This window comes from Scleropages formosus, chromosome 8 (genome assembly GCF_900964775.1).
Source record: "Scleropages formosus chromosome 8, fSclFor1.1, whole genome shotgun sequence".
NCBI lineage: Eukaryota > Metazoa > Chordata > Actinopteri > Osteoglossiformes > Osteoglossidae > Scleropages > Scleropages formosus.
Window position 1 is genome coordinate 29611123 of NC_041813.1, and position 70278 is coordinate 29681400.

General features: G+C 45.2%; 4 protein-coding genes and 1 long non-coding RNA gene across 9 annotated transcripts in view; 3 read left to right on the top strand and 2 right to left on the bottom strand.

Annotated features, from left to right (window-relative positions):
* Positions 1-664: 664 nt before the first annotated feature.
* LOC108941770 (V-type proton ATPase 116 kDa subunit a-like) lies at positions 665-20494 on the bottom strand. 4 transcript variants are annotated; one of them, XM_018764596.2, is made up of 22 exons: positions 20389-20494; positions 18984-19135; positions 18563-18641; positions 18331-18428; positions 18082-18210; positions 16628-16734; positions 15409-15535; positions 14957-15039; positions 14654-14747; positions 12227-12439; positions 11065-11215; positions 10291-10430; positions 9984-10147; positions 9807-9897; positions 9535-9653; positions 9207-9423; positions 8993-9100; positions 8804-8911; positions 7363-7377; positions 6092-6209; positions 5564-5735; positions 665-2518 (listed from the first exon to the last, which is right to left on the bottom strand). In XM_018764596.2, exons 2-22 carry the CDS (start codon positions 19098-19100, stop codon positions 2425-2427), a joined length of 2544 nt encoding a protein of 847 aa, XP_018620112.2. In that variant the 5' UTR covers positions 19101-19135; positions 20389-20494; the 3' UTR covers positions 665-2424. The 4 variants fall into 4 exon arrangements, with proteins under 4 accessions (XP_018620112.2, XP_018620115.2, XP_018620113.2 ...); XM_018764599.2 differs by having other exon boundaries at positions 16628-16710; positions 20389-20493; XM_018764597.2 differs by lacking the exon at positions 7363-7377 and having other exon boundaries at positions 20389-20491.
* A 2748-nt stretch (positions 20495-23242) lies between these two features.
* On the top strand, positions 23243-38084 carry LOC108941771 (caveolae-associated protein 1-like). The gene is made up of 2 exons (XM_018764601.1): positions 23243-23979; positions 36889-38084. Exons 1-2 carry the CDS (start codon positions 23509-23511, stop codon positions 37570-37572), a joined length of 1155 nt encoding a protein of 384 aa, XP_018620117.1. The 5' UTR covers positions 23243-23508; the 3' UTR covers positions 37573-38084.
* A 4606-nt stretch (positions 38085-42690) lies between these two features.
* On the top strand, positions 42691-60381 carry LOC108941723 (signal transducer and activator of transcription 3-like). Its single transcript, XM_018764513.2, has 23 exons — positions 42691-42784; positions 46959-47107; positions 48680-48923; positions 49361-49453; positions 49663-49744; positions 49974-50074; positions 51618-51769; positions 52186-52344; positions 52723-52815; positions 52998-53057; positions 53160-53189; positions 53359-53452; positions 53609-53656; positions 54044-54127; positions 54945-55043; positions 55134-55269; positions 55557-55609; positions 55710-55804; positions 56153-56292; positions 56500-56712; positions 57378-57420; positions 59404-59504; positions 60231-60381. The coding sequence occupies exons 2-23, from the start codon at positions 46980-46982 to the stop codon at positions 60281-60283; spliced, it is 2301 nt and encodes a 766-aa protein (XP_018620029.1). The 5' UTR covers positions 42691-42784; positions 46959-46979; the 3' UTR covers positions 60284-60381.
* LOC108941725 (uncharacterized) lies at positions 42805-51633 on the bottom strand. The gene is made up of 3 exons (XR_001966648.1): positions 51252-51633; positions 43273-43364; positions 42805-42878 (listed from the first exon to the last, which is right to left on the bottom strand). It is a non-coding gene; the product is annotated as an uncharacterized LOC108941725 (long non-coding RNA).
* Positions 60382-65206: 4825 nt separating the features above from the next.
* LOC108941722 (signal transducer and activator of transcription 5B-like) overlaps positions 65207-70278 on the top strand; it is a 51452-nt gene continuing 46380 nt past the window's right edge. The window contains exon 1 of one of the 2 annotated variants that reach the window (XM_018764508.2): positions 65207-65408. The gene's annotated coding sequence lies outside the window, so the exon portion shown is untranslated. Of the gene's footprint in view, positions 65409-66225; positions 66394-70278 lie in introns of those variants that run through there. The other variant, XM_018764512.2, reaches the window with a different exon arrangement.

The window sequence follows — 70278 nt, forward strand, 5'->3', positions numbered from 1 at the left end:
CAAGTTGTCTCATCACACTATACAACTCATTTATATTTATTCATTTAACTGACACTTTTCTCCAAAGGCACTTACAATGTTAGGTTATTTAGCCATTTATACAGCAGGGTAACTTTACTGGAGCAATTTTAGGGTAAGAGCATTGCTCAAAGGCACTACAACCAAAGCTCAAACATGCAGCCTTTGGATCCAAAGGCAGTAGCTCTAACCACTACACTACCAGCTGGCCTTGTAAACGCAAAACAAGTCAGTGGTTTTACAGACGAGGATTTAGGATTTGAATTTTTTTTTTTAAAAACTTAAAGCATAAACAAGGCTTAGTATCATTAGCTATAGCTGACTTCAAAAACTCTGCATATATTCACTTTTCTTATGCACATAGTGTTCTGATTAAGTTCTGAAAGTGTTTTTCCCCAGTGAGAAACTTTGTACCAGCCACACAACCAATAAATTCTGTTATGTCCTGACAGAGGCTGCATATTTTGTGCCCTAATAAAAAAGTGTTATTAACTGCAGTGAAATGAATTTCAGATGGCTTTGTGTAAATGTAAAGCTGCCCTCATTGATCGTTATAGTCCCAGTTGTACAAAATACCAAACATTCTCCATTAATTTAAAAAGTAAGTTTTCAAACATGCTTTTTCATACATGATAGAGCAACACAATTTATCACTGGTACATTCTTTATTAACTTTAACACACAAGCTCCAGCGTAAACTGGACATCTCACTTAGTGAATCTCACACAGCACATTCCACCTTACTGATCACAGTAACTTCTTTTGGGAGAGAAAAAAGTTAATTTTCCAAGTAGATCTGTTGTGATCCTTAATAAAATATATACAGTGAAAATGTAATTCAGTAATCAGACACTCAGACCAGAACAATATTGAGTGCGTAAATTATTCAGCATTACTTCTGATGACTTTAGAAATGCCATTGTTTTTCCATGAGATGTATCACTAAGTAGCACTACATAATTCAAAGGGCTTTGCACTGACATTGGATTACTTAACAGCTGTTTATGAAGCTGAGGGAAAAGTGAATTATTTTAACCACTGAAACAAGCTTTGTCCAAGCGTTAAGGCAAAATAGATTTTTGAGGAAACACCCTAGTGAATGTAATTTTAAAATAAAAATAAAAAAAAAGTCAAAAACACAATACAAAGACCACCAGCAGCCTGCACTACAAAGTGTACAATAGGGCATAAGAAAAAAAGTCCCAAGTTAAATGCTGCCTGTGAAATGCAGTTGTTTGGTAGTTTAATTTAAAACAGCCTATGAAAGAATGAGTGAAAGGAACACATCCCAGTAAGAAGACGACGATGTTTTTTCAATGGACTACGCAATCAGATTTTAACAGCAGCAGGATCATTATTCTTAATGCATTCATAAATGTTCACACTGTACCTGATGCTCACTCAGCATAGGGTGGCATGCAGCAGCCATGCTAAGCACTTTCATACAGTGACTTGTCAGTGAAAGATTTTACCATGTTTTTGGATCTCTATCAAGGCACTTTAGCGTGCAAGTACTTGTTCCCTTTGAACCATAAACATACAAGGGTGTGTGTATGGTGACCAACAGTTATGACTTCAGAAAGTAAATCGTGTGAAAGGGCTTACAAGTGAGCGAACCAAAAAAGGAAATGTCTCAGATTTTTACCAAACCCTTGTTAGCACAAGAAAAATAATCAATGTCATGAATGGCATCAGCTGAACAATTTATGCTGCGATCAAAATGTAGAACCTCACACTTTATGCTATAATAGATGAACAGAGTACAGGTAAACAGAGTACCAAATTAAAGATTTAACTTTGTGATGTGAAATCATTCTTCTGATGAGTCAGTTCAAGCTGTGATCGGACCAATAAGTAGAAAAGTGTCAATAAAGCCAGGACTTTTTGCACATTTGGAAAAAGAGGAAAAGCTCACACCACAGCTCCTCATCACTGTATGAAAGCTCAAGCGTGTATGTATAATAGTGTGTTCTCCAAAATATAGAAATGTTTATCGATTATTAAAATCAGCTGATTTTATTAAAGCTGCAGAAGAAACAAGAAGTGACACACAAGGGTTTCTTTAAGTGGCTTGTGTTATTTGATCTTTTGTGTTTTCCAACACCACATTTTAAGACAAATATTTATTTCACAACTGTGACAAAACTGTGGTGTGTTTTTTTGGTTAGACTAGCTCGGGGTATTTAAAATTGCTTTGGTGCTTCATTTTGAAAATCTTAGATCTTCCTGTGACACTACAGTTTGTGAAAAGAGATTTCGATGCAGAAATTCAGTCATCTTGGAAAATACACTCAAACCAAATACCCAGAAAAGTGCACACAGACATAGGTGAAAAATACTACATAATGCCAACAGTGACTTTTGGAAGACAGGTGTAGAACTCCAGTAGGCACAAAAATGATTTATCTATTCATCTAATTTTCCATCCAAGATACTGTCAAAGGAGAATGGGATGAACTTGAATCCCTGTCCTGCATAGAACTTGTTCTGAAACTCCACCCTGGAGAAAGAAAAGAGACAAGATTACCAGAAAAACTGAGCAAAATAATACTTTAAGTTCCAACTGCCGAGGGTGTCATGTTGACAGAATTGTCAGCATCTTGTGCTGAACTGAACAACAATCACATGCGTGACAAAAGCAGCAGCGAGAGATTCTTTTTGAACCTACACATCCACTTAGAACACCAAAATTGCACTAAATTTCTATCAAATAAGGCAAGATTAAATGGAATTTGATCCGTGTTGACTTTAGTCACGTGATGAAGAATCTGTCATCTTATAATCATATAACGAGACCTAGTCACAATATCATGTGTCCAGATACAGCTTAGAAAATTGCTGTCATATTCCCAGCCTTGTCGTTCCTTGGATGAAAGCAATTCTACTCCCCCCCCCACCCCACCCCATTCCTGAAATCCTCCCAGATCTGGTGTCGCATTCTTCAGACACTCAACTAAAGCATCCACCGCCACCCCCTCCCAGGAAGATGATCGGTCCCTATTTTTATAACCTTGCCCCAAACTAACTAATACATGAGCTGTCATTAAAAGAAATCAAAAAAGTAATTTCTGGCCCTGAAAGTGGGAATTTAATTTTAATTTTGCAAGCTTTAAGTTACAGATTCATTGTGAGACTCCCAGTCAAACACTCCTTGCCAAAATTCAACAAGTTTTGCTTTCCCTGTTTGCCGGATTAGATCCGCTTTTTAACAGACCCCATCATGTTTAATACCTCATTGTTAAACGTTTTCAGTCAGTCTTTAACTCTGTGCGTGTAGTGACCGAGTATGGGCTGGTAAAAATAACGGTCGTACTGCAGACCAGAGCGCTGCTAAGATGCCACCAGGCTCAACATCCTTTTCGCAGCCCATGACCCCAAGTAGAGGCAGTCTCCTGAGAACGGGTTAGCATCTTGTGAGCTGAGGGAGTGGCTTCACAACTCCAGTAAAGAGAGGAACGCTCCATGATAGAGCAATGGGAACGATACACCATTAATAACACTGCTATCCACATGTTAGAAGGACCAGGACTTGACTTGCCAAGTATGAGCTGTATTTTATTTCATTGTCACTATTTTTGACATCATGGCATTAATGCTGAAGCTGACATTGGAACTTTATGGGAAAGGGACATGTGTTTTGCTCATAAACCAAACAGAAGGGGCAATCAGAAAGATACTGAATGTTCCTAGCACCCAAATCCATCCTTTACTGGAGAGTGTTAAATAAAATTTTAAAAAATTGGGTTATGGTACTGTTGCACCATGTCAATAATTGAAACATCACTATCTTGGGAGACTGAAAACAGATGGAAGTGAAGTTTGACAATACTGGGAAAAAATATTTCATGCCACAAAATTTACCATGCATTTAGTACCGGGTATTAAGTATATTCGATTTTTCATCGGTTGGAAAATCCAGCCTAACCGTTTGTTAAATGTGCTTATTTTCCCAAGGGAGAAGTGGACGTCAGGGGTACTTGGAACACCTTGGTGCCTCATCAAGAAAAACAGGTTATGTCTGCCTCATTTTCCATTTCCACCAGTGTGCTGAACACCTTGTCACAAAAACACAGCTGAATGTAAAGCTGCTGTTCATGCAACACATGCTGGCAAAAACAGTGTTATCAGACAAAGTATCTGTGCTTTGATGAGCACCTGTCTACATTTCATAACAGATGAGCTTTAGATACTTTTGTTGACTCCCACTGGTGTGCTGCTTAAATGAGAAGTGTCTGCTATAGGAAAAGATATAGGTATAAATGTAAGTACAAGGCAAAGCCAGACTTCTGGTGCCCGTACTGTACAATACTGTACTAGCATAGTGCTGCACTTCCATCGTGCACCCATAGGGGACAGGGAAGAGCTGCAGATGTCATTCTGGACTTTTTAAAAGCGTTTATAACTGTGAAACCAAGTGTTTAACTTGATTTTACTCATTCATGCTCAATGTGGTGCCAAGTCAGTTTTCTAAAGCCATCTCTCATTTCTCAAGGGATGAAGTTAAATCAGAATTCAGTGACAACTTAATTTCTTATGCCGTAAAAGGGTAACCGTACGAAACCAAAATAAAAGCTTCCTTAGTACACAGAGCATTATAGTAAAAGTGTGATTGTTTTTACCAAACTATTGGGAATCTTAAGAAATTTCATACATTTTCTGCTTGAATTTTTCATGTTTTTGTACTCTGTGGAACTGAAACATTACAGGATTTCAAATGTGTGGCTTACATACCATAACTAGAAATTTTTAAACTGTAGCTCTTTTGTGGGATATGAGACATTCCCTAAACAGAGTGAGTGACAGCTAGTTTGATATGTGGTGGTCAACTTAAAAAGAAACTCAACTTTGTTTTGGAAGAAACCGTTTGTACCACAAAAATATACCTCCAGACAGAACCCTGCACATACAAACACAACAAAATGGTGCAGGAGAAAATCTGCCAAATGGATTAGAGTGCAACAAACTTAAACAAGGAACCACAATGGTTCAGCTTTTTATTGGCAGTGCCTGTGGATGGAGCTTGTAATGACTGCATCCACGAAATGAAGACCTGCCGAAGCAAGACACTCAAGAAACCACTGCTGAAACTGGAAGAGCAGGAGAAGCTACAAATGAATTGTTCCCCATCATGTCTGAGTTTCTGCTCCATTCTGGGGCATAGGAAGTCACAAATTCAGTTTTTTCCAAATTTCATGCTCATCTATACAGTCTCAATGGCATATGAAGTTTTAAATGGATTACAGTAATTACAATAATTCATATTCTTTAACAAAATTTTTAAATCATACATTGTACGGCAGCGCTCTCCCCTCTCCCTCCAAATCAAAGTCTTCCTTTAATCAATCATAGCTACGAAAGTGACTGAACTGGTTCTGACAGAAAAGATCATTTCTTGTAAAATAATCCTAATAACCAATTACAAAGAAACATAACCAACATGATATATGAGTATTTGACCTGCTATCAGCAAGCAGTGGAATGAGCAAAATGGCTTGAACACAGTGTTAACTGCCCCCCTTTCTCCATACCCCTCACATGAGCTTACCAGTGAAGACGTAATGCATGTAGGAAGGCAGACAGACCCTCCATGATGATCAGGATGCAAACTGTAAGTGTGGCAAAGAAGAAGAAGATGATGGACAGGCCAATGAAGCCTGCAAGGCTCCGAGAGGAAAGGCCGAGGTGCATCACCATGGACCACAATACTTCTGAAAGCTCTGAAAAGGAGAAAGGGAGCCCTGCAAGTGAGAACAGCCCAGTCTTACCCTGCACCCCCTTAACACCAATTAATCCTCACTACATGTATTGTAATCTTCATGCAACAGAGGACCACATTCAGTCTTTTGCTGATAATGTGACTGCATATTGGAAAGAAATTAAGTTATTTTGAAACAACAGGTTGCCACATGAGACAAATGTCTGGCATTAAAATGTTGAGGAGCCACAATTAAGGGAATTCTCTGCAGACTGTGGATGTCCACCAATATTACAATAGATACAACAGAGGACAGTATTCCTTAGAAGCGGAGTTCTGGAGATCCAAGGTTGCTGGGAAACACAAGGTCACACTTACGTGCATGGGCCAGACTCAGGGCCCAGAGACGCAGGTAGGAGGCCGTGTTGGAGATGCAGCCCAAGCAATACTCAATGGTATGAATGGCCTGGTTGATCGCCACATCGCCCAAGTTGAACTGCACAGACAAGGGATTGTGGCAAGTCAGTACGGGACAAGTGGTACAGGGAGTACTGTGCCCTGAGTCTGATTCAGCTTCCAGTGTGTAGGTATCAGGGTAATAAGTGCAAGCTTCCCACTGCTGAGTCTCTAGACAGGAGAGAACACTACTGCTTGTTTTCAGCTGGGAGCTTATTTTAATACATTTCCAATAGTATGGCCCAGTTCCAAGTACTTTATATTTCTCAGACCTTACAACCTCAAGTATGCTTATGCAACTGCATATGCACCGCTTAAGGAAATTGGTATGAAAACAGTGACTCTGAAAGCCACATTACAGCTACAATACTGGGTCCAGTATAGTTATGGAATTCCTGTTCTTCTAAGACTAAGGTTTTAAATTTCCATCTCCTTTTCTTTTGTTCCTTAAGTTGTGAATGGTCCCACAGAGTTCCCAAGAATGGATCTATGCACACTATCCTAAAAAAAAATGATTATGTAGAATCTTTCACTGTCAACTGTGACAAACACTCAGGTGACAGGATTTACACATATTGTGAAAACTCCAGTTAGAGTACTACACAGTACCAGCACAGCCATGTGAATGTTGGAGAACCTCTACAGACTGTACTGGAGACAACAAGACTGCCTGAAAGCCTGAAAGTGACTGAGGGAGGGAGGGAGTACTTCGCCAGGACGGCTGAGGTTTGGTGAATGGAAAAGATGTCTCCTCGTTTCTCGCTGGCTGGACACTGAAACTTAAGAGTCTCTGGTCATCACAGAATATACTGATCACTATATCCCCCGATTTCTATAATGGATTCATCTAAATAAGAAGACTTGAGTACACACTACAATGTAAACTCATACAATCCAAACCCCAATTCAGGATCACAGATTAGGGAATTTATTCTCTCTCAATCACTGACCCCGATCATGTGATAGGGTTATTATGTAACACCAATCATTTTTGTTCCCGTACCAATACAAGTTTGAGTCACCACTGCTGAAAGATGAGTTCACCCACACAACACCTGAGAGAGTTCAACGACATCAGTGTTCCCAGGCCACTTAAACACCCAGCTCGACGAGGAAAAGGGAGCCAGGTGACAGGACGCAGCAGACAAGGACAGAAAGAAAACATGCATTGAGAACACGAGGCGGTCTCTTACCACTTCCTCCTCAGCCTGCTTGAAAACAATTACAGGTTAGGTATCAATTAGTTGCAGAACTAAATGTGGGAAAATACACATCAACAACATGCTGTGTACAAAGTGGTGTGCTTCTCTGAACTGCCAAGGACTATTCCAGCACTGGACCTCACCTCGCTTTAAATATTGGACTGAGCACTAGAGCTTCTTTCACCCAATGCGGTTCAAGTGCCACAAAAAGTATTGCAACAACTTTTTGTACTAGTCTATTTGTACGTAGCAGTCCAAACTACTATTATATGTACTCTCTGTTGCTATAAGCTGTAGTAATCATCAGTTAATCCCTATTTAACCTCAAATAGTCCTTAGCTGTCTACTCTTGACCTTCCCAGTCTCACACAGGAATGAAAAGCAGCAGCAACCCTCACAGATGTCTCCCCATGGCCCCAGAACAAATAAGGATCTGTACAACACCACCAGCCACTCCTGAGACCAACCCTGGCTCTGTCAAACATGGTGAAAAACACTGCCTGTCCTTCATTACAGTTCTGTAAGGCTTTTGCAGGTATCTAGACTCAACCTGGCAAAAGCACATGCAAATCTTTGTGAAGGAATATACTGAGCTAAAGTATGGTGTCTTTTTTAGCCTTTTTAAAATAAATATGCATTAACATCAGTGCTACTGTCCCTGGCCATGAGAAGTAAGTCTGTAACAGCAAGGATATGCAATATTAACATTAAAACCATGATGGCATCAAAGAAAAAAAATGCAAAGGTCACTTATAAATAATCATTGTGCCAATTATTTGGAGCACTTTAAAAGCAGCTATATAAAACTGAACAGTGGTCCTCTGCTGTGCACTCTAAAACCAATGAGTCCAAACTGGCACCAAGCTGATCTGCAGTACTACTCCTTGTTAATGACAACATGAGTGTTCTGCTTCAGAGTAGTGTCTGTCAAGAGCACCAGTTGTAATGTCTCATGTTTTTAATGAGAAACCCAGGAGTGAGGGGTGAGAAGCACAGCACAATCAGGTTGGCAGTGTAAAACTTGGGCCTTGTTTCAGTTTTTTCTGCAAAAAATGCCTTCAGAAGCTGACAGTACCTATCAAACCTGAAGCTCAGGGGACGCTCCTCTAACAGGAAACACTGGTTTGCTTTCCAAAGGAACAGAAAATAAATTGTTTGGCTCATTCCTTCTCACCACTACACACAACTCTATTCTATACCAGCATGCACTAAGCTGAGGAAATATTTGCATGCGCCATAAACCAGTGGCTTGGACAGATAATCAGTTTCACAAGGTGAAGAAAGTGACACGAAAAATTCTATTTTCACTGGCATGGCTTTTCAAATTAGCAAAGAGTTGTGAATCTGTTTGTGGCCAAGGCAAACAAGCCAAGGCACTGATACAGAGAAGGGGAAGTAGCATGGAACCATCTGGATTCCCCTAGCCCCTCACCTCATTCTCATCCTCTGTGTGCTGTGAGAGCTGATCGTGACGGATGATCTCCGCTTCATCGTCTGTGGGCCCATTCCTAACATGGATACCACCGAAGTTCTGTGTGCCCTGTTGAGGGAGTACAGCGCACAGTGTAGGAACACTCATCCTCCACAAATTTTATACTCCCTCAAAGCCACATGAACATACCAAGCGCTTTCTCAACAGGTACTGGTGCCGAAGGACCACTGTTTTCACAATCAGCATACAGGGAACACACGCAATGGCAACAACCACCAGCAAACACTGGACAGCCATCTAGAGAGCAGAAGAAAGGAAGTGAGGTAAGGCATCCCGATTTCCAGTATTGCGCTAATAGTACGTGAGCAAAAAGACGGCCGGTGGTCCTTTAAGGATGGAGTACCTGTCCTGTATAGAGCGGCTGGTTTGTGGGGTCATTATAGTTGAAGAGGAACATGTTGATGAAAGCTATGAGCAAGCTGGGAGCATCCCTAGAGATGGCTGCTGTATAGGTAGTCCACTTGTAGAAGATGAGGACAACCAGGTACCCAAAAAGGCTACCCATGAAGACAATCTCTGGGATGAAGCCCAAAAATATATTAATGGGCTTTTTAAAGTATCTGTTTTAAAAAGAAAAAAAGGGTACAATTTTGTAGACTTCCCCACTAAGATGAGGCACAGAGAATGCAAAAAATGTTGATGCAAAAAACAGCATTTTGTCTGACACATACATGTGGTTGAATAAGCCGACAGTGACACCAAACATCATGTGAATAACACCCAGGATGACAGACATCTTCATCTTGAAGGAGTTGAGGAAAGTCAGCTTATTGGTGGCAATGTTCCAAATCTGCAAAGCAAAATTATCAAGAGCCACACGAATGGTGAAGTTTCACAAAGGAGGCATTAAGCAAAACAGAACAATAATCATTCAATGACTGTTAGACAACAGTCAAGTGGCTCCCATGGGTCTTCAGAGATACAGATTAAATGTGAACATTACCGGATCAATTCCGACTGGATACGGTCCACTGAAGACTCCTTTTATGTTTGGATCCAACTGCAGCACCGCGTTTCCTTGAAGTGTCTCAGCTCTGCACACAAATCACTTTAAGACAGTGATACAAGTGAAAGAAAACCTAAAACAGCCATTTGGAAATGAGTGAAACGGATGACGCACGTCCAGTTTGCTCCATTTTCTCCAAACATTGCCTTCACACTCCAGCCGGAGCCAAAGATGTTTAGGGACTTGGAGAAACAGTCATTGTAGATGATCCCCGTATAAATAGAGAAGATTCCCATCAAAAGGATGATGTAACGTCCAGCAAAGACCATGCTGAACATCTGCCCAAGAAAGGGATGGAAATTATGTGAGGAAAAAGCCATATTACCAAATGTAACATAACTGGATAGCCCGGGAAATCCTTGATTAATTATCCTGCAGTCACAGTAATAGATCTTTAGTATCCAACGTTATCTTTGTGTACCTCATTGTCAATCTTCTTGGCAAAGAGCTGCCTTTCCCTGAGGACAAGGTAAAGTGCGGCACAGGTCAGGACCACTCCATGACCCAGGTCCCCAAACATGACCGCAAACAGGAAAGGGAAGGTGATGATGGTATAGGGAGCTGCCAGTACAGCAAAACAACCGTAAGAGATGCAGAAACGGTTCAAAAGACAGCTATAGCATGACTGTTCATAATTGCATGCACATTACATTTATTCATTTAGCTGACGCTTTTGTCCAATGCGACTTACAATTATTTACCCATTTATACACCTGGGTAATTTCACTGGAGCAATTTAGGGTAAGTACCTTGCTCGAGGGTATTACAGCTGGAGGTGGAAATCGAACCTGTGACCTTTGGGTCCCAAGGCAACAGCGCTGACTACTCTAGTACCAGCTGTCCTCATATTTCTACGTATTTAAAGTATAAAAACTGAATTACATTTGCTTGTGCTTCGCACAACTGCGCTTGCTCATTGGATAGTTACTTTCTTTTACTGTTCATATCAAACTTGAGCTAGACAAGAGTCAGTCAGGATAGTGACCCCAGTGTTTCAAAGGGCAACTAGGAAATACACTGGAGAGGCTTCTTCTTCGTCACTGACGTTCCATAATAAAATTATTTAAAAAAACAAACTAAAATTCTGTAGTCTCAATGTTACCGAGTGTAGTGTCAAAACACAAACAGTTTATTTGATAGAGAATAAATTTTGACTGTTCTGCTAACTGTAGACTGAGGGTACTGTAAATGTTACCTGGATTCATCTCCCGGTATGTCCCAATCCCATAGGCGTCCACAATGTTCTGGAAACCAGAAGTGAATTTGTTGGTTTTGTTATAGGTAGGTGGGGTCTGCTTGGTCTGCATCCTGTTGAGGATGGAAGGCACAGTGGAGCCGCTCCTCTCCTAAGAGCCCAAAGAAAGGCACACAGCTGATTCAACTTTGTACAAGTGCTTCAAACAGACTTGTTTTTTTGTGACCGAAAAGGAGTCTGGTTACATTTCATGTGGTACAAAAGGTTTCGCTTCTGGTTTTGTTGACAACTGTGTATGGTCTGAAAGAAGGAAATGCGCCATATAAAGTCTCTGTTTTTTGGGGATGTAGAATAATAATACAATGAGAAGTGGACATACTCTCACACACACACACACACACACACACACACACACACACATTTTCAGAACCGCTTGTCCCATACGGGGTCACGGGGAACCGGAGCCTACCCGGTAACACAGGGCGTAAGGCCGGAGGGGGACATACTCTATATGTACAAATACATATTAATGTAAATGTGTGTCTTCATTGTAGCAAAATGGGGAAAAAGCATTTCAGCAATAAATATTCAATAACACCTAAATGCTGTATGACAAAGACAAGGCTAATGCTGTTTAGCAGTGGGAGGTGGGACACCTGGTGTTGCTGCTGTAAGCACAGACAAACAGCTCAACACCTTGCATTTGAGAGAAGGCCAAGCGGTTTCATTAGACGTCCCATTTGCAGGGATCATATTCTGGTCCTCTGGCAGGGTCCTCAGGAAGCAGCACGTGAAAGCTGAACCATACCGCAATTCAAGCCCCCTTGACTCCCCACGCAAACCCTGGAGTGTTCCCAGGAATGAGAGACGTAGAGGGCTAGTTGCTCTGGACAAACAGCAGAGTGTGCCAGGCTACTAAACAAATCCCCCTTCATACCGCTATTGTAGTTGTCTTTGAATCATCAATGAGTGTTTTCCCATATTTTTCAGATTAAGTTTTTATTAATGGGACTATACCACCTGTTATCAGGATGTAATCTATTAGTCAGAAGTGCAATTTCCTCATCGACACAAGCAATGCAACTGTAAGAAGTTGAGAAGGATGTTTTCTGGATGGGCCTTCACAAGTATGAAAAGCAAGAGGTCATGAGGGTTGACTCACCGTCCCTCTGCGCAGGGCAAACTGTATGGAGTCCAGATCGCACACAGGGCACCACACCTCGGCAATCAGACACTTCTGGGTGACGTCAATGTTGCAGAGGTTGAGGGTGTGATAGATGGCCTTCATCTTCCTAACCTTGACGAACCACACTCTCAGTGTCTTAGCAGCAGCCTGTAAGACCCTCTGACGGTGGTCTTCTGTCTGGTTCAACACCTGAAGATGTAAAACAATCACATTACTGGAGGAACAACAAATTAAAATAAAAGCATCCAGTGAGATGTCTTCAAAGTATCCCCATTTTATCTTTTTGCAGCAGTACTGTGATCCCATCATTAAATACTGGATAAGATCTATTTGTGCAACACATACCTTAACCAGAGCACACTTACCATTTATGCTAAGAATAGTGATTAGATTAAGAATAAGAGAAGGATTTACTGTGCTTTGCCTTGGACACATGGTTCTATAGCCTGTTGTATCATGTGACAGACATGATTCACCAGAAGCTTTGCCCTGAGATCAGCAAAATGCTACTGAGGGACCCCACCCTTGCAGCCACCCCAAAAATTCTCCCACGCAAGATGCCGAGAAGTGGCGGCTCACTCTCGCATGACTGTACACTGCATGCGCATTGATGGGTCAGGCATTCTCCAGGAGGAGCAGGAGTCGAACGTACTACTGACAGTCGTGCAATTTCCCGGAGATCTCTGAAGTAACGTGGTCTAACATTTAATCCCCCCCACTCCCTCATTTGAGGGGAGGCTGTAACTGAACACCAGCCATGGGATCCTCAGACACCCAGTTGGCCAGAGAGACGGGCCTAGCGCGCCGGTGACTCACTGGGGAGCATTAGAGAGTCCGGTGGCTTGGGGGAGGCGTGGGTCGGAACGGTCACTATGCAGGCGTGCGCGGGTGTGGGTGGACAAAGCGTGGGAGGCAGGATCTTCCCCAGGCAAAAGGGGAGACAGCGGTGACACGGCAGGGTAATTTTTCCTACCCTAATAAGGCCAATATTGTCACACCTCACTTCTTATAACCAGAGTATGGCAGTCATTCGGTATGCTGTCTGTGCTATGCCAATAGCCTGTTCCAGTTGTGTTTTTTTGTCAAGGATGACTTTTGGAACAATTAAACACAGGGTTAACTCGGTGCAAGGGAAACAACCTTGATCTCCACCTAACTTCAGAAAAAGCTCAGTGAATCACAGAACTACAGTAACCGTGACAACCAAAGATGGGCGTGGATAAGCGTCATTATGCCCTCGCAGCATGCATCCAACAATACGGGCCAGGGATAGGTGCCAACCAGGGGGCTTTCACTTCCTTCCACATTTGCACGATACACACATTCAACCAGATACTTGTGCTTGAATGGTTCCTTCCCAACAGCAGCACATGCAACGCAAATTGAATCAAGTCCATTTACAAACTGCTGCTGTGGCCTAAGTGGATATAAAAACACTACTCTTCTGTGAAATGTTTTCCTCTAATTCAATTTAATCTAATCTGTGCTCATACTGTTTGGGATCTCCATCACTTTGGATAAAGCAAACATTAAGGTTATTTGGGATTTGGAAGAGGAACTTCATGTTGTCTTGTACAATTCTTGTTTTACATACACAAGGCAGTAGGCAGCACTTGATTAGAGCCCATGCCTTTGGTCTAAAAAGACACAGCTTCAAATATACTTAGCCTGAATTTTCGGCAGAAAAAATAATTCGGCTGTATGAATGGGTAAATAACTACAAGTAGCTTGACACTAAGTTACTTTGAGGAAAACAGTCAGCTGGATGAATAAATACATGTGTATTTATAATAAGCTTCTCTAAATATTTAATAATCAATGCAAGTGGACTATGTGTACATGATTGATACCTTATACATGTGTACTCATAACTACTGGAAATAAAGCATTAACATACATCACCTGTGAACCATGGCAAGCAGCAGTGTGTCAGATTAGGTTAATTACATTAATCGGAAGCATCGGTGTGTTAAGATTTGGTTACATTTCTCATTCTTAAGAAGCATTGTGTTAGATTACATTAATGAGTTCAAATGAGATAATTGGGTGGGCCTAAAAAAAAGTGTAGCGTGTAAACCCTCCAAAGCAACGTTACAAATCTTCCATTTACAAGAAGATGCATGACTGCACTTTTACTAAGCACACTATTCACTTCTTGCATCCGCAATTGAAGCATTTTCACTTTAACCCACCCACAACTTCCTCCCGCACCTCCTGTGAAACAAAAGTATCAACACAAAAGAAGCTAAGATGCTACAGTGTTGCTTACAAGGCTCCCTCTGGCATAGATCTGACTGGCTAGCTCCAGATGTAACCTTTGGATAAGCAAAGCCTACCTCGTCAGTGTTAACCCTTGTATTCATAACGCCAGAAGCAGGATACTGCAGGCACAAAGCCACATACCATCTGCAGGTCATCGATGCGTGTGTTGACCCCGGAGGCCATGTCCTTCCTTTCCTGGGGCGTCTCAGGACAGGGGTACAGCGATGCCCGGAATCTGAGCAACACAACGTGCGGGGGTGGGGAGTACATAGTATTGGTACACTGCCAAAGCCCAGTGGTTCAGCAGAGCAACAGAGATACGCATTCACTCAAACTCCTTGGTCACACGTACAGAACTGGACAGCTTCATATTTAAACCTGACATTTACTTCATAAGCCGACAGCTAGAGAAAACGATTTTGCCAACAAACAAAGTTGCGTTACCCCTCGCATATCTTCTTCACCCTGTTTTTCAGCTGGTCACCTTGGAAGAAGATAATGAACACCGATTTGTAAACGCGGTCTCCCTGTAGAGGAAAAGACAGCATCAATAGGTATTTAACATTTGTTTTGCAAGGAACACATAAATGTGTTCACAGTTGTCAAGGATCAAGCAGGGTACTGTTCTTCATGTACTTCACCATCTGACAAATGATCAGGGACCCACCATTACAGCTTGCTCAAATGAAAAAAGCTGGAAACCAGAAAGAGCCAAATGCTCCACTGTTAATTATGCAGCAATCTGTGGTCTGAAAGCATTTCTCTGATGTCTACGCAGACAACTGGAATCAAAGGTGTTCCTGCAGAAACGCATGAACTGCTGTGACCACCACCAGAGCCGCCAGAACCTTTGACCAGCCCATGCGTGGCACAAGTGCTGAAGCAGCCTCACTGACCGTCCCGGGGTCCTCCAGAGGATCCTCAATGTCCGCTTGCCGCAGAAAAACATTCCCACGGCACACCCTCCACAGCATCCGCTCAAACATGGGGATCCGTTCCCTGCCAATCACTCCGGCGACAAACCTGTAGGTGGAGATGGCACCAGCTCAAGGTGAGTACCTGTGGTGAACAGGACATGATCCTGCAACATTACTGCCCTTAGACGTGGCAGATCTGCATTCTCAACAGCTGCCTGGGTGATTCAGGACAGATGAATGAAGTGTTAAGGCTTCTTGCCCCGTGGTGCAGACAACATGACTGAAATAAGGATCCCTCTCAACCGGATTCATGTTTCGTTGCCAACATCTCAAAACTAGGACATTTTTCTTTCACTGGTCTCTGAATGCAAAGTACTTTGTCAAAGTACCTTGCACATTACTCAGTACTTGAAGCCTTGTAGTTTAATAAGTGACTGCGATGTGGAAGCCGTCATCCTTTTCCCCCAAATTTTGTGGAATTCACGCAAGTTTTAATGCGTGCCTACAGCCAATACACACTTCCATTGATCACCCCTTGCATGAAAGCATGAGGCTGCTCCATATCCCCGGCCTCACAAAAAATTGATTCTGAGCTGTCCTTGTCTGCAAACTAGGACAGTCCAGCACTGATCTCCAACATTTGCTAAACATATTGCTAAACAAAAGGCTCACTTGTTCCTGTATTTTGGATTTCTGAATGACTGCTCAAACATGCATTATGCATTTGCTGTAACTGATATCACCCTGAGGTTGTAGCAGGTTCATCTGTATAAAAATAATCTAGAATGTTTCTGTGCAACAAACTTGTTTTTCAGTTTGAGATTCTGTAGTCTGAGATTCCCTAGCCGTAGCAACTAGGCCCTCAAACCTCAACGTTTAAGTTGGGCAAGGTATTGCATAGTCATCGCTCATTACATGAGCAATACTTTGATGAGTATATGGCGTCAAGGTGTGACCTTAACTTGCTATTAAGCGTTTGCAGTTAGAGGTACTGATTTCTGTTCAGAGGAAGGACCTGTTTTTCAATTGTAATCACTGCTCAATACTGAAGCAGCTGCATGTACACATTAAAAAATAGACTAGCAGAAACAAAATACATGCAGTCACTTAAAAACAAAGGGGTTTATCATCAGAGTTCAGTGGGCCATCTCATCCTGAACATGTGTATTCCAAGAGAACGCGTGCCAAGAGAACTTACCCGAGCCTCAGTGGTGCCCCTCGGCCAATCTCATTGGGATCCATCAAAATTGAGGATTCCTCCAGCAAGCTGGGGTCCTCCATCTGCTGGTGATGACGCAATTCAGCCTGAATTCACAAACCAACCACACAACTAATTCCTCCCCTGTTAGTGACATGCGGCAGGACACAGAAGAACAAAGCAGATGCACGAAACAGACAAATAATGCACAATGCAAGGAAGGGGACTAAAGAAAATCATTTTGAAGAACAAATGCACAGACAACCAAGAAAACTATTTTGACACAAACTGAGCACCGGGAAAAGAGAGTGTGGTGGTGAACTGCCTTGAGGTAACAAATGCTGACTGATGGCTCACAACAAAGAGGCAGTGCATGCAGCGGCAGAGATGACCACGAAGCTCAATCTACAGTGGCACCCTTGAAATGACACATTAAGCACTGACCCACTACACAAAGTGTCCACACGAGAGGGCAAAACACCAGAGGAGCCCAAAGGATGGAAGAAGGTAAAGAAGTGTTACTCAAAATAAAACAATGAGAGCAGGACAAGGAAGTAAGGGCAGATTTGCAATGAGGTTGAGGAAAGCCGCATGCCATTAACAGCTACTGTTCCAATCTTCTGCCAAAGGATATGTTTTGAACCAAGCCCAGCAGATAGCTCCCTGTGACCTTCATGACTAGGGAAAGGACAGGCATCATCGTATAACTGAGGGCAGTGAACAGCCAAACTTCAATAAAACCCAAACCCATGTTTAAAAAAAAAAAAAAAAAAAGAAAAAAAAAGATGACAGCATTTTAACAGAAGCCCTACATGCACCCCATCTGAAGTACAATTGATGTTCTGTAGAGTAGACCCAACATAAAGCGACAACAGAGAGAAAGTAGTTTCTGTAGGTACATGTTTCTTTATGAACATGTTCCTTCATGAAAAGTTGTCTTGGTTTTGGTTTAAAAAGCCACCCCCCCAAAAGCAAGTTTTTAATTAGAAATGATGATTCTGTAATAAATTATCTGTAGATAAATGCATTAAGACAAGATGCATATAGTAACAAAAATGCTGCAATTTTATCAATTAGGAATTACCACATAGAATAACATTATTACTTTGCCCTCGCGTCAACCAAATGTAAATGGAGGCCTAATTCATGCTGAAGGAGACGACATAAATGACAATTACAAAAAATTCTAGCGGCTTCAAAGCATGAATAAAAGATAAGTAAATGATAAAGCAAAGGTTTATTTTTCTTTAGGCCTAATTTACAGGTTTCTTTGTAGATCTAGAGCTGAATGCTTAAAGTACATAATTTTATTGAAGTAAGCACATGGCAATCAAGTCACTATATAACTATAAATCCATCTGACCAAAATCTGTGATGGGTCAGCTTAAGGAGTACCACAAAGCCAACTGGAAATTCTTCCAGCCAACAAACTGATCGGCAAACAGGGACCTGACCTCGTTAAAAAACTGCTGGGTGCGGCGCAGGATGTGCTTGAGTTCTGTCAGCTCAAGGAAGTTCTTCTTCAGGGCCTCTTGGTTAGTGTTGATCTCCTTCAGTTCATTCTCCAGCTTCTCAAAGGTGGCCTGCAGAGGAAGGATAATCAGATGCAGTGTGGAGTGATCGATCCTGGAAGTCATCCAAACTCAGTAAATGTAATGGATGAGAGAGGGGAAAAAAAAAAAAAAAAAAGATCAGAACATCACCTCAAGATCAATCATGTCCCGTGGAAAGGGCACCTCTGGATTCTCTCCTGTGTCCACAATCGGGATGCTGGCCTTTCTGATCTCCTTCTCCACAAACCCTACAAAGCAGTGTGAGAGCAGAACCCAGTGAAAAGAAAACAGCTTCTCCCCATTGCAAGGGCTCTGCCCTGTCATACGAAACCAGTGTCCTTCTACTGTTCAAATCAGGCTGTGATGAGAACGAAAGACTCACTCAGCTTGCGGTCCATCTCCTCACAACGACGAACCTCGTTGACAAACTTCCGCTGGAACACGTTCGCATCTGGATTCAGCTAGGGGTAAAAGGGAATTGAATTCATTTTTTAAAAATTAGTCTGACATCAGCAACAAGACAACGCAGGCCCTACTGTCAGGTTTTCATCCCCAAAGAAAAGAACCTAATTGTTTGTACTCATTAGGGTCGACAGACAATCTGTGAAATGTTCATTGTAACGTAAACTACTATACATGTGACCAGGAATATTTTGCTGCTTAGTTGGCTGAGCCAAGCTGATGAACAAAGCTTGGGGGGAAATTCCTCTGTGACTTAGCAGGGCTTTACGATGTCACAAAAGTATGGAATGGGAGATCACTCAAGACTCTGCATGACCACATTTTGGATCTTAAGGACTTACGTCTCGAAACTGGACCATCCCCAACTCTCCCAGCTCAGAGACACAGCAGTATGCGGCCTCCGACTGCATGAAGAGCTGGGCCAACGTCATCTCCTCGCTTCGAAAGAGGTCCCCCATGTTGGTGGTGAACAGCACGCCTCAGCCCACCGGGACTATAGGAACAAACAAGCACGACCGTTGTGCTCCAGTAAGCAGCGTTGTTTATGCCTTACGAACGTTGAATTAACTTAACGTGAATGTCTTTGCCACAAGATTTTTACAGGAAATCAGCTTTAAAAATAAACACAGCAGTTTATATGCGAACTAAGGCAAATCCCCGAAGTCACACAAACAGGCCCCGGCAAGTTGCGTGTGAAACTTGGCAAACGCTTTAGAAAGGCTAACATGATTTAACTGGAGCAGAATTGCTCAGGGTGTTAACACAAAGTGCAACAGTTTTAATATAAAACCCACTTTATTATGATTCCGATCGTTAACCCTGGTCAGTGATATAAAAATGTTCGTGTCACTTAAACATTAAGCAACTGAACTGTTTATTGCATCGCCTTACTTTTGAAGCTAAACAACACATTAGTATTACTTACATTTATTCATTTAACTTAATATACTATGAATAGTATTACTATTTGCTCAGCTTATTCAAAGTTACACGTAGACAGCTGGGTACTCTGTGACACTACCTCGACCTCACCTGCAGGAGGAACAGGGGGTGGGGATTCGAAGCAACAACCCTCAGGTTACAGAGAAAGAGCATAAGTGTGAGTTTTGTCCACTCTGTCACCTGAAGGTGGACCATCACAGAGTAACTTTACCACACTGTTACTGCCTGTACCGCTGCTGTGTACGTGTACCTCAAGGTTGGAGGGATTAAACCGCAGCGAAAATCAGGGCGGGACCCAACATCATTGATTGACTGGAAGTCCCAACCTTTTACTATGGTCCGCTGACAGCAACGCTCCTCCTTACCCTACAGTACAGGCACAAGGTTGGTAAAACACAGGTAAACGGCGTCCCGCACAAGTAAACAGGAAACGAGTGAGCGTCCGCCGTGTCTTGTCACGGTACGAATGGAGAAATAAAACCCAAGGAAACACTCGCGTCGGCACCCTGCCGACTGCATACTGCACTGACTCTGAGGGTTAGAAACCCTCCCACCCGCCAGCGCCGCTCCTTCGACCGCGTTTTGGCTCCGACCTTCCACAAGAACAGAGGACTAACTTCGTAGACTAGTCTACAGTTCACTTTCTTTGCGGAGGAGGACGGAAAAAAAGTTGTCTAACTGCAGCCGTCGGCAGCACACATGCAGAAACTCATACAAATGGAAGTCGCTCGCCGTGGAAAAAAAACACATCTATCTCTATCCCTATGTCGAGCTTTTGGGAAAGAATATAAGACAGAATCCTACTGTAATGCGATCCTCCCGTCCTCCTGCGCGTTCGGCCGATCGGACTTCGGGTCCACCGATGACGTCAAGGGTCACATGTCATCCTCCACCTCCCGAAGCGCCACCTCGTGTCTTCGCGCTACTATTACGTCACGCCGGCCACTCTGATCACGTGAGGGATGGTTTGTATTGTCAGTTTGAAACATTGCAACTTATGTTATGCCCAACGAGGGACGTGTCCCTGCTAGTACCCTAACATTTAACTCCTAAGTACTGTTGCTTTTGTTTTTGGTCCTTCAACATCTGAGTTGGTACAGTGCGGGTGTTATCTGTAAGTGTGACACTCACGCACTATGGGGGATCCTGAACAGCATCCCCATAGTATGTGAGTGTCACGAAGTGATTGTGTTTCACTGATGCATGGATGAGTAACCCCTTGTAAGTTGTGTATCTAGCAGTGTAGTCACCTTGGTGAATAAGGTGTGTAGGCTAGTCACACTACATAGTATCTGTTGTAAGTTGCTTTGGACAAACAAAAACGTGTCCGCTAAGTGAATAAATGTAAATGTTGTAAGTGTTGTATTTTCTGGCAGTTTTGCTTTTCTTGAAAAACATGACCAGTGTAGATTTTCAGTGATATTTCTTGTGTGCGGTGAATGACAAAGTCGCTTGCTTTCTTTAATGAACAATGAGCCTAATGGAAACATTGCTGAAAAGTCACATTAAGAACAATCTACAGGTCACAAGTGAGCACAGTTGCAAATGAAGTTTAGTTGTTTTAATCTGTTTTCTGTCTGGAAGAAGACCTTTTGAGAAGTTATCAATTGATGATCCTTTAGGGTTTAAAATCCAGAGCTTGCAGAGCCCATTTGTATCTTTTGTTCTCCTTTAAGCCTCACTGCCTGCTGTAGGTAACCACTTCCTCAGCAGTTGTAGGGTGATGTCATTGTGCATCTTTGGTTCTTTTTAGGCTTTTGGGGAAACACATTTTGAGGAATCTGCTCCAGTGAAATCAGGGCAAGTGAATCTAGCGTGGTAAATAGTTTTTTGATTCATTGTCTGTGAATCTGACATGTTTCCCTGAGTATGACAACTCGGCAGGATTTCTTTTTACACGTTACGCTGTAAACCAATGATGTGTTGTCCTTTGGCCATGTTTTCAATTCTGAGACTCCATTGCACATGCTTCAGTTGAAAAGAGGAAATAAAAATAGAATAATTAACAAGGAAGTGAAGAATAAACTTCCATGTTATGGTGTCAGGGGTGCGCGGTGGCGCAGTGGCGCAGTGGGTTGGACCGGGTCCTGCTCTCCAGTGAGTCTGGGGTTCGAGTCCCGCTTGGAGTGCCTTGCGGCGGACTGGCGTCCCGTCCTGGGTGTGTCCCCTCCCCCTCCGGCCTCACACCCTGTGTTTCCGGGTAGGCTCCGGTTCCCCGCGACCCCGTATGGGACTAGCGGTTCCGAAAATGTGTGTGTGTGTGTGTGTGTGTGTGTGTGTGTGTGTGTGTGTGTTATGGTGTCAGTGTGTTCTTTTCTGTGAAGAGTTTAAATTTGGCCTGAACCTTCCTTTATCTTAAGGTCTGTCTGGAACCAGTAGAAATTCATTTGGAGCTGTTACATTCTCAGTCCCACAGATGCTTTAGAGATGTCCCAGCATTCCGTCAAAAGGACGTGATCCCTTGACACTTCTACAGCTTTGTTTTTGCATCAGTTTGACGTGACATTGTTGCCAGGATAAATAACCAAGTGAAGAATCTGACACTCATGCTGTAATTAGGCACATGTATATATAGCATAAGGAATGAGAAACAAAATCTGCCAGATAAACAAGACTGCTTGTCAAAATGTGTTTATCTGCTGGATTGAGGTTTTTGAGAGTTTTAAAAAATACTCTGGAGTTTGGGGATAAAGCCAGAGAGGAGGCCATCTGGTGGAAACCTGTGGAACAATTTTTTTGTAAAACCCAACTTATTTCTGTTAACTGTTTAAAAATGGAGATGGTTCAGTATATACAGTACTGATTTATCTTGTACTTTGCACCATAGGTTAGCTGTATTGGAATATTTTGTTTTAAACACTTTTTGGTCTAAATGTAGTATTCACAGTAAACACATTGTGTACATTCATTTAAAACCACTTTGGCCTGTGAAGTTTATAAAATCTCTTTGCTATGTTACATGTTGTTTTCCTGCACCTTTCAGATGTTATTATTCCAGTTACATGGACCGGCTTTCAACCCTCTTCCCATCATTGTGTGCTCACATTGTGCAAGTTAAGCACACGTTAATCTTGTGTTACCCGTGGTCCTCTACAAAATGCGGCTTTCTTTTGTAGTTGCACAACAATAGCAATGGTGTTTAGCACCTGATACTGCTAAAATCAGGGCACACCGATTTAGCTGGAACTTTCCCCTTTCCCTCTATGTCAGTGTAGGTTGAGGCAGCAATAATCATTTTAACTCCTTTTGGCCAGTCATATCCTGAAAATGCTCCTGTTTTTATACCATGTCCGTTTTTACTGACTGGTTTGTGTTTCTTAATGTTTTATTCCATTTTTGGTTTTATCTCCACAAGTTATTAATTTAATTTAAATAGACCTTTAGCAGAAGTACTTTTCTCAAATTTGATTGCAGTCAGTGCCTGTGCGTGGCCTTCTTTGTGAAGGACTCTTCATAGCTCTGCAACAGCTATTCTGGAGGGGTGTCTGCCCCCAATCCCCACCCCCCTGACAGGGGCTGGCACTTGAAGCCAGGGCTTTTTATACCCCTAGGTGGAGTCTCCTGCTGACTGGGGAGGGGTTCAGTGCCAAGGGGGTGGATAGGAGAAGGTCCAGGCCAATTTGACAGGGTGTGCTCACCGGCCACTGTGGCATTTGAGTCTTAGCACACATGCTGTAACTCTGAGGGGTTGTCTGTTTCCGTGAGCCAACCAGTGTCCTGGGGCAGAGAGAGGGGAAATAAGGCAGAGAACACGCGAAGTAGACTAGAGAGTGAGAGAGTGAAAGAAAGAAGAAAGAGCGTTAGAGTCGGGTAGCCAGAAGAGAGCATTAATTTTAACAGAAAAGGATCTGCGTGTAGACTTTGGTTGTTCTTGGTTTTAGCGTAGTCCTTCTTGCTAGAGTGTGACTTTTGCATTTGACAGCCATGGTGGACTCAAGCGTGAAGGTGCAGCAGGTTGCCCTCAGTGAGGTATCCGACGATGATGAAGAAGTGGCGCTGGTGACCACGGTGGAGGAAGAAGAAGGGGCTGAGGCATCTACAGGGGTCAGGACAAAGAGTGATGAGCAGGCAAGCGGTGTCGTGGTCTTAGCCCTACTGGACAAGATCATTGGGGTTGTAGATCAAATCCAGCAAACTCAAGGTGGGCTGGAGGCTCGGCAGCAAGACATGGAGCGCTCGGTATCAGGCATTCAGAGCGAGCTGGCTAAGCTCTCCAAGAGCCACGCCGCTACAGCCCACACTGTGGGTAAGATGCTGGATAAGGTGCGCAAGGTCAATGTGAACGTCAAGACGGTGCGTGCCGACCTGGAGAAGCAGGCAGGCCAGATCAAGAAACTGGAGAACAATGAAAATGAACTGCTCAAGAGGCGCAACTTCAAAGTCTTGATCTATCAGGTACGGCAGGACTGTGTGATTTGGAAAGAGGCAGTGGCTAACTGGTTATGGTTGACACCCCAAAACTCTGTTGAACAAGAGGTCTAAGAGTACTATGCCTCCACTGCTGAATACCAGGTAATTGAGGAATGTTACATGGTTGAAGGTATATTATTGTGAAGGATGCATGTTTAGTATTGCAAGACAATGGACTGCAGGCAGAATTCACATACTGATCTCCTCAGGCATTCAAGGATGCTTCCTGCTCAACTGTGTTTACTGTATAGCAACGTTTCTGGTTGTAGAAGCTCCAGTATTGGCTTTATTCTTCAAGATGGCTGGACTGAAAAGCCTTGTGTGGTGTCTTGAGAACACGTGATCCATTGAAGTACTGTGCTTCTAAGAGGCTGAAGGGCTTCAGGCATTTCTCATTGGTTCCTCCGTCAACGGTTTGCAGATCCTCACACTTGTTTGCTTGCTGTCCCTGCCTGAGGGTTATTCAGTTACTGGGGAATGACCCTTTGCATTACTAGTGCAAGAAGAAAAGGCCAGGAGGGGAATGCACCCAGTCCAGGATTTTTGAAATAGGCTGAGGGTTTGGTGGCATTTGTCAAAGTTTTAGTCAAGCAAGGATCGATCTTGAGAAGTGAGGGTTTCAGTGGGCAAGTGACAGATGTGGCTCTATGCTCTGTTTGATTCTAAATCTGCTTTGTCTGATTTATGCAACCACCGCATTGCATAATTTCAATTGTCTTTGAACAAAGCTGTTAAAAAAGAAAATTTACAATGACCTTGCCTTTAGGATATGTGTTACACTTGGTGTGGAAGGGGCATGGCTGATGTTGGTCGTTATCGCTATATTGTGTTGTATAAAACTGAATTTATACCGCCAGTGGAATTTCAAGCCATTTAGGTGAATTTTATATGCGTTACTAACCCTTGTTTCCTGTACTCAATTTAGTTTCTTCTTATATCATCACTTCTTAATTTCTTGCAGCTGTTGTTCATTTGTTCTGTTCTACTTTTGGGCAACGATTTGTTTGTCAACAAGGGGCCTCATGTCCTTTCGCATCACTGGTTATAACCTGGAATGTTCTGCAATCACCAGTACCAGATCTCTATTGCAATGCCTCCTCGGGGGGAGAGGCAATTTTGTCGCTCGACATCTGTTTGGACAATGAATGTGTTGTGTAGGACTCTGATTAATTACTTTGGTGCTGTTACTCAAGTACTAAACCCTATCTTATAAGTTCAGTTTATATACAGAATACAGTACATCCAAGTTATCTCTGACAGAAATATGTCAAATGCTGTAGTCACTCTCTTGAATCTGGACGAAACTCAAAATTAAGAAGCAGGTGATTTATTTGAAAAAGAAGCCCAATAGTTAATGGTCCTCTAGTCCGGTCTTTTTTTTTAAGCCCTTTCCCCCTGCACTCTGACAATCTGCTTCAACAGAGCATGGAGTGGGGTAAATTAATGATGACCTGGTTCTTATACACATGCTGGGAAAATGGTGATCTTTCATGGACGTGCTGAAATACAGGGTGTGTCGCCGTAAAGTCTGGGTTCTGTAGCAGCAGTTTCCCGTCAGTTTTGCAGAAGATACGGTACTTTTGCGGCAGAGTAGACAATTTGATTACATGCAGACTAGGTGTGTTTCGACAGGGCAGCACCATCCAACACTAAGACTCCCACGATGCTGTGGGTCTTCTCGGCTGCTCTATTTATTGCCCAGGCCAGCGTGGTGTCGGGTTAAATGACACCAGTGGAGCACCCAGCCAATGATACGCTCAGAAATGCACTCTAGATGGGAATCGGGTTTCGCGGTCCGGTCCGTTGTGGCTACCGGCCTGATACTCACAGCTCGAGCTCATTGCGGAGAAGTCCATTGGCCAACGCAGACTGACAGAAAAGCAAACAGTTGGACGGGGTGTAGAGTGTCTGGGTGGCGTAATCGCTGGAGCTATTGTGAGCATCTGAAAGCCCGATTACAACAAACTGGAGCTGGGGATCAGAGAAGGCTACCATATCAACCACATTTTAAATATGGGTTAACAATAACCGTAGAAAATTTTCACACATATTAAAAATATACTTCATTCAGCGTCGGCTTCGTAAATGTAGATAATGTGGAGCGGATAGAATACAACGAGTCACTGAGTCGTCTCACTAATAAAGAGGGAGAGAGGGATGACTTACTGAGAGAAACGGCATCTGTTTTTGCTGTTGCACAGGATGTTCTTGGTGACACCTGGTGGGTGTTGTAGTTGCGAGACACGAGCTGTTGGCCTTCAACTCCAAACAGCTGTCACCACAACGGCCATTCCTTTGATCATTTTATCCCGTATTTATCGCCAGTTCTTTTGTATACTATGCTATTCTCTATTACCTTTCTTGTCCAAAGTGACTTATACTTTTACCTGTCTGTAGTGTTGCAAAGTTTACAGTAGCAATCCAAGTAGAGTACCTTTGCTCAAGCGTGCAACAGTAGGACATCTCCTCTGGAGACTCGAACTGCCAAATTTCAGGTTACGTGTGTCTTTAACAGGAACTGTATCATGTGCTGTTCATAAATGCCTCCCAAACGACTGCCTTGGCATCTTTTCAGGGGCACTGACAGCCCGTGACTCTATCATCTTGGGTTGGGATGCCATCAGACACAGATACAGCTCACCGCAGTCAGAGTGTGACTCGTCCTGAGCACGATGAATTGCGACGCCGCACTGATGTGGCACGCTAGGTTCAAGATCGCTCCAGGAGTCTGCACTGGTCAGGGGTGGACAAGCAGAACCTGTGACGCCAAAGAGATACCATGAGCGAACCAAGCCCCCCTCCCCTGACGTCGCAGTGCTGAGGACAGCAGGGCGTGGGCTGTTTAGAGGAGCAGAGTTAGCCCTCTGATTCATGCCCTTGGTATCCCCCCATCACCCACTCTGTCACCCCCTCCCATCACCACACCCTCACTCCCCCTCATCCCGCCCACACTTGGAGTTTGCTGCTACTCTGGCTGATGGTTTAATCATTTCAGCACTGTGCTCCAGCTCCTTTGAAGAATGCTACCCAAGGGATTCGAGGACATGTCCATTTCATTCTTCCGGGAGTGTGGAGCTCTCGAGCACGTCGACGAATTGCGGCGTTTGTAAATAACCTCTTCACATGACCTTTTCTGGTTTTAGTGCTATGCATCGGGCGCCCTACCATCTCTCACTGCAGTGCATGATTGCGTGTTAACGATCTGGTCGAGACTTTATCAACTGCTGCCAGAAGGCGAGATTTACAGTCAGAGTGTCAGATTTCAAAGGCGTGTGTGTTTGTGGTGGGACACGGACATACTCTTTATAAATAGGTTTAAGATCAGCTGCAGAATTTCATGCTATGTGAAAAATGCGTTGTTATATTCCAATTCTGATCAATGCCTTTCTTAAACATTCATTACATATGAGTAAAACATAAGTCGTTGTTTAATTTTATTCAAAGAAGTTACTAGTAGTAACCATAAGAAATTTTATTTGGCCAAGAAATTTCTTAATTGGCATGTTGACATGGAAACCTGCAATGTACAAGAAATTAATTTTAACCCGCATTTGATTTATGGCTGATGCAGTGCATTGGGCTTGACTTTACACTAATCTCTGGTATAAAACTGGTATTTTGCGTTGCAGTCTACCCATAACTAATGAATAAACTCCAATACTAAGCAGGGCCTGTTTGTCCTGCCATAGTACTGTGATCCAGATGTGAGACATTTTCCATAAAACATGCGCTCACTGTCTTTGCTTAGCGACCCAGTGTACCACAGTCAGAGAAGAGTGCTGTGACATGTGCTAGATCAGTGTCATGTCATTTTGTCACCTCAACCTCACAGACCTCAAACTGTTCCTGTATTTACCGTCTGAACGATAACAAATGACAGAATTACGCAATTATTTTTTTGAGCCATTCACCTGAAAGATCGGAAACAACATAATTCTAGAATTCTGATGCTGAGAAATTTGACTGAAAAGGATGCAAACCACCAAGTGCTCCGCACCAGTGGAGCGTATCGGAGTCCTAGGCTGTTGGGCTCACATCAGTGAAGCAGAAAAATGTTAGAAAAGAGGAGTCGTACTGACTATAATGTAGGGGGGAAAACATTAAATCTACGTACATTTACTCACTCCTTGCCCTTTGAAACACTAGCTTCACTAGCTTTTACTACATCCTTGTGTAGAATTGCCACACAGTACCATTTACCATGCATATGTCTGTCTGGTGTCACTTCTTACTTTTTTAGCCAGTAACAGTCCCAGTGTGCAGAGTACAATTCATTTTGTTTTGATTTCCTTTAATCTATTAAACAAATCAAGAAGTCACTGAAGAATGGAATTAACAAGCTGCAGGCCATTTGACACTGTCGCTGTGCGCTTACGTGTGTGTATGTGTGTGCGTGCGTGCGTGCGTGCAGGACTTGGTTAATTTGATTTATGTCGGCACAGTGCATGTCTGAGCCCATATGGAGAAGGAGGCAATGCTAATGCTTATAGCGTGCTCCTGTTGCCATGCTCCTGGAGTCTGAAGCATGTCCCTGTGTCTATTTCAGTTTCCCATATAGCTTATTTAGTGCTCTGGCGAAAGGTGTTAAAATAGTGACTCGTTTGTATTTCTAAACACACGATCATCATGTCTCAGGATATACGTTTCCATCCGTTGTCGAGTAGATTTTGTAGGCTGTTAGGTGCACCTGTCAAAAGGAATCCTTGAAGTAAGTATCAGTCAGGGCTGTGTTCTGTTGTCGACACCCTCTCCGTTGCTTTTATTGTTACGTCCTCTCTGTCTTCCTGTCTGACTGTAAGTCTATCTGTCCTGCTGTCTGTCCATCAATGATTTTTCAGTTACTTGTGATACTGGTGGCAGGACTCTCAGTGACATTTATGTTACCCCTCGGTGAGGACTCCGAAGCAGCCCTCCGAGGAAGGGCGCCGTATAAAAATAACTCAATTGGATTTAATTGAACAGTGGGATTAACTCCAGTTGGTGCCTCTGTGTGAGGGACTCCACAGCTCATCTCTGGCTACTGCACTGTTCTGAGGGCCTCTGAGAAAGGAGAAGGGGAGAACAAGCTGCTGGACTCTGTCTCTAGCCCATTGGGTCTGTTTGCCAGGGCTCTGGGCAAAAGGGATGCTCTATGGGCAAAAGCCCTGGGTGCTGCCAAGGAATGCCCTTCCTCACTGCCAGCTGGTGTCCTGTCTGAAAGGGAGAGGAACTATCACGCACTGGATGGGAACGTGTTGGGATGGAGAGTCCCCACACATTGCCATACCCAAGTTCCTTTGGGGGTTGCACCGAAACCTGCATAAAACCTGAAATTGCTCTTTGATTATAAATACGCTTCTAGGCGCGAGGGTCTGGAATGGCTCCTATATCCCGTTTCATCGAGAGGGACTGAAATTAGCTGCCCAGCGCTCAGGATTGATTGAGTGCAGCCCGAGGGGCTGTGCGTTGCACATTTCATTGTATTTATAACACTCCCACCTTGCAGTCCCAGGTGTGGCCAGCCAGCCCACACCGCATTCTCCCCTGCAGTATTGCAGGGACTCAGTGTACTTGGCACCAGGGCACAGACTCATAAATTATGGCCTGTCAGTGTGGTGTGGGTGCAGGAAGCGGCCTTTGTCTGCAGAATCGGTTCAAACGACACTGCAGTCGCCTTGCGTGGGCTACACTGACAGAGTGCCCTCGAAATCCTGGTAATTGATCTAATAAAATTGTGCAACTTAATGCATTTTAGACATATCAGGGTGAGCCACTAGGAGAGCTACGGTGGGCAGACTCATGAACACGGAGGAATTGTCCTAAATTTGAGATGAGTTGTCAAATGTCACCAAAATTACCATGATATTCCTCTCCTCTTTGTCCGAACTCACCGGAACAGTGACCGCAGTCTTAGACGACCAGTTACAACAGCGTATGATATGGTATGAGAAGGTAAAATATGCTGGTTGTACAGTTTTTGATAACTGAATCCTAATGTGCAATAAAATACAGATTTAAAATTAACTGGGTCATTTTTTCTTTCCTTTGCCCGTTTCCAAGAACAAATCGCCCTGCAGGGGACTCTCTCTGTTAGTTACAGTAGTAAAACATCCACCCAGGTGGTCTCTCCGCTACTTTTCGCACAGTGAATGGTGAATTGGGTCACGGAAAGTGCAGCACTTTGTCTTGAGGATTATCCAGATTTGGAACAGCATCACTGCTGCAGGATCATTTGAACAAGTTCCAGGGCAATTTCTTTTCTTGCTGCAGAGCAGCGTGGCGGCCAAAGCGAGCTGGCCGGTTGACCGCTCTGCTCTGCGGACACAGCTGTCCACGCAGCTTACTTTCTAATGCAAGGCTTCTAATCCAGTGTCTCATGGAAACATCCTCCCCAGAACAGTTACAGCAAGCAGTACCTCTGTGTACCACATCTTCGGTCAGACACGGTGAGAGAAGGACAGAGCAAAATTTCCCAGCTCAGACCCCACATCTGAACTGACTGTCTACAAATGTACGTTTTCTAGAAACACCATGATCCTACATTACAAGCAGTTATTAATAATGAATACATTTTCCAGTAAGAGATTTTTACAGGTCTTTCCAATATTCAAGAATTTATTCTGCTGCAGGAGACTGAACTGGACACTAAACTGGATTTTTCCATCACCTTTTTAACAGGTCAGTAGATAAAAATAGAAAAATCTCTGTGAACAAATGATCTCAGGCCACATGCAACAGAAAGAATTATATAACCGAAAGGGCGATGGGACGCGGTGGTACTGTAGTGCGAGACAAGCTGGGAAATGGACCTTTAGGCTAATTGAAGCCTAGTCACACTGGAGTCACACTGAATCGCTGATCCCCCTCCTTCCTCAACCTCTCCCCTGTTTCAGGGCACTGAAACCCAGGGGACAAGGGGGAAGGAGGCCAGTCCAGATGTCATTGTGACAACATGTGCTGGGGATGCCTGCTTGCTTCATCACAATTTAAAGGTCACGGGTTACAGCTTAGCAGTGACATACAGTGCTGTCCAACTGAGAAGCGAAACAGCAGAGGGGAGACATGTATAACCTGTAAATAATATGATTCTTTCTTCAGGGCAAAAATCAAACCTTGTTACACATTCATCTTGTATACAGTGTGTATGAGCCATATGTTTTATGGATTATACTCAAATTATACAATTACTGACAATCGCTGTCCTTAACTGCTTGTCCTAATGCAGGGTCCTGGTTGTCTGAAGCCTTTCCTGGAAGCATAGAGCGTGACGTAGGGTACAACCTGGATGGGATGCCAGTCCATCACAGAACAGTCTCTCTCTCTCTCTCTCTCTCTCTCTCTCTCTCTCTCTCTCTCACACGCACACACACACACACACATACATACATACATACATACATACATACAGAGAGTGGGCATTTTAGAGTCACCAGTTACCCTGAAACACATGACTTTGGATTGAGGGTGGAAACTGGAACACTGGAGGAAATTCATTGGCTCATGCAGAGAACATGCAAACTGAACAGCATTCCAACACACGTCCAAATCACAGCCCAGAAACTGTGAGGCACCAGTGCTACCCATGGCATGACCATGCTGCGCAACTGCATAATTAAATGTTAGAAATTAAGGACACAGGGAAATATTAGTGCATTATACAATATTGTTTACCTTTTAGGGAAAATAAAAGGGTGGAGATCACATAGTTGGTACAGATAATTGCTACATCAAGTGCTTTACAGTGGTAATGTAGGCGATGGGACCTTGCCATCTCCTATTATAAGTGTCTGTGAAATCTCTATGGAAAATTGCTAAATTGTTGCTCAAGCAGCTTAGCAAAAGCCTGGGGCTGTGAGGGGGGATCACAGTGAATCATGTACTCACGTCAATGAAAACATTTTTTGCAATTAATGAACCACTTTCATCTCCATAAAACGCGAGCCTGAGACTTCATGCAAAGCAGTGTTTTTTTTTCTACAACCCATTAGTGTTAAATGGCAAATAATTTAATGGGTTTAGCATGGATTTCATGAAATCCCTGTGGTGTGCTATTAAACATGGTAATTTGTGCCTGGCCTTTTATATATAAACAACCTAAATTAAACTGCTCAAGTGTTGCATTAACTACTTACCTGGGCTTGACCACTTCACGGGAAAAATATTTAAATTTAGCTTTTCCATAAACTCTCCTTTGGTAGCAAGCATTGTCTTGTCTAGTCTGGACTCCACATAAGCACAGGAGTCTGGATTCAAGCAGAGTAACCAGTCTGGTAGAACCCAGGCACTTGTCAGGCCTCTGTGTGTCTGGTAGAGGACTGGCTGTGAAAAAATGCTCAGACCAACAGCCAACCACTTTCACGGCCAGCTGGTAGTGAAGAGGGACAGTTGGTTCCATTGTGTTGGACAGGCCTGATGGTGTTTCACTCTCCAGTTGTCACTCGTTGTCAGTGAGGTGCATTGAACCAAGGGTGCAGTAAAGTGCTCATCCTCAAACGTGGCCCAACCAGGGTTTGCGTCGGAGAACTTGGACAGCGTCACCCTTCCTGTGTTACGCCTGCCCTCTCGGACAGCATGAGCTCTATAAACCAGCGTTGCCACTGACAGCTCAGTCAGAGTGTTTTCAGCACAGTGTAGGTTAGTGTGAGTGCTTGGTTGGGGAGACAAGAGGTGTTTGAAATGTGGTTGGCAGCTGGTTGCTTTGAAAGACCTGCCTGTTGGGGAGGCAGCGGAGGCACTGTCTGTGAAATCAAAGAAAACATACTTGTACAATGAACATGTTACTTTCACCTCCTTAAAACACAAGCTCAGAAGTACATGAAAACATATTCTTTGATTGGTGTTGAGCGGCATTATGGGTTTTTTGGCTGTGAATATCTTAAAATTGCTGACGTTATGTTAGTTGGCCTGCCGCCTATCTTTTCCTCACAGCTTTTCTTTCAGATTAAATTTAAATTAAGTGTGTCCCTCCATCCGTATCTCAGCATTCTCGTTGTTCAATTCATGCCTCCGCGTTGCTTTGTTTAGAGCACATGCTTGGTTGGGATGGGCTTCGCAACCTTCTCGCACAGTTCATTGGGTCCACCACCATGTCCTCCTGTTGTTTTGCAATGATTGTTGCCACGGAGACAGGGCTCGGTGTAGAGCTGGGTGTGGGGGACAACAGCAAAATGTGAAGGTGGCTGGGAGCCAGGGTGGGGCTGGCATCCAGCGAGGAGCGGAGAAGGCGGTCCAGAAATAAACGGCAGCGAACCCTGCCGACACGCAGTGCCACATTAGGAAAAGTGTCGGTTTTTACGGCGGGTTCCATTTGTCGGAAGGCCGATAAGGCTGGCAGCCGCATGCAAACTGCGTGAAAGTGTCCAGAATAAACCGGGGAGGGTAAAACAGACCTCCAGAGAGTGCCTGGTACAGTTGTAGAAGTAACAGCTGTGCAGACCTCACACCTCATGTGTTTGCGCTTTGTGGGCCACGTTCTGGTCCGCCACTCCTCGGCCCAACACCGAACAGAAACAGAAAGACGCCCTTTACGATTACGAGTTATCTGTTACCTTGCTGAAACTTTTTGTTTTTTCTGTGTGCTTTGTGGGGGTCAGATTAAACTGATGATCCAGGGTCAACGATAAATTAGCTTCACGTATCCTGAATTCTGCTGAAGTGTCATAACATATCCCTTCACTGCAGGATTTCAAGGTACTGTGGACATATTTACTCTGTCGGCTATCTGGAGATTTACTGTGTGATCAGTGACAGACAGTTATTCCACATTTAACTGGAAAAGGTCTGCTTTTCCTCGTGAAGCATCTTACATTACAAGAACTATCGAAGAAATGAAGACATTTAAAACTGTAAGCTGTAAGTAAATCTCTGGCTGATGTCATCCGCAATCCATACTGTGCAAAGCTGCTTACCAGATATTGAAAGAGCAGCGGAGATGAAGCAGGAGATGATGTCCAGACAGACGAGACACTCTTAAGTGCCTCGTAATGTCGCCCAGAGCACCACGGGGAATTGTTTATCCCTGAAAAAGGCTGTGTGTGTTTTTTTTCTTTTTCCTCAAAGTGAAAAGTAAGAATAGCATCTAAACAGAAAGCTTTTGCCCTTTTCACCCCACATCCTTCGGCCACCCACACGTGCTGATGGACCTCTCAGCTCTGGTCTTGAGCTCAGCTCCTCTGCAGTCATGAGCAACATTTGCAGTTTAGGTTTATGCTGCCATGATGAAAAGTAAGAGCACATCCCTCCCATTAATATTTATTTATCTGAGGCTTTTCTCCAATCTTACAGCTTTCATACAAAGCTACTCACAGTTATTTACCCATTTATGCAGCTGGGTCACTTTCTTAACATAAGCTGTTGAGGTAAGGACTGTACTTGATCGAGGGTACTACAGCTGGGACTTGTACCGTGACACCTTTAATAGCGAGGCAGTATCTCCGATCACTGCGCTGCCTGCTGCACCCCAAATGTGTACAGAGTTACATGTACACGGTCATGTTTACTTTTCCAATGCATGTGTTTTTCAGTGCCTGGGAAGTTGTTGTATCAGTCGCCACATTTCCAACTGGAAATCCCGGAACTCCTCTCCGTTTACTGGCCAGGCTTTGTTCCTGAAGTGGAGCTCAGTCTCTATTAATGGAGGCACGTGGACTTGCCAGTAAGCTCCTGCGGGAAATGGGCTTTTCCGTAAAAAGCATCCCGCTGAAATCAAACAAGTGTCACAGCGTGTCAGGCAGTAGCAAACACTGCACAGAAGCACATCTGATAGAAGCAAGATATTTCCAGAAACAGGAGTGTAATCAGCTGGCGCAAACAGCGGGCAAAAAATGTGCTTATCATACACAAACATGGTAATCTGTCAGTATCTGTCCAGCAGCAGCCTCGCGGAGATCTAACACATCTGTGTCACACTCGCGAGCGCTGACTCCACATCCTCCGTCGCCGTGGAGCCCTCGCGTTGCCGGGAGCTTAGTGGGTTAGCGGGAATTCCAGAAGCAGAGTGGTCCAGGGAGGAGTGCAGTTCCTCTGCCTGCCACCCACAACGCTTGGAGATCCTTCCACGTGGGGGTGGCACCGACAGAAACAGGAATGAATAGTTTTTAAATGTGACCCACCGTGTCTGTGAAAAGCTTGACTGCAATTAAAACATGTTTACAGTCACACCACTTTTGTGAGTAGTAGGAAGATGTGCCAGTGCAATGTGGTATATGTGGGGAAAATGAAGATTCACACTGATACAGTCACCCTAATTGTATCAGGAGTGCAAATCTCATCATCGTGTCGCTTCCCTTGGTCTATGGCTTCTGTCAGCGGCACGAGTTAACGTCAGGCGCTTCTTCTTCTCCTCGCTGCCAGAACATATTGTATGAAAGTATATGTATTTACAAGTTGCGTCAAGGTGGTGCCATGTTTTTTCGTGGTTCTTTAGAGGTAGAACAAAGCTGCATGCATGCATGTAACGTAAATATAAATATTTTTCGTTATCCATTGAATTACAGTCAGGCTTATTACGGCACATAAGCAAGAAAGACCATGCATTTTTTATTACAATATTTTTCATCTGCACACTTATGTACACCCCTGTACACTTTGCACTGAGCTGTATGTTCATATCTTGTCCACTAGAGGGAGTATCAATTTTTTTCTTTATACGTTATGTAGCGTGTGGTGGTGTGGCGGGCTCAGCTGGTGCCTGCTGTGTGGTTGGTCTGGGGTTTGAGCCCTGGTTGGGGTGCCTTGTGATGGACTGGCGTCCCATCCTGGGTGTGTCCCCTCCCCCTTCGGCCTTGCTCCCTGTGTTACCGGGTTAGGCTCTGGCTCGGCGTGACCCCACTTGGGATGGATGGATGGATGGATGGGAGGCCTTATATTTTATTCAGATGGGCTACATGAATTCAGTTTTGCAACCTGGATTTGACAGCAGTGACTTTTTCAGGAAACAAGCACTTACAGTCAGAGATTCCAGGAATAACAACCCGAGTTCTTTTGGGTTATACTGGTCTTTTCAAAAGTCTAAGGGGGTGCGGTGGCGCAGTGGTGCAGTGGGTTGGACTGGGTCCTCCTCCCTGGTGGGTCTGGGGTCTGAGTCCCGCTTGGGGTGCCTTGCGGCGGGCTGGTGTCCTATCCTGGGTGTGTCCCCTCCCCCTCCGGCCTTACGCCCTGTGTTGCCGGGTAGGCTCCGGTTCCCCGCGACCCCGTATGGGACAAGCGGTTCTGAAAATGTGTGTGTGTGTAAGAATTAGACTGAAACTCTGAAGTCCTTTCATGTAGCTTTTCTAATGCTAATGTGGCCTCAGCTCATAGGGGAATGTATAGCCTGCTGCACCAACTGTTGTTCACATAAACACACAGTCCTCCTCCTCCTCTGCTCTTCCCAGAGTTCCTCATTCGATCTGCTTCTGACCTCGTCCATCTTCTTGATAATAGGCCTGCGCTACCTCGCTGGTGGGATAGCAATTCCGATGGGCTCTGAGGGGCGTAGGATCTCCGAGGGGATGAAGGTGGTGTCAAATCTGAAGCTGGAGCTGGTGAGGAACAGGCTCGGAAGCGCTGGTCTGTACGAGCTGGCCTGTAGCCGAGCACGTGGCCTGGCTTGCGCCCCCCCTTCTGTTTCCTCTCCCTCCCCCACCCGCGCTGCCTTGCTGGTGGGATTTAAGTTCCGAAGGGCTCTGGGGGGCGTAGGGTCTCCGAGGGGATGAAAGTGGTGTCTCTGGTGAAAAGTAACTCAGATCGGTAATATGGGGCGTCAGGAGTATTGGTAAATCGGTAATATCCACTGAAAGCTATTGCTGTTCTGAGGGCCCAATGAACTGCTGCGTCTGCACATGCTGCCATCTTGCCCTCCCCCCATATCAGCACCCTTTAGGTGTACAAAGCTGAGATCTTAATGCATTTGTTGTTTATTTTCTGGTTCTACAGGATGTGAAGACTTCTCCAAAGGTGGATGACTCGCAGCCCAAGGAGGGTGCCGAGGGTGCCGAGGTCGCCGAGGTCGAGGGCAAGCTGGGCCCCGAGGAAGGTGCCGAGGAGCCCTGTGACGGTGTCTCATCTGATGAGGAGGTGGTGATCGAGGAGATAATCGAGGAGTCGCGGGCCGAACGCATCAAGCGAAGCGGCTTGCAGCGCATGGACGACATCAAGAAGGCCTTTTCCAAGGAGAAGATGGAAAAGACACGCCAACGGACCCGAGAGAAAATGGAGAAAACGCGCCAGCGGACCCGGGAGAACATCGAGAAGACAAAGCACACTCTGGAGAAGAAGATGAGCAAGCTGAGCACACGTGTGGCCACCAAGGCTGATCGCAAGGAGAAGATGAAGTCGTCTCGGGAAAAGGGGAAGAAATCCCGGGCTCGCTCCAAGACATACGTCTACCGTGTGCCACCCTTCACCTTCCACGTGAAGAAGATTCGGGAGGGGGCGCCGGAGGTGCACAACCCTGAGGAGGAAGAGGAGGAGGAAGAGGAGCCAGTCGAGGCCGAGGAGGGCGCCGATTCCACAGAGCTCCTGGGCAAGGGAGGCACCGACGTTCAGGCCCTGATCGATGTGGCCGAGGACTCAAAGCTGGTGCTGGTGGAGCAGGACGGTCGGGGGGAGCGCAAGTAGCGCAGGGGACTGTGCTGGAGCCCAGGGGTGGGTGGAGAGGGGGTGTGGGGGGGCATCAGTGTGTGAAGAGAGGGAACAGGCTCAGTTTGGCTTACCTTTGCGCATCGTCTGCGTTTCCCCCATTATTAACCATCCTTCTGAGTGACGGTGCTGGGACTGTTACACAGGAAAGTAAATCCAGTACTTCTCTTTGCCTACTACGTGAATTTGTTTTTTTATGCTTCTTCATTTTATTCTATTCTCTTTTTCTTTTGGGCAAAACCAATTCCCCTGTGTTTTATGCGTCATCACTCTGCTTTTCGATACGGTGGTTTCAGTATGTGGATATTAGGAGGAAAGTAAGGAGGTACTCATTTTGAAATTGTAATGTGTAACGCACTGCGTGTCAGTAATTTCAGTTGTGAGACTCGCTCTGGAAACTGTGAGGGCAGCGGCGTCACTAGGGGCAGTGTGGGGGGTGACACCAAAATGACTGTCTATAAAATTTTTGTGCAGCGTTTCAGCAGAAATGTTTTTTTTTTTTTTTTTTTTTTAATAAAAAATATCCCTGTAGTTAATTATAAGAAGAAAAACATTGTCCGGAAGCCCATCTTTCATGTATCAATATACCTACTTGCTAATTTACTTTTTGAACTTCTAATGCGCTCCACTCAGAACTCTCATTGTTACCCAATTGCAGTGACGCTTCGAATCACGTGGTTTCGCTCTTTTTTTCGTTGCTGCTCGTGTTTTTAGTCGCTGATTTTGTCACATTTTCTGGCGTTTTAGCTACAATATTGTGGGAATTAGTATTTGTGAACCTATATCAATAACGTTAAAATAAACATAATTTTGATGTTGTTCTTAAACGTTTTTACTTCAAATTCTATTGTTTTCTTACCAAATTTTCACTATAATCACATGAAACTACGTAAATGTAAATACATTTAGGCTGTGCGTATGATATTGTAATTTAAAGGTGTAATTATAATTTTGCTACTTGTTTATGTCACTACTATTGCCATTACATTCGGTGATATAGGGGAATTACGATTTACAAGTAACATTAGTACAAAAAACATGACACCATGAGTTACCGCACTGGGTGACACCAACCCTAGTGACGCCACCGTGTGAGGGTTTTTGACAACTCATTCTCACGTTAAAAGTAGACTTCCTCTTAAAGTCTGTGTGCAGTCTGGGAGGTCCATATGTGAACAGGGGTACCTAAACATAGATCCAGAAGAAAGAGTCAGAAGACACTGTAGTGTTTGTATGAGTATCAACATAACTGTACATATTTTAGTGGCTACTTATTTACGCATGCACACTTAATGTGCAGTTATTTCAGAATTTATTAAATGATGATATCCTCCTGAGACCTAGGGAAAAAAAGGCATTTCGATTAATTTCAAGGGTTTCTAGGAAGTTGTCCAAGTCCCAGCGCCAAACGTGGTACCATTTGAAAGCGTAGAATGCCCTCTGTACGGCGCACCCGGACTCAGCGTTGCAGCATATGCGGCTGGGCCGACACACTTCAAAAATACACGTGGTATATACTCTATGTATGCGCAGTGGACAACATTTATTGTTTGGATTTGAGGAAGACAAATACAATATAGATTGTACTCGGTATTTGTTCCATATCCGCTCATAAGGTTTCTGTGGCTTTAGACCGAAGAATGAGAAAAGTAAGAGAAGTTAAAGAAGAGATGACAGATGAGGGACAGCTGCCTTGCGTGTTTCTGTTGAACACCACGGGTTCTGCTCGTAGACCAGGCAACCGATGCTCAGCGATGATGACTCTTCATCTTGAAGTGGCCACAAAGAGAATGACTGCAGATTTTGAAAGGGCGAGAAAAGAAATGCTGCAGTAACTTGCCTTCCGTTTTTTTTGTCTGGAACGCTTTTGGTAAACAAGACAAAGTTGGAATTTGTCAAACACAATGTGACATTTGTGTTCCGGCATTGTCCTTTGTTTGCCATTCTGTGCTTCACATGCCATTGTTCACCAGAAATATTCAGTGCATGTTATGACACTTGCTTCTTCCCTCCTTACTTAAATTTTGCACCAAGAGATGAAGCCGCTAATTATCTTCACCAATCTGCAGCAGGATGCCTCAGTGCCAAAGAAGTCCACTACATCACCGGGTTATTTTTAAGCCCTGTCTCTGTGAAACAGGCCGTCCCGCCAACGCAAAGGTGGCCTAGTCTGCAGCTGTTGGAAAAAACACGGTACCTTTTTGATATGAAACGCGGTGCAGAAGAGAATCCTAATTACTGTTGTCTTTATTTAGCGACAGAACAACGTTGACAGAACGTGATGGGAGAATAGTGGGCGTTGCTCAGACTGGCTCGATGACACGTATGAGGAATAAATCTTTATTTAGACTGGATACATGGCAAGGAGAAGATCCAGCCTTGCTATTCGCTGTAGTAGATGCGGGACTCGTGCCAAGCAGGAAGCTGGCATGGGAGAATCGCTCTTCTGATTGGAAAGCACATGCGATCAACAATGCAGGACTTCTTGTAAGTTCCACTGTTGCTTGCCTTTTTTTTTTTTTTTTTGTTTAATATTTCACTTCCTCCTCTCGTCATTGACAGGAACCGGAGAAGGCCAATCAATAGGACTGAATCTTATTAAGCGTTTCCAGGCAAGCACGCCGAGCAGAAAACAGACTAAGAGGACATTTCTGTTTTGTGGAGGGGGGGAGGAAAGGGGGTGGGGTGGGGGCTTGCACATAGTAACAGTGCTTAAAGCCAAGCAGATTTAAGACTTAAGAAGATTATTTACATCTTATAATATAGAAAAAAAACCCACATCACTAGTTTTTCTATCACTGTATAAAATTAAATCAACTGTGCACTAATAATATTCTTGCCTGAAGACCACTGAGTGTATGTATAGTATATAATATATATAGACGTGCATACTGTATATATTTATTTAGATTAATAAAAGGCTCAACAAAGATCGGATAGGCGGATTTCACCAATGCAGTGCTTACACTGAGATGAAGGAAATGCACACACAGTCTTTGACAATGTTACCCACTGAAATGAGTTACTTTTTTAACGCTAATAAGGAAACATAGTCGCAGTGCTCCTGCACGGTGCAAAGCAAACGAATGAATGCAACTTCCATTCCTTTGTAGCCGTGAGAATTTTGATTCGATTCATTTGCACCGTGGTCGATAAGGAGGGCCAGAAGTGTCAGCTGCCATATGAACGAGCGCTGCCTAGTGAATGTCGTTTGCCTGCGAGCTGTTACTTCAACACCGAATCAGCTGAAAGAATGAAAGGAATGTGTCCCGTCTTTCCGGAAACCTTCCTCTCCGAGGGAGAGCAAAAAAGTTGTGGAAAGCAAACACGTTTGATCTGTGCACACTGTTTAATTTTATATTTGTATGTCACACTGCTGTGTCAAAATAAGACTTTTCTACCTGTACCTCAATAGTGACACAATGCCTAAGCCGTGATTATTTAATAAAAGCGATATTAATTACTCCTGTTTCTTGCATATCAATATTTGTGTTTTAGTTGAATTGTGTTTAATAACTGCGATATGAGTAAATGCTGTCTTTTTTTCATTGCACTTGGAAAATTGTTTCAGACCCTGTTTGTGTTTTCGGTGCAGGGTACACCCTCCTAGTCCAGCGCCTAGTGACTCTGGGATAGGCTCCAGACCACCGTGACCCCGAGAAATACAAGCGCTTTACGAAAGCCAGGGAGTGAAGCGTAAGAGTGTAAGCAGCCATGTCCTTCCACTTAGGGTGCTCATTAAAGTTGAGATTTTATCATGAAGCTGTAATGAAGAGAAGGAGGACGAATTACGGGGAAGAAGAGGCAAGTAAGTGAGGTTATTTAGCATTTTTAACCCATTGCCAAAGTAGTTAATTTAAAAACAGATTCCTGGAGACTGGAAAAATCAGTTAAAAAGAGGTAGTCTTGCTCCAGACATCTTACTCCATCGTGAAGGCATCGGTCTTACATATTGTGGACTGCGAACACTGAAAAATGCCCCTTTTCTTAAGAAACATGATTCATCAGCGGCCACGATGGTATTTTACTGCACTCTGTGTTTTAGGGATTGCAGCGTGTCGGTTTCCAGTAAGGGAACTGAAAGGAAACACGTCCGTGAAGATGCAGAAACGAAGAGCGATTATGAAAAGTCAGCACACTACGGACCTCCCAGGACAACTGTTCGTCAACATGGGCACGTGATTGCCGAGCTTCGCCACGGGTCACGGCACCACCGACGGACACCGACTCATTTGTCTTAATGCATGGAAACTATTGGACTTGCTCCGAGAGACATTGTCAGCAGCAGGAACACCGATTCCGTAATCCCGTCGCATGACACCGTTCTCACTTGTACCCTCACTCTCTCACTTTTATTATCCGATTGGCCTTAGCGGGGTCGCGGCAGGCCGGAGCCTATCCCGGACACCTAGGGCATGAAGTAGGGTACACCATGGCAGGTGTGGCAGGCCATCGCAGGGAAATCACACACACACACACAATGGCCAATTTAGTCACCAATTAACAGGAAACATGTCTATGGGCTGTGGGAGGAAAACAGAGCACCTGGTGGAAACTCCACACAGACTGAGCTGGATTTGAACCTTCTGCAAAACAGTCATGTTTTGATTTAGAAATTCAAAAAAAAAGAAAAAAAAAAAAACTGAATAGTTCACACACTGTTACAGTGTATTTAAAAGTGACATTTCGTTTATTTTTCTTTTTCTCTTTTCTTTCGTTAAAAAAGTAAATAAATAAATAAATAAATAAATAAATGGGGGCAGATACAACACACTTCACATTTATTTTAGTTAACTGCAAGTGACGTCACAGTTGCCAGTAATTCCTTCCATTTCCAGCCCACCTTCTCCATTCCGGCAATGCGCTTCTCCTCCCTCGGCTGTACGAGCCGCGTGAAAGCAACTCCCCTCTTACTCCGAGGGAGGGCGCATTAGATGGAACAGCTGCGGGCGTGTCCTAAGCCTTTCAGCACGCCGCGCTTCCAGCCACTTTTTAGGCCCAAGCCACACCTTCTTTAGATGTTCTGCTCTCGGATTGGCCATTGTGTGCAGAACCCTAATGAATAATTAATTAGAGTTTCGTTCTGTATAGGTTATGATTCACCGGCGCTGTATTTCCTCAAGTACGCATGCTTACCGTTATTGGCGGCGGACGGCGTTTTACATCGCTCCCCCAGCTGCTATCCTAGAAAGTAAGTACCATACACCGTTTTGCGCTTCTCTTCTCTTCATCATAAAGCGTTTTGATTTGATGGACGCGCGGATGAGTTCCTCAGTTCTTTGCTTCTGAAAGTAAAAGTTGGAAGTGTGTAACTCACTTGAACAGGTCAGGTGGAAAGGAGAGAGAAACGGAGTAACCGGGGGCAGTTTTGATGCTGGTGTCTCTACTGTGTGTGTGTGCGCGTGCTGAAGAAGCTCATTCCGGTAGGGGCTGTGCACTGTGTCCATGCAGCGACACGTTTCTAATCTAAGTTCGGGCATCATCGATCTCAGACTCACCTCCGCCGGCGGCGCCGGCCGCCGCTCGACACGTTTTTGCACTTTCGCTTCATGCTGCCCTCCCCCCGTCTCCCCGTCCCAGGGGTCTCCGCTTGTTTCCCCGTGTGACCCCCAGCTGTACCGGGCACCAGGAGTGAAACCCTGCTGCTACCCTGTGTTTGTTACTTCTGAATGTTTTTACCATGTCTGACGGCTACTTCGTGGGTGGTCTTCGCAAAGCACGTGTTCCTCCTCCTCCTCCTCCTCCTCAGGTGGTCTCTCTACCTGCGCCGCCTGTTCATTCAAAGCAAATATTCTCAAAGGTTTTTAATTCTCAGGCTAGAGTCACTGTGATTTATAAAAACAAAAAAAAGGTCCCTCCTTGTGTGCCTTTGTTGCACGTGGCGATATATTAATTATGAATGACTGTAGCCCAGAGCAAAGTGTAGTTATTCATCCTACACTTATTTGATGGGTGATGTTACTGGAGCAATTTCGGGTAAGTCCCACGATGAAGGGTATTGCAGCTGAGGGTGGGACTCAAATCCGCGACCCTTGGGTGTGAAGGCAGTAGCTATAACCACAACGCTACCAGCTGTCCGTGTTGGGGGGCCAGTGGCGATCTGAAGGCTGTGGAGGAGAACTTGGTCTCTCGCTAGGGCCCCGGAGCCATAGCCCGGCCGTACCGCGGTACCCAGTGCTGCAGGCTGCTCGTCTTGTGGGCAAACAGGACGGAACAGATCTCCTGCGTCGACCTGCAAACGGACCGCCTGTCATAACTCTGCTCTTGAGCAGGTTCACTCGTAGACCACATCGAGGTTGTTTGTGACTCTGTCACATGGGCAATGTTTACAAAAGATGGTTTGATGAAGGAAGGAGGAAGTGGCGTTTGGCTCACCTTCGCTGAGCTCATCGAACGTTGTTTTCCTCGCCTACGCCGAAATGCAGCCATGAAGTCAAGAGAGGGATCACGGAGTGGACTCCACTTATCTCAGGTTATACCCACTGCTTGTTGAGAAAATACTTTAAATAAAAGCACGTGTTGTGCTCCGCCATCCCGTTGGCCGTTTTCCGTCTTTCTTCTCTGTCTTTGTTGCAAGTGCTGCTGCTCCAGGAAACGCCAGATTTTTTTGTAAGGTGTCAGAGAGGTTGTGCAGAATATTTTCCAGGAAGTTTTTCTTCCCCCCCCCCCATTGCAGTCACAATACAGCCATGCACACTGGATGATTGTTACATCATTATGCATTTCTGCCTCTTTGAAAGCAATTTACATATAAAATATGTAGTTTTCCCATCGTAGCTTTTGTTGGAAGTCGGCAACGAAGACACACGTTGAAGAGGAGAACATGATGAGATGGCCGTTGAACAACCAATCGCTTGTTAAGTGTTCATTTGCCTTTTCTCGGAATGTCACGCATCATCGAAACATCGCAGATAGTTTGAAACGTTCTTTTGAACACCACAACTTGTCTTTCCTCCCGCTGAATGACACGACGGTGTCATTTTGTGCGAATCTCCCGAAGACGGCCGGCATCCTCCCATCGGTACTGGCCGGGCGGTCCCTCGCGCTTTTGTTTTGGGAAAAGTTACATCATCGCTGGGTGATGTTGGGTGGCCATCCGACGGAACTCTTCTCGAACCCTTCGGTAAAGAAAGTACGTTGGTTTGCACGGCCTGCAACGTGAACCCACTCGTGGCTTCTGGGGGTCGTGAATATAACTTGTACCTCTCATTTCTGCCTTTGGGACAAGTCGGAGTTTTGTGCCTTTATGACAAGTATAAAAACGAACAAATAACATCTCTGCCGTTCCCTAAGGCAGTCGTTACACTCTTTCACGGAGTGTCGAGAGTATGGATGTAACAGTTCTTAACTGAGCACCGTTTCGTCCACTCGAACAATATCAAAGTCAAACCACTGCATAAAATGATTCTTAAAGTACTACAGTATTTGTGTGTTATATCCCCCCCCCCCCGTGTCATGTTGGTGGAACACACTCAAATGTGTACCGTAGATTTGTCCGACAAGCGGCGCATCTAACAGTTCTGTGGTTAAAGGTCCTTTGAGGAATTCACTTTTACATTCTCTGCTATAAATTCAACAAACGACGCCACAATACTTTTGAGGTATAAAGAGGCTCTGTTTACTCGCAGGGTTTTGAAAGTGATTGTACAAATAAGTATGAGTCTTTTTTTTCTGGTGTTAAAGATAAATGTAAGATCACCCCCTTCATCGGTGCATCATAATATGGCAATATATGACTATATGAGACGCCATGATTTTTTTTTTTTTTTTCCAGGCTTCTGTTTTGTAGAAATTAAAAGTGTATATTTGGTTTCCTTTTCCCTTTCATTCTTGAAGTCTAAATCATTGTACGTGGTTCTTCAAGGCCAGCGTTAACGTGAAACGTGTGTCTTGTGGTCCAAAGTGTCTTCACAGCGACTCTGGACGATATCTGCTGTTCACGTGCTGCGTTAGAACAAGATTTGGACACGTAGCCGTGTCATTTGGGTTGGATTTGCAAGTCAAAGCAGGGTCGAAGAGGTGATTGGAGCGTCTTGGTTTTGCTTCGAGGCTCAGGTGGAGGAGCTTGGATGCGAGTGCGAAATGTCCTGTATGAAAGGAATACCGCGATTTCAAGCGTCAGCAACGCAGTAAAAGTCACGAGGGTAAAAACTGAAACACGGCCTTGCTTTCTGGGCCATCTCAGTGGTGCGGCTCACCCTGGGCCTTTGTCACCCGTACTCTACGCGTGGCGCTCTGCGTGTTACTGGATGCGGAAAAGTCATAATCTTGTTTTCTCATCACCTCATATTTTTTTCAGTGATTGAAAATCAGGGTCACTTGTCATATTTAAAACTATATTAAAGAGTTTTTCTTAAACTCTTTCAGAAAATCTGAATAGCGGAATTAGACGGTTTTCAGTTCTGGCTCTGATGTGGTGGAACGAGTTCCCCCTCCCACTCAGAGCTGCTGAATCCCTCGAAACTCGACGCTTTCAGACTCGCTTCTCCCCGGATCTCCTAAGCGCCCGGTAAATATCTACGTGTTTCTCATCTGCTTTAATAATTGAACGAAAGGTCTGTAAGCAGCTACTCGAGTCATGTACACTGGTTTATACTATGGTATGTACGGACTGACTGTAGTCAAGAACCGCTTGTATGCGTCCAAATCTGTCCTTCTGTTTTGTGGATGTGTAGCAAATTAGCTCGGAGACGCTCTGTTTCTGCTTTTCCCATGTGCGGTGGATTGAAATCTCTCAGAGCGGGTGATTCCACGGGGCGGCAGTTGCCTTCGCAGGAACACCGAATAGTAACGAGCCGAAGAGGAGTGTGGCCTGGCGTGCGATTCGATGCCGAGACGTCTCGTTTCCCGTTGGGCGTGCGAGCGCGTCAGGCTTTTAGCTGCAAGCCGCGGAAGCCGTGTGCCTGTTCGACACTTTCGTCTCTCGCCGCCTCTCGAGGCGCAGTTTTGTTCTGACAGGAAGTTCCCGCGCTTGGTGGGAAACGGAGATGGGCGCTCGCAGCCGCTGCGGTATCAGCATCTGAGGTTGCGAGCGTGTGCAGATGTGAGCTCCGCGAGCGTCTCTTTATCGCAGTTCGCTGCTTTGCCTGGAGCCCCTCCCGTGAAATGAGGAAGTGGGCTTTGGTTTCTTTTTGTGATAAATGGCCCAGAAAGTTGAGAATGATTAAACAAAAACGCTGAGCCCCAAGACGGCGCAAGATGAAAATATTCCGATTTCTCAGGTAGATCTTCGTTAGTGTCAAATGTTCTTACAAGTGTCAGGTGCTCGCGAGCCTTGCAGCGGCGGCAGTCGTTCCCACCTCAGCGGTTCGTGTGCTTGTTTGTTCATGAGTTTGACCTTTAACCTCTCCCCTTTTCCCCCTCAGAGCTGAGGAGGCGCTTTCACCATGGCCCAGTGGAACCAGTTACAGCAGCTGGACCCGCGCTACTTGGAGCAGCTGTACCACCTGTACAGCGACAGCTTCCCGATGGAGCTACGGCAGTTCCTGGCACCCTGGATTGAGAGCCAGGACTGGTGGGTCTAATGGAGCTCGTCAATGGGATTGTGGGTCTCCAGAGAGCTGTCGAATGGTATTCTGACACTTGGCTCAGGGTGACCAATGGGATGGTTGAACTCCGGAGAGCTGACCAATGGTATTCAGAAACTTTGATACAGCTGGCCAATGGGGTTGCGGTTCTCCATCGAGCTGGCCAATGGAATTCCGAGACTTGGCAAGAGCTGGCCAACGGGATGGTTCGTCTCCAGAGAGTTGACCAATGGTGTTGTGAGTCTGTGAAGAGCTGACCAATGGGACGATGGGTCTCGGAGACTTTGTGGACCAGACTGTGCTTTAAAAATTGCTGTTCTTGGATGTGTTTGAAAAATAAGACAGTGCTGCTGTTGAGAATACTAATAACAATACTAATAGTAATGATAATTATACGGCATGAGGTAAATTGAAAGGCAGTAGTGAGTCATGATAACAGCAGTTAGGAGTAAAAGCTAGGCAGCAGTATGAAAAGAGCACTCTGTTTACTGAAAATAGTTCAGTGATAGGAAGTGAGGTGCAGCAGGTAGTAAAGGACCCTGAGCTCGGAGCATTAGCTGGACGACGTTTAGCTCGGTGCAGATATTTGGCTCCGAGAGACGAAGACAAAGCTGATGTCCGGACTCTCTTCCTTCACTTTACGGCCTTGGGAATTGCAACAGTACGATGTCTCCATGCTGGTCCCATGGAGGGCTTCGCTGAGGCCTTTTCGGAAGGCACAGAAGTGCGTTTTGTCGCTTCAGTGACCAAGTCAGCCTCCTTCAAATGTGGAACAAGTTTGTTTTTTTTTTTTTTTTTTTTTAAATAAATATTCCTCTTCTTGTCTTAGGGTTATTTAGCTCTTCCTTCATTTGTTACACGACAGTAACCATATTGCTGGTTTTACAGGTGTTTGCCATCCTCATTATGGCCACAACACAAGCTTCATTTTTTCCGTTAAGAGCCATTTGTAAACCTGGCTGCTTACCGAGTGAAAGACAAAGTCTGGGTTGTGCCGTCACCCGACATTTTCAGGATTGCCGGGCACGGCGCTCCCGAGTCCCTCCGACTGGTCGAATCGCACACGTTGATTTCGAAGCTGCTCCTCTTGTTGGCCCGTGACAGGCGTGGGTGGCAGGGCGATGTTGAAAGTGCAGCCGGTTCAGCGAAATGCCCAGCTTTCCCGGTCGCTCTGTCTCACACAGCTGTGAGAGCAGCGTTCTCATACCTTGAACCCGAGAAAGAAAAACACAACCTGAATGTTTCGGTTCTGCAAAGTGAAAGTTGTGCCCACACTAGCAGCACTTGGTTTTCATATAAATAGAGATGGTACAGAGCTCTGCAGGACGGCTGAGGTGTGTATGGGTGAAGGGTTGTGCTTTCCGTTCAACTGCACTCACTGATGATGATGAGTACCGTGTCATGCTGTGGTTTTTGACGCATTTGGAAATGGCTCTTCTGAAAATTGCACCAGGTCACTCTCTACGGGCTGCTTTGCTCCCTTATGAGGACAGGCTTCTGGAATGAAGGTCAGCCAACATCTTCTGAAACGGTCTCCCATCCCTGCTCTCTTTCTTCAGGGGATATGCAGCTAACAAGGAGTCCCACGCAACGCTGGTCTTCCATAACCTGCTCGGTGAGATCGACCAGCAGTACAGCCGTTTCCTGCAGGAGAACAACGTCCTGTACCAGCACAACCTGCGGCGCATCAAGCAGCACCTGCAGAGCAAGTACCTGGAGAAGCCCATGGAGATCGCTCGCATCGTGGCCCGCTGCCTGTGGGAGGAGCAGCGGCTGCTGCAGAGCACCACCACAGCCACACAGGTACCCCAGCAGAAACCTGCCGGAACGGCTCCACAGCCCTTCCGGTTCTTAGCAGCACAACTGTAAATGATGTCCTTTTGTGGTGTTATTCTTTTGTAGCATAGTTTTTTTTTTTTTTTTTTTTTTTTTTAGCTTTACCTACAGCATTTCGCCATGCCTAAGCTCTGAAAAATGAGGGATTCTGAGTTTGCATTTGACAGTATGGGACTTCTCTGCACTGTACCCAAGTGCTGGAAATGTTTATTTCTTCCTGTCACATGTTTGTCTCTCTAAGTTATCTTGCGGGAAAAGATGGGTCCTGAACCGGTCCAACATTTCTGCAAAAGCACTTTTTGGTTCGGATGTAACGATGGATCTGGGAATTGTAAAGTCGATCTTGTGTGGACGTTGTCTGCTCAAAGCCTTGTTTCCAGCTGATCTCCGTGTCGCCCCTCCAGGATGGGCAGGGGGTCCACCCTTCTGGACCGGTGGTGACGGAGAAGCAGCAGATTTTGGAGCACAACCTGCAGGACATCAGAAAGAGGGTGCAGGTGAGGTCTACAAACAGCAATCTCCAAAGGAGTGGGTTCCTGTTTCCAGAAAAATGCAACTACGAAGGGTTACGTTTTGTTACCTACTGATGTTCTTCAGAGAATACGTGTACTTTCATTACATTAATTTATTCATTTGGTGTATTGCTTTTTTGAACAAGTCATCTTATCAAGTTTCTAAAAATGGTATTCACTGCTGCTCTGAGCAGGATATGGAGCAGAAGATGAAAATGCTGGAAAACCTGCAGGATGACTTTGACTTCAACTACAAGACCTTGAAGAGTCAAGGAGGTGAGAGCAGTTGAGTGGAGCGTGTGTGAATTTTGTCCCAGCGGAAATGTCCCTTTGTCCCTTTTTCCGATCCCCCTGGATACTGTCAGACTTAAACCGTGTCGGCTGGCAGAGCTCCCGAAGCTTTGCGAGGATTGGCGGGAGAATCCTGCTCAATTTCCTGTCTCTAGCGCCCCCAAGTGGGCCGGAGGACCACCGGGAAGAATGACTCTCCCTCAATTTGTTGCAGAGCTGACCCAGGACCTGAACGGCAGCGGTCAGGCGGCAGCCATCAGAATGAAGATGTCCCAGCTAGAGCAGATGTTGAGCGCGTTGGATGGACTGCGGAGGGTGAGCACTTTCCAGTTCCCACAGTGTAAAGTACTGCGTTGTGAGTCATCGCAGCTTCAGTTATTTTAACTCTCATCAGTAATTCCATCGAAAGGAAACATCCTGTAGATATGGATTAACGCACACATTGCTTGGTAAGGGACAGCCTTGGCGCGTGTGGGTTCCTTAGATACTCGCAATTTATGGTTTATTTTTATTGCGTAATATGTTGAGTTGGGGGGTGGGGATGCCCGAGTGTGTCAGTTAAAGCCGTCGCCTGAGAACAGGGGAAGGAGCATTGTGGACGTCTCTGCTGTTCGCTCTGCCGTTTCACCACGGCGGTACATGTTTCAGGTCAGCTTGGGGGAAACAATGATATTTTCCTCCATGTGACGTGTTAACAGGCGTACATTACTTCATTTAGCTGATACTTTTCTCCAAAGTCGCTTAAGACGTTGAGCGACTTAGAAATATTTACTTTACATTTATTCATTCAGCAGTCGCTTTTCTCCAAAGTGACGTGCATCTCGGAGAAATACAATTTGTGCATCTGAAAGAGAGACGTAGTTGCAGATGTGTGATTCTTACGTACAGCGAGTTTGTTTCTTTCACCAGATGCACCGATGTAGCTGCATAAAACTTTACCAGAATATATAACGATTCCTAATCACCTTCCTAGTTTTTTTTTTTTTTTTTTTTTTTTTGACATACATATGAACATTTACGTTATGTTGCTGGAGTAGCTGTGTAAGGGACTGATCTGGGCGTGATCATAAAGTTGCAGTGCAAGAATATTTACACCTTACATGAACTTAAGAGACACAGGCAACTTAGGGTAAGTACCATGTTCTAAGGGTACTACAGCTGGAGGTGAGATTCAAACCTGTGACCGTTGGGCCCAAAGCCAGCAGCTGTAACCAGTATGCTATCAGCTTTAAACAGCTCCACCAACATTTAAACTAGTACAAAAAGAAGCAACCTAACCTAAATGACTCGCTGTGGTGAAGACGGAGGTCCTTTTCAGGAATTGGGTTCTTTTCTTCCCCTTTTTCTTTTCTGAGGTTTTTCACACACACACACACTCTCTACTGGCAGGTCCCTGTGTAACACTCCTCTGTCCCAGACCAAGGCACACATGGCTTACAAACGCGAGTCAGGCTTTTGTGTTCACTTAAATACCCAACAGCCAGTCTCCTACCTGGTGCCCATAATAAATGTCATAATTTGACATCCAGATCCTCTTAGCTCCTCGGCGCTTCTTTACTGCTTTGAGGGAGAAGTTTCCGCTGTTTTCCTTCTCTGTGTCATTCCATTTCTACGCCTCGTTTTCTGGCCTGATGCGCCACTGTCTCTGTGCCTGTCGGGCAGCCAAATAAATATGTGCAAGAGTAAACAAGCGGAGGGAAAGTGCTGGAAACACTGTGTTCTCACTGGAGATGTTGCATCACCGTGGCAGCCAGAGCGACTCAGCCAGAGCTGCTCGGAGGAAGAGGAACGGCGCAGGCGATGAAGCGGCGCGTCCGTCTCGGCCGCCTCCTCAAGGACGCCTTTTTTCCCTTTGCAGCAAATCGTGACTGACATGGGGGGTCTGCTGTCGGCCATGGAGTTCGTGCAGAAGAACCTGTTAGACGAGGAGCTGGCCGACTGGAAGAGGAGGCAACAGATCGCTTGCATCGGCGGACCCCCTAAAATATGCCTGGACCGCCTGGAGACCTGGTACCCTTTCCGCTTTCTGGAGACTGAGCCTCGCTCTGTCATTACAACGAGAATTAATTGCATCAATCTGGCCATTAGGGAGAGTTTCCCTGTGAACTCGTCCAACATCTGTTACGCATCCTGTAAACTCATAATGTCAGTAAATTTCTTTGCTAGGTTCATAACTCCTTTTTTATCAGCTGTGTTACCATACCCTCCATACCCATCGCCTCTTAGTCCTGCAGGGTTTGGTGTAACCCTTTAATTACCAATGAAAGCTCCTTTCACACATGGAGCAGCTTTAACTTTTTGCTTCAGGAAGCTAAATAATGGCCCTCCACCTTATTGCGCCAAGCCACGGTGGAAGTAATAAGAATGATCTCCTCTTGCTCGTACCTGACCTGAACCCTGGAGACTGAGTCGGCCCCCTCTCTCAGGATCACGTCGTTGGCGGAGTCCCAGCTGCAGATCCGCCAGCAGATCAAGAAGTTGGAGGAGCTGCAGCAGAAGGTGTCCTACAAGGGAGACCCCATCATCCAGCACCGGCCCGTCCTGGAGGAGAAGATAGTGGACATCTTTCGGAACTTGATGAAGAGGTGAGCTCGTCACCTCGGCGCCATCGCAGGGTCCTGCGTACTCAGACGTACCATACATACCCTACACATCCCATAACTGAATCACCAGCCCTGGTCCTCATGTATCCAGCTGCCTCCAATCATTTCCATCGTCAGTCTCTAAAAAGAAGAAATTCTGCATGCATTGAAGGAAGCATAAGGTAGCATAGTTTAGGAGCAGGAAGGACCCTGCTTTTGTACCATAGGGTGAGATACCTGAATTCCTGTATAAATCGGTGGAAGACGGAATCCGTTTCCATGAAACGATCCGTTAAAGTGCTTAAGTTATAAAGGGACATATTTCCTGGAGGTGCATGTTGAAAAGCTGTGTGCGCTTCTTGTCCGGTGTTGGTACTGCAGTGCGTTTGTGGTGGAACGGCAGCCCTGCATGCCCATGCACCCCGACAGACCTCTGGTGATCAAGACCGGCGTTCAGTTCACCACCAAAGTCAGGTAGGAGGAGCGTTCAGCCTCGGACGTTTCCATTCCGCCGTGCTAAGTGTGTGTGATGGAGCTCGCTGTACGTACGGTGTGTGTTCGCTAGTATAAAAATACTTACTGTCCTCGGTATGACTGTGCAGCAGGACCAGACTGCGCACTGAGACCTTTCCTCTCGTCCTTTTGGGTCTTTACAGATTGCTGGTGAAATTTCCAGAGCTCAACTACCAGCTAAAAATCAAAGTTTGCATTGATAAGTGAGTAGACATTGTCCTTTTGACGCCGAACTTGACCGATGACAGCTCTCGAACCCTAACCGCACGCTAAGACGCTGATTTTTCTTTCTCTCGGGTTTCCAGAGAGTCGGGGGATGTGGCTGCGCTGAGGGGGTAAGAGGACACCAGCACGTGCAATTTGACTCACAACGGGGTCTAAAACAATACCAGAGGCTGGGGGAAAAGCCTTTTGCCGAACTTTTAAATGAGTAAAATTAAAAAAAAAGATGAAAAAGGCAATGTGAACCAAATTTTTTTCAGCGATGCTCTTTTCATGTTGCAGGTCCCGCAAGTTCAACATCCTGGGCACCAACACCAAGGTGATGAACATGGAGGAGTCCAACAACGGCAGCCTCTCTGCTGAGTTCAAACACCTGGTGGGTGCTTGGAGGGTCAAGGATGTCCATTTTATGCACGTTGCTGTCAGGCTAGAGCACATAATTTTTTCACCACTCTTGGAAATGATCGAGATCACAAGGGATCCTTCCGTGTTCAGCTTTGTGTCAACATACATTGTGCATTGTGCCTTTCAGACGCTGAGGGAGCAGAGGTGTGGCAACGGGGGACGGACCAACAGCGACGTGAGTACCCCCTCGCACCACCGGTCTGGGCTCTGAGGTTCCACGTACTGGATCTCTGTCACAAGCTGCCAGCTCCCCATCGGAGGGGCTGGTTAACAGGGTGACCCTGGAGCTCCTGTATTCTGAAGAACCTCTCAGAATAGGTCAACGAAGCTGAGCTAAAGGACTTTTGCCATTCAGTTTAATCCAGCATTTCATAAATTCTCTTTGTTTCGCTGCCTTTTATTGAGTTGCAGTGGAGGCTTCTTCTTTGTTATATGTTCATGATATGAGGAAAATGCATTTTCCAGATTTCTGGTTTTGAGCAGATTTAGTATTTCTTCATTGAAAGTGGGACACGATGTTAAGTAGATGTAACCGTTGACCCCCCCCCCGGTATGTTCACAGGCCTCTCTGATTGTAACCGAAGAACTTCACCTCATCACCTTCGAGACAGAGGTGTACCATCAAGGCCTGAAGATGGACCTGGAGGTGGGACATTTGTAGAAGACTCCCCCCACTGCGGGGAAGAAACCGTCTCCAAAGGGACAAACGCGCCGTAGCGGCGGGAGCTCGACGCTCTCGCCTCTCCTCGTATTAATGTAAGGGTGGTGTGTGGTCTGGCCCGTGTGAGCGCTGGGCTTAGGACTTCACAGGAGCTGGCAAATGAGGCGGTAATTGAAGGTTTTCCTCCTGCTTATCGTTGGCTCGGCCTTCCCTGGGCGCCTGCTCGTGCTGTGTGGCGTGTGTCTCGAGGCCACGGCCCGCTAGTTCACTCCCCCTTCGCCGGGAATCACCGCTGAGCCGCCGACCCGGAGGAGCCGCTTCCCGTTGAGACGACGTAGGAATTAATCTCCCGATTAAGCGGCGAGGGGAGAAATCCGGGCTTATTGAGTATTGTGAGCGTCTTTATCAGCGCCTCTGTGTGAAATTACATCTGTTCGTGAGTTAGGAGACGGCTCTGTTTGGCGTCCTGTAAACGGCACTGAGAACTCACTAGCGTTCGCAACCTTCTGAGATCTTCTCGAGTGGCACGGTTGCGACAGAAAGAGCTTATAAAATACATGCTCGAATAATTTGTTCGTCTTATACCTGTTGATGGATACCTTTTCTGCATCCCCTTTTGAGTGCCTGTGTCAAACATCTCTGTCCATTCACGATGAACAGTATGTTGGGCAGTGCGGGGTTGTGGTGGCACAGAGTCTAACCTGGAAGCGTAGGACGTTTCCGTAGAAACGTCACGTTTCAAATACCGAATGGTTGCTCACATATCGAGAGCGCTGACTCTTTCTCTGCTCTCTTTCCACAGACCCACTCCTTGCCGGTAGTTGTGATTTCCAACATCTGTCAAATGCCTAATGCTTGGGCCTCCATCTTGTGGTACAACATGTTGACCAATCACCCCAAGGTAACATTGCACCTCCAGGTCGCTGCCTAGCGCTGCTTTAGCTCACTTTGTACGGGCTGTGCTGTTAACTGGTGGTACCCCCGCCACCAGAACGTCAACTTCTTCACGAAGCCGCCCGTGGGTACTTGGGACCAGGTGGCCGAGGTGCTGAGCTGGCAGTTCTCCTCCACGACCAAGAGAGGCCTGACCTTTGAGCAGCTGACCACACTGGCTGAGAAGCTGCTTGGTAAGGAAGTCCCATGAGACCACCTCTCAGCGTACTTCTCAAATGTGCTCACCTGTTTGCTTCCGTACCGCCTCCAACGCTGTTCACGTCCTGTAGACTTTGACGACACTTTACCACCTTGAGCCAGACATGGTAGACCAACTTTTAGGCTGCCACCAGTCCATCATGTACTGTTACAGTGTGTCATGCCTCATGGTCTCGTATGAACACGCTACTCATTGGTTCCATTTCCACAGTTGTGATGGTTCAATCTTTTTATGCTTTATGTCTTGTCTTTCCTTTTATAGGAGCGTTAGGGAACTACTCTGGGTGCCAGATCACTTGGGCAAAGTTCTGCAAAGTATGTACTGCTCATGGTACCCACTTTTCCACGTGCTTATTCACAACTCCACATTTCTCCTTCGTGCCTTTCGTACACCGTTTCATTTTTCATGACCCAGGAGAACATGGCAGGCAAGGGCTTCTCCTTCTGGGTGTGGCTGGACAACATCATAGACTTGGTGAAGAAGTACATTTTAGCCCTGTGGAACGAAGGGTGAGCCGCCGCTCTGCCGCTTGGAAAACACTGATGATCGACACATTTTGTTTTCACGAATAGAATATCAGACTTTCAGTGGTGATGGCAGTAATGCAGCTTTCTCTCTGTTCGCCATTGACCACAGAGACCAGTGAATGTTCAGAACACTTGTGAATATATGTCATGTGACCGTTTCCTGCTTTGTTTCTCATCTTGTAAGTGTAGATTTGGAGAACCGCTATGTGTTTATTTCAGTGATTTGTTGTTCAGGCACACGAGAGGAAGAACATGTTGGTGGAGGCATGAAAGGATGCTAGGGTCTGAATTGTAGAGTCTCTGGACCTAATGTGTTGGGTTCTGTTGCAGCTACATCATGGGCTTCATCAGCAAGGAGCGGGAAAGGGCCATTCTGAGCCCTAAGCCACCTGGAACATTCCTGCTGCGCTTCAGTGAGAGCAGCAAGGAGGGAGGCATCACCTTCACCTGGGTGGAGAAGGACATCAATGGTAGGAGGATGGTTCTGCAGGCTTTGTCCAAGCCTTTGTCTAAGGCGGAAGCGCACACGGTCAAGCCCAGTGTTCAGAAGGAAGCAGGCTTTTCCTGAAGTGCACATGGTTTGGTTGACAATCAACCTGATGTTCCAGTGGATGCTAACTTGTGCTGACTTCTACGTGTGTGTGTGTGTGTGTGTGTGTGTGTGTGTGTGCCAACAGGAAAGACACAGATCCAGTCGGTGGAGCCCTACACCAAGCAGCAACTCAACAGCATGTCTTTTGCTGATATCATCATGGGTTACAAGATCATGGATGCCACCAACATCCTGGTGTCTCCGCTGGTCTACCTCTACCCAGAGATCCCCAAGGAGGAGGCCTTTGGCAAGTACTGTCGAGCTGAAGCCATAGAGCAGCCCGACATGACTGACCCAGGTACCAATCTAGTGGAGTGAGAAACACGCAGTACAATCTTAGTTTTTTTTTTTTTCCCCGTTTTACAATACAAGGTGTTTAGTCAACTAGTTTGAGCAGGAAACTATTCGCTATGTCTTCGCCGCTCCTCCTACAGCAGTGCCCAGAGGCTGGGCGCTTGGGGGGGGTGCTTTGCTGTCTCTCTTTTGTCCAGCTTGTCTCATACAAATACTCTCCAAGTTGCCTGTGTGTGCTCTTTTTGAGTAGTACTGTGGAAGAGCTGTAAATGTTGTGTGTTTTTTTTTTTCTTTTTTTTTTTTTTTTTTTTTTTTAAATATTATTCTAGTCCTGGGGGGGGGCGCGGTGGGTTGGACCGGGTCCTGCTCTCCAGTGGGTCTGGGGTTCGAGTCCCGCTTGGGGTGCCTTGCGACGGACTGGCGTCCCGTCCCGGGTGTGTCCCCTCCCCCTCCGGCCTTACGCCCTATGTTTCCGGGTTAGGCTCCGGTTCCCCGCGACCCCGTATGGAACAAGCGGTTCAGAAAGTGTGTGTGTGTGTGTGTGTGTGTGTGTGTGCATTCTAGTCCTTTGATTCTAGCCAGTCTTTCCTTGTGATGTTCCAATTATCGTGTCTTTTTATGAATGTCACTTCTCTAATTCTCTACATTTCTTGTGCTCGTTTTCAACAGCTCACGTCCAGTACTTGAAGACAAAATTCATCTGTGTGACGCCGTAAGTACAGAGCAAGACACCAATGTTCATACCACCAAGCTCTACATAATGGCAGTAAATCTGAGGTGCCAAAGACGATGCAGAAGACTCCCACTCGTTGGCTGTAGCAGAGCGTTTTCACGGGCAAAGGGTTAGAAGCACGATTGAGGCACATTGATAAGACCTTGATTAGCTATGGAAGGAAGTTTGACCGTGAGGCAAGTTTCACTCTGACTCACACGCTCAGAGTTGAGCCGTACCAAGACGTAAAAAGCAAAGCAACAGCAATAGGTGAAGAGGCAACATTTCTCATCTTGGTTTTTTCCTCTCTGTTCCAATCCAATTTTCTGACACTTCTGTCGACGTTGTTCGGCTTTCTCGCGAATATGTTTTCGCCCAGAAGCTTTGTCTTGCACGTGTTTCTGTGGGCCCGAAGCAGTCCTCTCCATGTGTCTCAGCCTTGCTGGATCATCTTGTCAGCATTTTTCAAAGGCGGCGAATGTTTATGTCGAAGTGAAGGTCACTCCAAGGTCCTTTTTCTGTGAGCGTGAGCGAAACAACTAGCGGACTCGGCGAATAGGGGAGGGGCAATGTGGCGTGGACGCCAAATGAGAAGCTCACCTGTTTCCGTAGGTGTCCATCTGTGTTCACGGACCTCCCGATCAGCGAGCTGCTGGCCAGTGGATACCCTGGGTAGGACAGGGCCTTGCCTCGGAGACTGTGGTGTGCTCGTGCTTTCCATCGTGCCCAATTTTTTACGTTGCCACATTGCAATTCTCACTAGCAGTTTTGTTTTTTTTTTTTTTTTTTTTTTTAATTTAAATTTCTGTAATTTCTTTCTCCGTTTCTTTACTTTCTAACACAAAACACGTGATGTTAATAATTTTTTGACGATTTCCTTCGGCCACTGAAAGATTCGCTTGTTTTTTTCTTCATGTTGGTCGGGATTTACCCAACCTTATCTTAAACGGCCTCCATATCTTCACGTATCGGTCGTTCTCGGTTCCCTTACCGCCAGGAAAGTGATTATGGCGTGATGGCGACAGCTCTCAAGGTGATTTGCTTTCAACAGAACATTTTGATCAGCTGTGCATATGAAAACTACTGCCAAAACAGCAAAATGCGTACGTTCTAAAGACCATACCGAGTTGATGCCTGCGTTCGCCTTCAGCCCAGAATCCCCTCTTGGGCAGGACTTTGCAGACCGACTCTGTAAGGTTGCTGGCAGTGAAACCTGCTCCACTCAGTCAGACCTGGTAGAATTTAAGTCACCCCATGTGTGTATGTTTCTTACGGTTCACTGCACTCTCAGTAGATCAGTGTCTCTGCCACTCCTGTGGGCAGCATGATTTTCTGCAGAGAAGATCATTTTCACTTGTATTGGCAGTGTTGTACTTGGCTTGTGTGTTTGCCTTGGCAGTGCGGGAGCCCCGGTCTTCCAGAGAGCGGCCCCCCTGCCCTCAAGTGTCCAGTCACCACCACTGCTGTCTTTGCTCCTTCCAAATTATTAATTATTAGTGATAATAACACGCTTTTCCAGTGCATAAAGCACTTGGACATTCATTTACTACCCCTCAAAGCTTAAGGCATGTTTTGGAAAAATAATTATTGCCATAAAAATTATTTTCGTACTTGCATGATTACGCTACGTGTTTATGTGTCTCCGAAGTTGCAGTTTTGTAGGCACAGTACCAGTGAACAGTGCGAGTCCACTGGCTGGACGCTAGTTTGTCTTCATGATGCATTTGGTCAATGAGTTTGGCCAGGAAACCGGCCGAAACGTCTGTCCAGCACCTCTGCGGAGATGTAGCGCACGTGTGTGTCGCTTTGCTTTCACTCTCCTCTCCAGTTCATCCCACACAGCTGTTGTCCAGGTTGCCTAGATGGGCTCCGTACTTTTCAGCGGTACTGTCCATGTGTATGCATGAGTGTGCAGAGTAAGGCTGTTCTTGTGTGTTTGTGACAGAGGTTCTTCCATCCTCCTTGCTTTCTGTTTTGTTGTAGCACCAATTCCAGCAACACCAGCGACCTACTCCTCATGTCTCCTCAAACCCTGGACTCCCTGATACACACCGAGGGTCCAGAGGCCAACCCTGGGCCAATGGGTGAGGCCAGCAGCACGTTTTTTAACCTTATGATCAATCGGCGTTTGTCATCTCGGACCAGAAGGGAACACGTTGCTTATGTAATAGGAAGGAACTGGGCCTCAATTGTACCTATTTCCGAATATAGTTCCTTCACCTTTGGAGCTGCGACCTCCTGAAACCCAGCCATTCATTTTTGTCCACTCGAGAGGGCACTTTTTTTTTTTTATTTTATTTTATTTTATTTTATTTTATTAAATATAGGATCTTTGAAGCTCATCATGCTGCGCTGCTCATTCCCAGTGTCGCTCATAGAGGATATTTTATGCTTTTTAATGATACTGCATGTTTGACAGTTGAGTTTAGAAAACTTCTAGAAATCCTAGAAGTAGCTTCAAAAACATTTTTGTTTGCTGGGTCTCAGGAGGATGAGAAGTTTACATGTGGTGTGCTTTGTGTAAAAGACCGAATTAGTCATTTCTGGTCAATTCCATGCTGAAATGCTGAGATTATACACTGGGTCCCACAAAATCAAAATTGAAAAAAATGAGCATTTTGCAAATGTTCATAGTATGTTGAAGTAAACCAGCTTTAAACCGACCGACTGATGAGTCCGGCAGCCAGTTTGCTCCGTCCTTCCCTTACTTCTGGATCAATACAGTTATAGCGGAGGCTGGATATGGTTTTCACTTGCATGAAAAATCTTTTATTCGCTTTGTGTCCCATTTTATCTTTGTGTTTCAACAGAATCACTCACTCTGGACATGGAGCTAAGCACCGATGTGGCCTCACCCATGTGAGGAGCGGAGGAGCGGACGCAATGAAGCCATGTGCCAACGCACTTGTCATTCTCGATTAGCTCCTTATTTTGTGCAGTCGTCATCTTGGGAAACCCGTCGCTGCTGCATGGGTGCTGCTTCTCTTTTCCTTTCTCTTTTGTTTTCTTCCAGCACTGAAGGCAGACCAGTCCCAGGTGGGAAATTTGACCGCTGGGCCTATGCTGGACCACAATGACTGTGCCTTTGTGGTGATGATGCAGTATTTTCTTGTTAGTTCTGATAATGACCACCTACTGCCTGGAACAGTGATGACTGTTGACAGACATATCATACACGTACATTCGGTTCTTTTGTTACAGCGTAATGTTTAAAGATGTAATTTTTTTTAAATGAAGTTCCCCATGTGAGCATAGGTTTGTTTTGCATGTAATTTGCTGTAAATGATTTATTAAGGCTACATTTGGATGAGACATTGTGTTCTGAAGCAGGCAATGTGTTGTTTTAAGATATACCCTCCCACAGGGATGTTGTATTTAACCTGTCTACCTTTGTGTGTATCTTGAAAGTTTGCATTATCTGTGTTTATTTGTTTATCTGTGCTTTGTCTTTTCTTGAGCTCATTATTGTCCTGAAGATATTTATGACAAAGGATAACTAAATTAAAAACATCCACTTTTTCTCTATATGTACAGAACAGTTGTGAATGTAGTGTCCTGCTTTCGATTTTCGTGCTGCAAAATTAATTTTAATGATTGCTTAACATATTCTTGCTTTCTTATTACCTGGTTTTTGCCCATTTAGTCGTTTGCAAGGAAGGCAACTTTAGAGAAAATAGCACAGGGCTAACAGGAACAAATACTGGCCCGAACCTTGAGCATTTTACTTGCTGCTTCTGAAGTTATTTTACCCTCTTTGTCAAGTATAGCTGCCATCACAAAAAGTGCACTCAGAGCTTGGGCTGTACTTCTGTCTGTACCTACTTTTGGAGGGGGTTCATAAGAGTCTTTTTGGAAATAGTGAAGTAATTGCTGGTTTCCTTTTGATTAATTTACTAAATAAAACAGTGTGAATTACTCAAAGTAGAATCATATTAACAGAAGGAGCAAATCTGGTTTTGAAATGAAAGCACACAACACTTTTGGCCTCACCGACTTTCAGGTCCTGTTTATGAGCATTAAGTGATTCATTTGTATATATTGTGCCTGGATAGTAGTCTCATTCAACAGAATATGACTCATAGCTTCAGGGAGATTTAAAACAGAATCCTCTTACCAGGAATCAACTTTCTGGGATATATTTTACCAAGTTCTCAAAACTCTAGAGACTTTCCTAAATGTAGTGCAGTGATACTATATAGCTTTATTTTCACTTTCATTACATCCTTACTGCATTTTTACTTTAATGGTTTTTATGCAGGTAAAATTTGTTACGGATGACTGAATTTAAAAGTTTCCTGAGATTTAATTTAATAGCTTAAAGTGTGTGGTCGTAAAGCTGCACGCCACAAACAGTGCGATGAAAGAATTCAATTCATTTTTATAGCATGCTCATGTCAGCACGGTGACACAGAGCACTGAACAATGGAGGCAAACGAGACTGTAACACAGAACAAGTGGAACAGCTGGTAACTGAGGAGAGGAAAACAAAACTCCACGCACAAAAAAGGGAGAAAAATAAGCAAGTGGCTTCTCCCTCCCCTGTGCAGATGTGTCTGTCAACTAAAAGAGAAGTACAACAGGGAAAAAACAGAAGTCTTGGTCAGCTTTTTAAAAATAAATTCAAACAAATCTGGGGTATGTCCCTCTTTCAGTAGAAAAAATGAGAGTGGAATGGAGGTTGAAAAAGGGCAATTTAAAAATAAAAACTCAAGTTCAGGTCTTCTCCCTCAGTTCTCACAGTCACCAATACTTTATCTTCAGATCAGCTGCTAAATATTATTCACTTAAGTGTCTGGTTATCCTCAGCTGGGCCCTGAAATGGCTCAGGAGGCAGTATATTGTATTGCATACAGTGCTGAATGGGAGGGAAGTGCTTTGACCAGCGGAGATGAAAGGCGTGAAAACTGAGACGCGCTTACGATCAACAGCTGCTGAGTCAGCGACTGCAGGAAACAACCAGTGACTACTCTCTCGGAGGCATTTCGCTAAGGCGGGATGATCGATCCTCCGTGGGCACGTGACTCGGTACGCGGAGCTCCGCGTGGCAGGTTCCAGCTGCCAGGGTGGTGCTTGGGCTCTTTTTGAAAGAGTGACGGAAATAGTGAAAATGTGATCTCAGCAGAAATTCACACCAAGCTTTTCATCTCAGCATGTGTTTACCGGTTGCTCCGTTACTGCTTGCATATACATCGATTGCAATAAGGCCAGTTATCTGTTGATTAATGATATCTTTTCTGGTAAGCCTTCAGTGAGTGCAGCTGCATGGTTTCTGTCAAAGCGACTGCCAAGTAAGTAAATTGGCCTGCTGTTTGTATCGCTTTCTATTTTTGCTTCAGAATGTCCCTTTCTCTTCAGAGGTTATGTTCTTTTTGAAAACAAGGCTCTTTCATGGACAGACCTTCATTTGATGGTATTTAAACAAAGTGGGCTTTGGATGCTCAGCAGAGGGGAAATACGGTCGGTGAAGAGTTTGCACAAATTACATTCTTTGAAGACTATAATCATTGACCTTGATTTCCTTCACTGTAGTGCTGCATATCAGGATTTGTGGCATTTACGCTCATTCTAGTTTTTGATGTACAACAGTGTGCTCATAATGTAAATCAGTGCATCATCCCTCATAACCTTGTAATGTGCTGCAAAGCTGATGATAATCTAGTACAATCCCAAGAACAGCACTGAGACATCCTTAAACAGTTTCCCCATGCAAAGCACAACCAAAACTCAGACACTCACAATCGCACAGAGCTGTATGACTTCAAGACCACCTGAAGTATTCAAAGGTCGCAGCAAGTGGAGACACCTAGGCAACGACACACTCTTTGGTTCTTTTCCCAGTGCTCCTGGGGCCTGCCGAGCTTTGCGGGAGCAAAGCCTTCTGGTGAACGACTCGCCGACCCGACCCTTGTAATGAGGTCCGTCGATGTTTCACATCATCTGCTTGCCCATGCAAGCGCACGCCTGTTTATTTCTAACCTTCTTCTGTTCTGCAATGTCTACTCAGACATTTCTGTCTCATTGGCCTATAGTTTTCCCATGTGCCTCAGTTTTGTAGTTACAAGGTTCATATGATGGATATTTAAGGTAGCTCATGAAAGCGATGATCGGTTCTTGCACGTGTATGTGCTTGAGGAGTCATCACCACCAGGTGCCGCTATCCTCCAGCCTGATGCGCCTCTCTTCCCGTGGCAAGGAGAGGTCCTTTCGTTCATTTCAGGTCACAACCACTTTAGGCAGTCAGCTCTCGCTGTTTCGCTCTGAAATTACACAAGTGTGTGTTTGAGGCCTCGATAAGGCCGTCTTTTATTGGAGAGGGATGAGCCAGGTACCCAGGATGCTGCTACTGCGGTAAAATTGTGTCACCGGGCTGCAAATGAAGGAAGTGTGTGGGAGCCGTCAGAGATAACAATGTGTGTCTCCGGGGTCAGAGGCCTCTGCTTCCTTTGAGTTTCCCAGCCGCATCTCATCCACTTGTGGTTGCTCTGGCTGCTATTGCATAGGGGGAAGAGAGCAAATAATCTTAAGAAGCAAACTGTCATTTTTTTTCCCCCCTCTTTTTAAATGTAGAAGGTTTAAATGGCAACAGGAGAAACAGCACTATGTTTTCTTAAGCTACTGAACGGATGGTGTGTACAAACAGTGCCGTTGTCATACAAACCATGCATGGTGTGAGGAAAAGCGTCTGCTAAATGAATACATGTAATGCAAATGCTTGAAAAGCGGTGTATTGGCGGTGTCGTGGTGCTGCCCTGCTATTAGTGTCAGGAAGCTTAAAGACGTGTAACTCCTTTATTATTTATATATGCCATGTATTTTATCCATTCTAATGCTTAATTTTCTTTTAAAAAGTGAGTAGTTAGACTGTCTGATGAACTAGTAGGTTTGATCCAGCTTAATCTTTTCTCAGGCTTCACCGCACTTTGACAAAACTTACAGTTTTTTCCCTGTTAAAACAGTGTAAAGTTCTGAAGCGGGCCGAGCACAGGGAGGTGTTCTGCACTCGCTCCATGGGAAAAACACACCTCCATTGGGGGCGGGTGAAAGACATGCAGACATGATATCAAACTTTCAAAATACTTGGAAGTGATAATTACAAGAAAATAAAATTTTGCGATTTACTGTAGGAATCTACACTTAGCGTCCCTGAACATGTCAGATGAATTCACGTTCGATGTATGAGCTACATTTGACACTTTTAGCCTTTTAATGGAATCGTTTCTGTATTTGGGATGCTGTACGTACAAAATGGTGAATAAAAATACAGCGGTGCACTGAGGCAACGACAAAGAAAAGACACGAAGTGCTGTACTGGCACGTGAAACACCGGCACGCGCAATTCCCGCCAAAAGCTCCTGTTTGTGGAAGGTGAGAGCCGAATACTTTTTCTCACTTACTGGGCTCTTTCTAGTTTTTGAAGTGGTACAATATTTGCGGTGACATCACAAAAACACCGCTCCTTATAAGAATAATGCGGTGCACTATGATTTCGACACGTTTTTAATGGAGTGTGAAAGGCGCTAATGAGCTACGCGAACTTTGGCAGAAGAAAGGCTGACTGAGTAGCTACTGTGCCCTCTGTTTCAGTTTCGCTCCAGTTTTTACATATTGTCTTGCCGTCACGAAAAATGAGCATGTATTTTTAATAGAAAACAGTTTTTTTTAAATGTTGATTATATTTTTTTCCAGCGCACACAGCCGCTGAAGCCTGGCACACTAAGCAGATCACTAAAGTGTCACAGTACGAATAGCGGAAAGCCGGAAGTGGGCGGCCGTGGGGAGATAGACAGACTGAGTGGAGGGAGGGCGAGAGAGAGAGAGAGAGACTCACTCACTCACACCAATGGGGGCACAGAGAGCAGATGAGGGAACTGCGCAGCTGACTGACTGACTGAGCGCAGAGAACAGACGGAGGGCGGCAGCAGCAGCAACGGCGGCGCCAGTGGCTCGAGCTCTTTGCACGCGCACTTTCCTGCTCGCCAGAACACGCAGTAAGTTCGACGTTTCAATTCTCATGGCGGCCCGCGTGCCCTGTCTGCCTGACCTGTCGCCCAATCGCGCGCGCCCGCGAGCTCCCACACCCCCTACAGCCCACCTCGCGCTCACTTTCCGCCTAGCGACATAATTTGCGCAATTGAACACTTTTTTTTCCCTTTTTGTTTGTTTTTCGTTAAACTGGTAAGCGAACTCGCGATAGCTGCTAGCTGGCGATCCCGGCTGCGAAAATGATGCGCGGAGCAGCAGTCCAGCGGCTGTGTTTTTTTTTTTTTTTTTTTTTTAATACTAATTTGAAAAAATTATTTATTGAAGCTGGACAAGCGCAGCTGTTGCGTCTCTCTGCAGTGCGAGTTCGCTGAATTGCGCCGTACGGCTCTGCTCGGCGCAGCGTCGCACTTCTGTTTATTCGAGTTAAGAACCGCGGATCAACAGGCTGGAGCAGCAGCAGCCCTCGTTAGCATGACGGCTAGCGGCGCTCGACACACGCCGGCGCTCTCGATTCGAAGCGCCTCAGGACGGCCGCGGGCTTCGCCTCCCTCCCTGCACCGAACCCGCGCCCCTCTGCAACGTTTACTTGAGACAAATTCCGCGTTTACTTGACACAAATTGCGAGTTAAGGTCAACTTTAGACTTGTTACTGCAGCGTGTGGCGTGCAGGCGAGCGGGCGCTCAGTGAGTGACAGCCGCTCCCTCAGACACACACACACACACAGTGTCTCTCTCTCTCTCTCTCTCTCACACACACTCCGGCGTCTCCCAACTTGACGGGGTTAATTAAATTCGGTGAAATTGCACTTGACGAAGTCGAAAGGTGAAAGTGTTGACAGAGAGAGCCGAGCAGCCGGTTCCGCGGCGGTGGTGTTCCTGGCTGCACACGGACGGAGTCAGCGGACGGACTCGAGTCGGGAACGAATGACAGACAGAGACGTGTGTACCTACTAGATAAACGTTGTTTACCCGCTCGAACTGGACAGGACGGTCAGTTCCTCGTTTTCGTCCCGCACGGCGATGCCTTAACTTAAGGGGGTGAATTTCGCAGCATTAGTTATTATTGTACCCACGACTTCTCTCGATCTTTGTCTTTTTTTTGGGGTGGTAAGTGCCCTACCTAGTCGAAGCTCGTCCTGCGATCAGATGTGTCTTAATCGCCTCGTTTAATGCCATGGCATGGCGCTGTGAATCATGGTGAATTGCGCGTGCAGGAACTCTCCAGTGCTGCTTACCTCTTTGTGTGTGTGTGTGTGTTTTATGAGGATTACACTGTAATGTCTGTTTTTCTGGGCTTTTGCCAAATGCTACTTGGATTCCCCTGTCCATGGTCCAGTGTCCGGCGCCGTTTGTTACTGCACTAAAACCTTGTTTACATCATGTATTCGTTTTGCTTTTCTTTCAAAGCTCCTTGCTATGATGTACCCTTTTATACAGCAGGGTACATGTTACTGTATCAGTGCAGGGAGGTACCTTGATCAAGGGTACTACAGCAGGATGTGGCATTGAAACCCAGGTCCTTTGAGTGCAGCAAGGTGCAGCTCTAACCACCACCGAGCCACCTGTAGCAGCATCGCAAGGTGCCCTTCGCTCTCCCTCCGCTCATATTATTCATTACTTTCACTTCTGTCCACGCTGAATTGCGGGACTTGATCCGTTACGCAGCTGGGCGTTTTACTGTGGCGGCTGAGGTCAAGTATCTTGACCGGGTGTAATGCAGCACAGCAGTAGCGGGGAGTGGGACTTGAACCGGCAACCTTCAGGTTACAAGCCCGTGACTGCTGCGTTGCCCCGTTCGCCCCGTTGTGGGCTTGTCTGTCGTACGCTGGCAGCGACGTGAACCTTCTTTACCTTTTCCGGGCCTTGGACCACTTTAGCAGTGTGATGAAAGCTAGGTAAACCGCCTTTCAGTTATGTCCACAAATAAGTTTAGGGGAAGTATTGTTTGTGCTGAGAACTGATGACTTTCGTATGGAATTGCCATGGCTAGTAACACCATATCAAAGCAAACCTGTAATTCATGGACCCCTGAAGCCTTTTCGTGGACTACTGGACAGGAAGTTCTGGTTTGAAGCCTTTTTTTGTGCCCGTAAACTTGTTCCTTTCAGTAAATTCAAGAATACCTGGAGTGTCTTCAGTCTAGCCTCTCATCCATTTAGATAATTTTTCAAGGAAAAAATATTGTATAGGAATTAAATGTCATATGTAAGCTGCATCTCTGAAATGCTGTAATACAGCACAGGCAAATGGCACTTATTCCTTATAAGGCTTATTTTCATCCAAATAATAGATTAATATTTTTCTCTTCTGTTTTTTTTTTTCTTTTTTTCCCCCAGCTAATGAAACCCCACATTAAATCTTGATACTATGGGCTTTTCTTAAATCTATACATGTTATATATGCTGTAAGCGGTACACTTCTCATGTGTGCCCTTCTGCCTTATACATAGTCAAGCCTTGCATGTCATAACTGTCTTAAGACATGTACAGTTTTACACGAAACTTAGAATTCCTCTGATGTAGCAGTTTGACATTGTTTCTAGATAATCCATGATCCATATTTCCAGTTTAACTATCCATTCTGTAAACACAAGGATATGTATTTTATGCATGCTGCATTTTATATTTGCCTATCTAATGGTGAAAGCTTCAAACATATTTAATTCATTATGTATCCTTCTGTATCTGTTTAATTGATGAGAAATTGAAGTTGAGCTTAACTTTCTGGGCTTCAGAAAAAAGGTCCTTATTGGTGTCAGTTGAGGTCCCTGTTGTTTGCTTCCTGTGATGATGAGCTGCTTTCCTTCTCTAGTCTCACTGCTGCTTCACATCCCTGTGTTCAGATTTGCATTCATAGCCAGTTAAACCTGAAAAATGTCACATCGCATTGGCCGTACAGGTGTGCTCATCTTGTGGTTGGAATGAGTCGATCCTCCAGCTGTAGTTTCTTAAATATGAAAACCAGATGTGTGAGCCTTCATGTGCCAGTTTAGCCATTTTATATAACTGATAATGTTTTACTCTCAGGAGATGTAATTGAAATGCAGTGAACTGAAACTTGCTGTGTACTCGCACAGAATGGCAACAATAATCATCGACTTTGTGGTGTCTCACTGATGCAGTTTACATGACAAAATTGTAGTTTTACCAATGTCTCCCACTATTAGTGTGATACAAAGTTCTGCGGTTACACTAACTTGCAGCCTTGTTAGATTTATTTTACTCTAAAAGCGATGGAAAAGTTGTAGGGTTAGTTAAATGTGTCCGAACTTTTGATGTGCTTCAGCGGTTGATCTCAGCTGGAGCGCTTGGTTTGTTGGAATGACTCTTCGTGGACCTGGAGATGCTGTTCTACATTAGCTTATGGTAGAAGGATGTTTTTTCCGGTGACGTAATGCACTTAACAGAAGAATCTACTGAAAGGTCAGGTAGGATATCTGCTGTTCACCTGTGCTTCCTCACCCAGAACTATGAAGCTTTTGATGTACTAAGTGTCAACGGTTGAAAGATGCAATATAAATAATCTTCTGCCATCGTGTACCTGGACAGGTGAAAGCTGCTCAACCAGGTGACCTCCCGTAATTTTATTTATTTATTAATTTTTTTTTTTTTGCAGAGTATCTCATTTCTAGCCCCCCCCCCCCCGTTGAACTTTTATGTGAATGTTTTGCCAGTACTTGACGAGAAAATATTAACAGTGGCGCGAGTGGACTCATCTGCAGCTGCGGAACACTGCTTACATTGTTTCTTGCTGTCTGACCAAATTTCATGTTTATGCAACAACAGGCTTGTGATATAAAAAAATTATACATAAAACATTCACTTTAATGTGCTTCAATTATGTATACCCTCTTAGAGAGTAACCTTTTGCTGCTAGACCACAATCGAAGGGTTGCTGGTTAATGTTGGTGGTAGAGCCAGTATGACTACGTGGGTGTGGGATGTGCGCCATGCCCTGGTGTGATTCCTGTGCCGTTGACAGGCCTCAGGGATAGAGGGCACGGTAAACGATTGCTGTGAATGTTGAATGTTTCGCAATGTCGAACTGGCAGGGTTCAGCCGTGCGGGACAAACTGCCTATTCACATATTTGGGCGCTACAGGACCTTGAGGGGGGGGGTTCTTTATGACGTCCAACCTCGGCAGCTGTCCAAGCCTGCGGTTCGAACCCTGCTGCTGACCTCCTCCTTGATGCTGGGGCAAGGGAGGCCGTATCCATGGCACTCTGAAAATAGGCTTGTTGTGATTCCTCGGAACAAACTGTGGCTTCGCTGGCACCCTGTGGGAAAATCCGGGTGAGAGTTGGATCAGCTGCGGGTGGCTCCACCTTGGTGACCGCTTACTTGGTAACTCCTTGCCTCTCTGTAGGAGAGAGAGTGAGAATTGGGGAGTTGGGCTGATACTTTATTTCTGGCATGTCTTTGTCTTTATTGATCTGTTATTGATAAGTGATTGTTCGTTGCAGGGTTCTGGTGATCTGGAGCCTATCGTAGAAGCTTGGGACATGAGGCAGGGTGTATATGGATGGCCATCAGTCCATTGCAGGGCTCTCGGACCACTTCACTCAGACATATGTATATTATGTGAAATTTAGGTTCACAACTCATCCAAAACACATCTCTGTGCTGTGGGAGAAAACCGCAGCACACAGAGCAAAACCGCACCAAGAGGTTGTGCCAACTCTACACAGACTAAACCAGATTCAAACCCCAGTCCGAACCTACAGCCCATGAGAGGGTCAGCAGCTCTGCCTGCTGCACCACTATGCCACCCCCCCAGTGTGTCATGTAACATCCTGTGGGCTTTTTGAGTGAATTGTAGTACCGGGATGTTAGGAGAGCAATTTGCCTCCAGAGCTTAGCAACAGTAATTGATTG

Coding starts and splice junctions, on each gene's coding strand:
- LOC108941771 (XM_018764601.1), top strand. CDS start 23,509: ATGGTGGACTCAAGCGTGAAGGTGCAGCAGGTTGCCCTCAGTGAGGTA. Junction 23,980..36,888: donor TCAAAGTCTTGATCTATCAG/GTACGGCAGGAC, acceptor CTGGTTCTACAG/GATGTGAAGACTTCTCCAAA.
- LOC108941770 (XM_018764596.2), bottom strand. CDS start 19,100: ATGGGGGACCTCTTTCGAAGCGAGGAGATGACGTTGGCCCAGCTCTTC. Junction 15,040..15,408: donor CTCTGGAGGACCCCGGGACG/GTCAGTGAGGCT, acceptor TTTCCTCTACAG/GGAGACCGCGTTTACAAATC. Junction 10,431..11,064: donor ATACCGGGAGATGAATCCAG/GTAACATTTACA, acceptor CTGTACTGGCAG/CTCCCTATACCATCATCACC.
- LOC108941723 (XM_018764513.2), top strand. CDS start 46,980: ATGGCCCAGTGGAACCAGTTACAGCAGCTGGACCCGCGCTACTTGGAG. Junction 52,345..52,722: donor TTTCGGAACTTGATGAAGAG/GTGAGCTCGTCA, acceptor TTGGTACTGCAG/TGCGTTTGTGGTGGAACGGC. Junction 59,505..60,230: donor GGCCAACCCTGGGCCAATGG/GTGAGGCCAGCA, acceptor GTGTTTCAACAG/AATCACTCACTCTGGACATG.